Here is a 70798-nt window from a genome sequence, read left to right on the forward strand (position 1 = left end):
AGTTCCTTTCAAGGTGCACGAATTCGTGCACTGGGCCCCTAGTTTGAAGATAAACAGCATAATGTAAAGAGCTTAGAACACTGCCTGCTGCATAAGAACATCATCTTTGTTCTTGCTTTTGTTGTTATTTAGTCTCGGTTCTCCCACCAGCTTCCTGCTCAATACTCTCTCCCAAGCCTCAGTTTCCTCACCTGTAAAACACAGGGTTGAACCAAATGATCTTTAAGAGCTCATCTTATTAAGCTTTTGGTGATCACATTTTTACTTTTAATTGCAGTGGGGATCGGGGGGGGGGGGAGGGGGAGCTGCAGGAAGGACTGCCAAACACTGATATGACAAAGGCACATGACTTTTAGTTTGCTAGGAAATAGACAGAGGAGAGGACCCAACCCAGCGGGGTCTGGCCCAGCCCCGACCTGAGAGCAGAGTGCAGAGGCAGGGAATGAGCTTGCCCCTGGGAAAGGGGGTGGGTGGAGGAGGCACCTGCACCCTCACCCCCAGGTTCCAGAGCTGGAACGTGCTGGGCAGTCTTTCAGAGCCTCTCTTCCCTCCCCCACCTGGTCCCAGCCTTCCCTCTGGGCCCCAGTCGCCCAGATGGTCTAAATGGGAAGAAAAGGGGAAAATCCGTATCCAATCTGCTCTATTCAGAGCAATGGGAAGGAATCTGCATCTCAATTTTATCTTTGTCCTGAGCTTGGCTAAACTTTGCCCCCCAAGTAGTGAGTGATGGGTGGGTGGGAAGATGGCATTCTGGCCCTGGGTGGGGGTGAGTGTGGGGGAGGGAGGAGGCCCCCCACACCCGCCCCTCCCCACTAAATTGCAGACAGAATGCATTCTTTCCTGCTCTTGGTTTCCCCTATTTCCTCTTCTTTTCTTTTCCTTCTATTTTTCTCCCCCTTTCCCAGGCAGGCAGCCAAGTGGAGACTTTGAATGGAGGTGGGGGGGGGGGTGCCAGGAAGGAGGATCGCTGAGCCCCCTTCCCCAAAGTCCTCAAGGGCTCAAGGGCCAAGCTTGAGGTGGGGACAAAAGGAAGCATCTCGGTCCCTGCCCCCACACGGCCCGGCTGTCCCCTGGGCTGGGGAGTCTCCCAGGCAGTGGTGCTGCGAGCTGGGCCGGGCTGGGCTGGGCTGGGCCTCTGGACTCTCCTCTGTCCATCCGCAGCCGATGGAATTTCTCTCTCCAGAGCTGCTCAGGTCCTGGAAAAACTGCTCCCACACCCCAAACTCACAGGAGGCTCATTTGCAGCAGGAAGTCAGTTTAATAATTTATAGTTAGAAAGCGCTCGCCCTGGTCAGGAAGCCAACTCAGGAAACCAAATTAAGCTTCTAAGGCTGCTTGGAGAGTTCCTGGAGCCAGGGCTACGGAAGGTGCCAGGAGAGCCGGGCCCATTCTCTCCAGGGAGCACGGTGCCTGTCGGGGCCCAGAGCACGGGCTTCTGCAGCAGACAGTCTGGGGTGCCGACCCCTCTGTTATTAATGGGCACTGGGACCTTGGGCGCGTTCCTCGGCCCCGCCGACCTCTGTTTCTTCCTGTCGGCTGAGGATGGCCATCACAAGGCACTTCTTGGCTTTCTTGCCCGATGGCCACCAGGTCTTGCAGGGAAAGAGCTTTGCACAGCACCTGGCACATTCTCGGGACACGGCAGCCGTGTTTTTTTCAAGCCCCCATCTTTCAGGGTCATAGATGGTCCTTTCCTGTCTGATTACACCCTTTTTATCAGCCAGAGGAAAAGAGCCCCTGATTGCTCTGGAGGGGCCCCCTTGCAGCAGTAATTTGAGGGCTCAACTCCCCTACCTGGTCCTCCATTTTTTGCAGTTGGGCTGGTATGTCCTCCACAGGGTGCAGTGGGGGCTGAGATCCAGCCGTGCTCCTGGTATGGGGCTGGGTTCTCTTGGAGGAAGAGGCACCCAATCAATTCTGGTTCTGAGAGTTGCCCAGCAACCCATCCCCCCCACTGTCCACTGCCCCTTAACTTCCCCAAGTGCAGACCCGCCCTCGTCCTTCCACAGCCTTAAACCATCAACGCGTCCTCCTTTTCAGCAGAAGAAAACCTCCTGAAGCTTTAGGTTTGCGCTAGAATCTCCCATGAGTCGGCCTCAGTCTTCTGTTCCAGACTCATCTCCCTCTACATCCCTCTCTTTCTCCAGCCTCTTTCTCCAGCCTCCATGGATTATGCGAAGATGGTTCAGGGCCAACCACGTCTTTGCCTGTGCCGTCTGCTGTTCCCTCAGTCTGGAATGCTCTGCCCTGATGCCTGGGGAAGTCCCCCCTTCTTTTCTTCAAGATTGTATTTGAGTTCTGCCTTCGAGGCGAGGCACCTTAGACCTCCATCCTATTGCATCATCTCACTTCCCTTGCCCAGGGCAGCTTGCATCTCTCTTCAGACCCCTCCCAGTCTGCTGCCTGCTCATCTAGCCATGCTGCCATCTCCTTTTGCAGCCCTGGAACCTGCAGGAGGGCTGGGACCCCTTCCTTCATCCTCATACTGAAGGATCTGAGGGTCCTCGGTGTGGCAGTTCAGCCTCTCCCAGTAGGAAGGCTGGCTTTCTGGCGAGCAGGGGAGGGCACAGTTATGCAGGGGGAGCCTGTAGGGGGCCAGTTTGGGTTCATGGGAAATTCAGCTCACACACACACACACACACACACACACACACACACACACACACTACCCCATGCTCCTCATCCTTTGCCCCAGAGAGAAGAGCAGAAGTTCCTTCCAACAGCTCTGGCCTGGCCCTCTGCCCTTCTCTCTCACGCAGCAATGTCATCCTCTCCCACAGTTTGAGCTAATCCTTCTCCCACTCTCTGTGCTGGGGGAGTGAGCCCTGGAAAAGTCCCAGAGAAGGCATCCTCCAGGGGGTGCCTGTGTGGGTGTGCATTCTCTCGCACATACATGCACACGCATTCACACGCCTCCAGGCACCATTAGTGTGACCTCATATCGAGGACTACAGGGAATTGGGGCAGCAACGGGAGAGAAGGCAATAGAAGCTTCAAATTACTGCTGGCCGATGATTTGGGAAAATGCTTTCCTTATCACTGGGGGTTTCCCGAAATAGCAGGAGTCCGCTGGTGCTGTGCCTCCCTTCCTCCAGCTCCCGAAGCGAGCATCCTGCAGCAGAGCCAGGGGCCGGGCCCTGAGACAGGGCCAAGCACAGGCTTCCTGTGTCCCCTTATCCACCCAGACCCAGGCCCAATCGGTCATTCTCTCTGCTTGTGACACACTGTTCCTTGGGGAAATGTCTCCTCTCCTCTATTAGACTATACGCTCCTTGAAGGCAGGGAGCTTACTTATGTCATATGGGCATCTCCCCTCCCTCACTTTCCCTATCTATACAGGGCCCGGCACATACTAGTTGTTCAGTAAACGTTCAGTGAATTTATGTGTAAATGAATGAAAAATGAGCCTGAGACAGACACCTGGTAACCAGTTGAATGTTTTATGTATATGAATACATTTATACAAATGTGTTTCATAAAGGACCTACTCTGTGCCAGACTCCCTTCTGGGTGCATTATAAGCACTCTCCCTAAAGCAGGTGGATTATTAACCTCATCATACAGGTGATGAAACAGATCTGCATGTAGGTCTGGCAGTCCCCCAAGCTCAGAACTTCCATGGCACTCCACACTCCTCAGGAAGATTGGCTGGCTTCTGCTATGCCCTGCCAGAAGAGACGTTTTGGGATTCTTTTAACATCACATCAGACAAACCTATTAAAAATAGAAATTTTTGTCTGTTTTAGGAGAATTGGTTGTAAGTATGAGAACCCAAACTGTAGGGATAGGAATGGTACTTGGCTAGTGAAAACTGAGACCTGAAAAGCAAGGGTGTGAACAGAGCAGGAGTGAATGATTCTCTAGTAATAATCCTATCTAATAAAAGAGTAATATGCAAATTAACCATCACTCCGCGACAAAATGGTGGCGCCCATAGACACAAGATGATAGCGCCCAGTCCTCTCAGGCCCGCCGCAGTCCCCAGTCCCAGGGAGGGCTGCCGATGAGAGCCGGCAGTGTGCGGCCTGGGCTGTTGACCTGGGAGGCCGCTGCGCCCTCCCACCTGGTGCGATCCGCTCCCAGCTGCAGCCTGGGCCGTCGGCCTGGGAGGCGCCCACGTCCCCCCGGTGCGATCAGCTCCCAGCGCAGCCAGGGCTGTGGGCCTGGGAGGTGCCTGCGCCACCCCCCCTTCCCTCAGCGATCAGCTCCCATCCACAGCTTGGAGGTATAGGCCTTGGAGGCAGCCGCGCCCCCCAGAGCCATCCCCTCCCAGCAGCAGCCTGGGGTGTCAGCCTCCAAAGGGCCTGCGCCCCCATGGAGTGATCCCCCACATACACACACTATAGCCTTGGAACTTCCCTTGCCCCAGCCAAGTGATTGGAGATGGGGGTGGGGGGTATCTGGACGATGCTGCCCAGCAAACCTCTCCCATTGGGTAGAAACTTCTGACTAGGTTAGGGAGGTAAATGGGTTTTGTTTAAAATCTTTAGAAACCACAATGGAAATGTCTGAGGTAGGGTTTCACATCAGAAGTTAACTTACAACTAATTTCTGAAGGCAAACCTGGACATTGCAGTTACATTACTGGAGAGTACCCCAAGATCCGGAGGTTGGCTCTGCAGCGGCGGTGCAGAGTGCTCCCCACCCTGGTTCCTCAGCACCTCGGGCAGGGCTTGAGCCCACCCTGGAAGGCCTTTTCCCCTACAGTTTTCACCAAGTCAGGGAGGTTTTGTAGACATGAATAAGAAGTGCCCACGCACAAGTCCTGAAGATGCCGGACCAGCAGAAATGACAAACAAACCGGGAAAAGAGCAAAACCAGAAACACCACCAATCTCAACATAGATCATCTTTTTCTTCAGATGATGGTGTGTTTCCCTCTTCTTCATCTTCTGGAAGCAAGACAGATTCAAGTACTGACGATTCTACCAACGGAAAAGTTAAGAGAAAGAGAGGACAGAAAAGGAATAAAAGGAGAAAAGAAAGGAAGGACAAAAATGAAACATCAAGAAAAAGAAAGAGAAGGAAGAAAGGAAGAAACAACCACATGATATCACCTTTCCAAGGTCTCATGAAATTCCTGTTTAAGGAGTTTATTTTATGACACTTTTAGTTTGGGTTTACATTTTTACTGGTTTGTCAAGACCACGGCAGGTACACTGTCCAATATGTTAAAGAAAAAACCCTATATAATAAAGAGGGAATATGCAGGGGAGGACATTTGGGGGTGACCAGGCTGTCAGGGGAGGGCAGTTGGGGACAATCGGGCCGGCAGGGGAACAGTTAGGTGTCGATTAGGCTGGCAGGGGAGTGGTTAGGGGTGATCAGGCTGGCAGGCAGAAATGGTTAGGGGCAATCAGGCAGGTAGGCGAGCAGTTAGGAGCCAGCAGTCCCAGATTGTGAAAGGGATGTCCCCCAAGGGGTCCCAGATTGGAGAGGGTGCAGGTTGGGCTGAGGGACACACACACATCCCCAGTGCACGAATTTCATGCACCTGGCCTCTAGTCTATATATATAAAGAGCCAGGGTCATAACATCCACAATGACTGGAGGCTCAACCGAATGCCAGGCTGTGCACACAACAGGCGAGCGGGCTGAACTGCTGACCTCTCGAAGAGAAAGAGAGGCGGGGCTGATCAGCAGTGGCAGTGGCTGCTGGCGAGGCTCTCTCTCTTTCACAGAGGTCAGCAGTTCAGCCCGCTCCCAGCAGCCTGGGGTGGCTGCTGATCAGCCCCACCTCTATGATCAAGCCCGGAGATAGGCCCAGAGATGCTGACTGGCATAGAAGCCAACCAATCAGAACCAAATCTGGTTGAAGTGCCAGGAGCCAATGGCTGGCTAAGAGGCAGAGCTTTTGACATTGACTCATAGGAACCAACCAATCAGAACCAAATCTGGGTGAACTTCAAAAGCAGAACCTAAGGTGAGGGCTGAGGAGGGGTTTTAAGGGCAACAACTGTTCGGTGTAAGGTGTAAGAAAGTGATTCAATTTTTTAATGACTGCTTTGGCAATATAGTACATATGGCTGGCTATCAGTCCAGATATAGGGATTATGTGTTTTTGTCTGCCTAGACCATCTCCTCCTGCTGAAAAAGGCTTCCCTTCCCCACCCCCCATTTAAGCAATCCTATTCTATATAACCTATCTATACTAATAAAAGGGTAATATGCTAATTAGACCAGGTTGATCAGCCATCTTCCAGATGTCTGACTTCCTTCTGGACAAAGCCATGGTGGTGGGGGCCGAGGCAGAGGCAGTTAGGGGCAATCAGGCCGGCAGGGGAGGGCAGTTGGGGGCAACCAGGCTGGCAGGGGAGAGCAGTTGGAGGCGAGATCAGGCCTGCAGGGGAGGGTAGTTAGGGGCGAGATCAGGCTGGCAGGGGAGGGCAGTTAGGGACGATCAGGCAGGCAGACAGAGACAGTTAGGGGTGATCAGGCAGGCAGGCAGAGAGGTTAGGGATGATCAGGCTGGCAGGCAGAGGAGTTAGGGACGATCAGGCTGGCAGGCAGGCGAGTGGTTAGGAGCCAGTCATCCCGGATTGCGAGAGGGATGTCCAAGATTGGAAAGGGTGCAGGCCAGGCTGAGGAACCTCCCGCTGTGCACAAATTTCATGCACTGGGCCTCTAGTAGTAATAATAACAGCCAACCTTTATATGAGGCCTGTTGTGTGGCAGGTGCTGTTCTAAGTCGGGTAGACAAAATAACTCATTTAATCTTCACAACAACTCTGTGAGGTAGGTGTTATCCCAGGTTCCACCTGTCTTTCTGCACCACATCCTCATCACCTGGTTAACGGTCACTTAAAGCAGCGGAGGCTAATGTAGCACCGTCCACCCTACCTGCAGGCCAGGTGGGAAGAAGGCGAGCCCTCTCAGAGCGTTTCCCCAAAAGCCCCACCATGACTTCCTCCGCCCCTCACTGGCCACCAGGTCCAAAAGGCTGGGAATGGCTTTGAGCAGGGCACCCTGCCCCGCCCCACACCGAGGCTCCTTCGGGAAGGAGAGGGCAGGAGTGGACATGAGGAGGCCGTGCTGCGTAGGCGGCTCCTGGTTTGACACCACTCACTCTGACGGACTTCAGCAAAACCAGGGGAAACTTCACTACAAGGATCCGGGAGGGGATGGCTCATGGACGTAGGACGTAGTCTGACCTCAGGAAAGGGCTAGCACCTGGAGCGGAAGGCTGTCAGCATCCCTTATACGTTTCTCTCCTCAGCCCATGTGACAGGTGGGAGGTGGCCACCCCACCTGTCCACATTACATGTTCCTAGTTCCTCTGGAAAGACTGACTTGACCCTGGGGGTGAGGAGGGGACCCAAATTGCCATGGGAGAGCATCTGATTGGCCTGTTTTAACCACATGACTATCCTTGATGCAGCAGCTATGATGGGGGTAGGGAGGTGGTAGGTGTATATATGAGGTGCCAGGGGCCTTTGACCTGTGGATAGAGGGGGGATAGTTTCCTAAGGAGGGTAATTCTTGGGAGTTGGGAAGTCAGACCCCCCCCCCCCCACACACACACACACACCAAATATCTAAAAGTCTGATCAAAAAGTCAGACCCTGGCCCTTGTTGGTGTGGCTCAGTGCCTAGAGTGCCAGTCCACACACTGAAGGGTCCCATGCAGGCTTGATTCCGGTCCAGGGCTCATACCTGGGTTGCAGTTTCTATCCCTGGCCCTGGTTGGGGCAGGAGCTGGAGGCAGTTAATCGATGTGTCTCTCTCACATCAACATTTCTGACGTTTCTCTTTCTCTCTCTCCTCCTCCCCCCTTTCTCTTTCTCTCTCCCACTCTCTCTAAAAAGCAATGGAAAAAATATCCTCGGATGAGGATTAACAACAACAAAAGTCAGACGCTGTAACACCCTCAGTGACTGGGGGATTAACCGCTCTTTGTTTTCCAGTGTGGCACCCCCTATTCTGCTGGCGTTTGCAAAGCTGCAAGCCCTGGCTCATTGAGCTCTGTCCTGACCATTAGCACCCCACACTCCAGCCCCATGCCTCGTTGCCCGGGTCCTTCTGTCCCTCCTTTGCACCCTTTTTATGGTCTACTGTCTTCCTTGCCAAGGGCAGAGGAGATTCTGGAAGATGGTGGCAAAAGAGGTGTGTGTGTGAGCCCCTGTGGGACTCCTAAGTCATCCCCTGGGCCCCCCTTTGCACTCCTAAGGACTGGAATGCCCATCCTGTCCCCTCCCTGACCAGTGCCCATTCTGTCTACCTCTGGGCGACTCTCCCCGGTTTCTGTGTTATTTGCACATCCATCTGCTGCCCTGGCTCTCTCCTCCTCTCTCCCCGCCCCCTCCCCCCCCCCCCCCCCATCCCGCACCTGAGTGGAGGAGATCTGGAATCCAGGTCCTGCCCTCAGACCTTACCCACGCCCATTCACAGCTGTGCCCCTTCCCTTCTCAAACAGCAGACTGTACTGTGCTGGAGCCCAGGTGGAGGACGGGATCTTAATCTAGCAATTATTGATTCAGGAGGGCCTTGGAAGACCTAGTTACATAAAAACCATAAGTTATGGAAGTTAGTACTTTAAGTACCTAAGGGGAGGGAAGGGGCTAAGGATGTGCTCCTAATTCTGGCCTGGAGCTCAGGATCTGGCCACACAGAGGGGCGGGGCAGGCCTGGGGGCAGTGCGGGTGGTAGTCAGACGTGGGTGGGAGGCAGGAGGCCTGGGAAGGGAGCAGGGGGAGGGAGAGGGTTGGGAATAATGAGGGGAGGGCAGTTGTCCTAATACCTTAGTTGTTCTGAGCAGCTAAGAGGAGCAGCCCAGCTAAGGTCTAAAGAGATGATATTTGCATATGCGTTGAATATCACCAATTAGGTGTTGTAACCCCAAGGAAACAGATGGCACAAATTGGGACGAGGGAAGGCAGTTTAATAAAAGAACGATTTACCAAGCAGTGGGAAGGGATTCGGAACCACTTGGGAGTGCTCACCGTGGGCCTCCGGGGCTGGTGTGAAGGCTGGTGTGAAGGCGGTGGTACCCCTGGGTGTGAAGGGAGGAGGGAGGGAATGATTACTGAAACCTGGAGGCACAGAAGCTAGTACCAGGGCTCTGACAGGAGGGCTCTCTGCTGCCTCCTCCCTCAACCCCTCCCTCCTGCTATGTTCTGCCAGTGCCCTCCCCCCATCATTGGTCAAATAGAGGGAAGGGGTCCCTGGATGCTGCTCAGGCACAGAGCAGGAAGGAGGAGGGAGGGTGGAGGGACAGATAGAAGGCATCTAGCACAGGGGTCAAAGGGCAAAAGGAAATACCTCCAGTCCCCTCTGCCTCTCCAGGCCATCCGAAGAGTTCTCACTAAAGGGTGCTCACTGTTTGCCAGGCACTGTTCCAGGCCCTTTAAAGATAGTACTTCCTTTAATACTTACATCTGTGGAGGGAGCTGATATTGCTATTCTCACTCCCAGTTTGAGGAAACTAAAGCAGGGAGGAGGGAGTATTTTTCCCAGAATCACACAGCTGGTAAGGAGAGCTGGGATTTGAACCCAGGTTGACTGGCTCCAGAGGGTTGCCCTGGCCTGTGATTCCCCACTCCCTGAGGCCAGGGATCAGTGTCGGGGAAAGGAGGCCCAGGGACAGGACAGCAGTGCCAAGCGCCAGGCCGCAGGAAGGACCCGGCTCAGCACTGACTAACTCAGTGAATGGCAGTGTGAAACATCACTCCAGCGAGTGAGCTCGGGCCAAACCTTCCTCGAGAGGGTCTCTGCTGAGAGAGATGGTTAGACTCTCAGATGAAGGGATCAAAGAGGTGCCTTAGGAATCATTGCCCTGTGGGCGCAGGGTGGGGCAGAGTAAGGGAGAAGGGCCCATTCCTGGGCACACACATTGTGTGGTCATGGGGGTATTCCCTTGAAGCCTGGCAGCAATGCAAGGAGGGTGTTAGCCCATTTCACACACAAGTGAGGAAGCTTAGGCCTGGAAGAAACCCATCCTACTGTCATTCTCCAGACCTGGGCGCGGTAGTGGCAGTAGGAAGGGAAGAGAGAGGAGGGGTCGGGAGCATAGGGACTTAGAGAGGGATGGAACCCCAGGGGCTGCTAGTCTCGGGGAGGCTGGCAGAATCCCCTTGGGGTCACTCACCTGGGGGCTGCAGGCCGCCACCCCCAATGGAAGTGATTCTGATTGGTTCCCCCATGCACCCCCTGGAAAATCCCGAGTTCATATAACCTTTCATTTCACAGATGAGGAAAGGGACACCAGGAGGTCATGCAGTTAGAGGCCTGAGGCCAGGGGAGCATGGTGACACAGTGGATGGCCTCTGAGGAGAGCTGGGAGCTAGCTCAGACTGCGTGAGGCAGGCCGCAGGGGAGCTATCCAGCCTTCCCTGTTAGGAGTTTTAGGAACGAGAACTAGTTTTTAAAAAGGATTAATTTTTAATAGACTAGGTAATATTAGACATTTTTATTATTCAAAAATGAAAATAATATAAAAGGTCTATATTGAGAAGGCCGGATTACAGTTTTGCTATTTATAGGTAACCTTTTTTTTATTAATTTGATTTATTATTTCAGTGTATGTTAATGCTAAGATAAGCAAATAGAAATATATATATTCTTGTCTCTACTCTCTTTTTTACAAAAGATGGCATGCTATTACCCTGTTGTGCACCTTGCTTTTTTCACTTAATATCCCTGGAGAGTTCTCCATATTAAAATCTAGAGTAAACCTCATTCTTTTCTAGAGCTGCACAGTATCCCATAACAAGGATCCACCGTAGGTTATTGAAGCAGCCTCTGGTTGCTAGATATTGGGTTGTTACCCGTCTTCTCTTACTTCACAGAACGCCACGGGAATAATCTTGTGCCTCCCTGACTTTGCCGATGTGCAGGTGCCTCTGCAGTCTATTTTGCTTCTCGATAACCTGTGATGAAGGAACGGGTTTTATTTATCAATTTACAGCCTGTTGCAGGTGGATGATCATGTAAAATGTAATAAAAGTGAATCCCTAGAGAAGTGAATTGAAAAAAAAAAAAACAAACCCTGCAAAATACAAGCCCAAATGTTTTGTTATTAGATCCAATAGACATGAAAATTATTCTGTCAAATAACTATGAAGGTTTTTAAACACTTACTCTCCAATGTCTGCATTAATCTTGCCACAGAGTCGTCAGAGTTCATACTGGTCCGTGGACCATACTCTGAGTAGCACTGATCTAGACTCCCACAATTAGGTCAAAGTCAGCGCCTCTGTGTTTTTGCCAGATACGGCCAGATTCCCCTCCCTGGGCTGTGCCATTTTGCACACCCACCAGCAGTACACGAGGGCGCCTCCTTTCCCACAGCCTCACCAACAGTGGTCTAACTTGGATTTTTGCTAAACTGATAGATGAGCAGAGGTTATCTCAGGCTTCGTTTTAATTTGCATTGCTCTTATTCTGAATGAGAATAAGTGTCATTCATGTTTTTAAGCCCAGTTGGCATTTATATTCATTTTCTACTGGACTGTTGGTTTTTTTCTTCTTGATTCCCAGGAGTTATTTACATAGCAGGAATATTAGCCCCTTTGTGATATGAATTGCAAATATTTTTCCAGTTTGTTATTTGCCTTTTGATTTTGCTTAACATTGTTTTGGGGGTTTTGGGGGGGGGGTTACTTTTTTTGAGGGGGTTGGGGGAGAGGGAGGCATGCAGAAGTTTGTGGATTTTATGTAGTTAAATATTTTTCTTTAATAACTTCTGGATTTTGAGTCATGGTTCTTGCACTCCAAGGTTATAAAGATTACTGCCCACATTTTCTTCTAGTATTTTGTTGGTTTTATTCTTAGCATTTAATCTTTTATCCAGTTGGAATTTTTCCTAGTATAAGGTGTAAGTTATGGGTCCAAATTTATCTTTTTATAACTGGCTATTCATTCATCCTAGCTCCATTTATTAAAATCCCTAAGATACCACTTTTATCATTAAGACAAATTTTAAGCCATTTGGGATCATAATAGGAAAAGCTCTATAATTTGTCAGTTTTGTGTAGAATACCATTCCAAGGGAAATTAGCTTTCAGGCTATGATCTATAACTTTGTATTTCTAGAGCAGAATAAACTCTAACTAACATAAATGTATTTAAACAAACAAAAACCAAACCTGTGGGGCCCCTGACATCCACGAGGAACTTGGGAGAAGTGGGCCTTGCCGAGGGAGCATGTGGTGAGATTGAATGTTTGCATTGCAGGTCTTCCCCGGCCCGCCGGCCTGCCGCTGGGAGCTGGGACCCAGAGGGGCCCACCATGGTGCTCCCGGGACCCCTGGCTGCCACCCTGTTGCCGCCCAGCCTCGTGCTGCTGGTCTTCCACCTCTCCAGCTCCCAGGATGTCACCAGCGATCCCAGCCACGAGCAGCAGCTGTGCGCCCTGAGGGAACACCCCACCGTGGCCTTTGCAGGTGAGAGACGCTTCCCACCCAGTTCTTTCTGCAATGACCATGTCCTGAAGGATCAGGCCCACCTAGGATGCAGAGATGCGTAAGGACGGTAGCCATGGGCGGGATGGGTCTGATTTTAGTCTCCAGACAATGTGTTCAGGCCCTTCTCTCGTATTTATCTGGGAGGCGGGGTCTTCCTCTGGCTTCCTTTGCTGGGGAAAGAGGTGTGGGCCCCCTGGGTGGGCTGCCAAGGGCTGGTCGGTTGCTCAGCTCTGGGTCTCCTGGAAGCATGAGCTCTGCATCCTGGCTTTTCGGCGGGGGGGGGGGGGGGGGGGGGGCGGGGGGAGCATGAGGATGGCTCACTCCTTAGAAGTGCCTCGTGATCTCTGCAAAGCCTCCTGCTCTAAGACGGCTGCAGGGATGCCCGTCTTTGGGGTCCTGGGAGCCCCCTGGGAAAGGGGCCCTGGTGACAAGTAACTCCTTTGGTCTGTCAAGGGAGGGCATGAGAGCGTCCAGCGGAAGTGTTTCCCAAGCTGGGATTTGTGACTCGCTGGGCGTATGCTGAGGGTCTATCAGTTTTCAAAAAGAGTTTCTAAAATGAGTATATATGTCTGATGATCATCTACAAACAAAGCAAAAACACAAATACTGGAGCTTCCTGGATGTTCTCCCCTGACCTGTGAGCCAGGGTGGGGGTCCCTGGTGGTGTGACCATCACATCAGTACTTCGGACCCATGGCCTCGTGGAAGCTCCCACTGATGTAGACTCAGGGGTCCCCAGGTTCTTAAGTCTCATAAACACCTGTCCTGTCTCCGCTTCACTGTAACCCTGGCTGGGAGGCAGGGCAAGGCTACCACGCCTTTTGACAGATGCGGGCCCAGGTGCAGAGGGTTGGAGAGACTTGTCAGAGCCTCCTGACTCAGGGCCCAGGCAGAGTGAGGGAGCGCTCCACCCTCCGGGGCCCAGGCAGGAGGAGGAGCAGCCACAGCCCGTCAGGAGGGGCAGGATGGAAACCAGCATAGCCCTGGCTGGTTTGGCTCAGTGGATTGAGCATTGGCCTGTGGACTGAAAGGTCCTGGGTTCAATTCCGGCCAAGGGCACATGCCCGGGTTGCGGGCTCGATCCCCAGTGGGGGCATGCAAGAGGCAGCCGATCAATGATTCTCTCTCATCACTGATGTTTCTATCTCTCTCTCCTTCTCCCTTCTTCTCTGAAATCAATAAAAATATATATTTTTTAAAAAGATGGAAACCAGAACGGAAAAATAAACCCATGAGTCAGAGGCTGGAATGGGGTTGGGGGCTGGGGAGCCCTATGAATAGGAGTTGGGGGCTGTGAGGGGGGAGACTGGGGGGCTGTGAGGTGGGAGAAGTGTGGGGTTCCCAGCTGCGGGCTGCTCGTGTCTCCTGTCTTGGGGAGCTTTTCCAGCTGGTTTCTCTGTGCTGTTTTCTCTGTCTTGCTTGAGCTGGGATCCAGGCTTTGAAGGCTTAAGTGGATTAAGGTAAATTAGCAATCCCTTTAAGCCTACAGAACGAGCATGCACACCTCAGACTTGTGATGGCCCCTGAGGTGCTGCTGGTGGCTGTCCCTGAAGGGAAGGACCAAGCCGGGGGGGGGGGGGGGACAGAAGGAGCCGGATTCTGAGGGCTGAAGATTGTCCCCTTCACAGAGGGGTCCCCTGTGGCAGCTCCTAATACGACATTTCTCAGGGCTTCTCAGGGGCACTACTGGCTGACTCTGGGGCAGGGACAATGGAATGAGCGCAGGGAACCCCTTTCCCCCAGCCAGGCTGCTCTGTATCGGGGGTGGGGATGGCAGGGGGTGGGAGATGTGTTCCTTGAGTTCCTGGCTTCCTTGACACCATTTTGTATTTTCACGTGTAAATTACTTGACTTGCCACCGCACCCTCTTTCAGAATGAGGGGACGGGGCTCAGGGTGACATAGAGTCATAAGGAATCCCCACATTTCCGGGCAAGAGGAGATGGTCTGTCGTCTGGGACTGGCAGCCCTGCGGAGTGGCGTCCTCTCTGCTTCTCCTCCCCAGCCCTACTGGCCTCCTCCAGCTCACCTCCTCCCCCCTCCTGACAGCTCTGGCTTTTCCTGTCCACTCACTAACGTTTTGTTGGTCCTGCTTGATGCCAGGCACCGAATGGGACCCTGTGGGGCCTCAGAGGTGGGTACTCACGTACCTCTCATTGCTTCTTCAGTGTCACGCCCCTTCGGCCCCCAGTGCAGTTGGTCCTGGACCAGGACTAGTCAGTCCTGCTGTCTCCCCACACCCTTCGGCACGGCGGAGTACACACTGGGGACTAGTGATGGACTGTCTTCTGGGTGACAACGTGTGACAACGTGTTCTAGAGAAGTTGCCGCAATCCATCTCAGCACAGCCCCCAGCTTCCAGGGTTCCCTCAGATGTTGCACTTTATTTCTGACCGATCTGTAGGTTTCCAAACCCGTAGCTCTGAGTTTTCTTCTCCCCTGACACCTGACTGATCAGTGAATAACCTCTCGGTACCCAGAGGAGCTGCCAGGTGCAGAGTCTGACATTCTCCTGTTGTGGAAGGTTACGTTCTCTGCGGTGTGCTTCTTTTAAGGGGGCCTACCTGTGTTTCTCTCTCTCTCTCTCTCTCTCTCTCTCTCTCTCTCTCTCTCTCTCTCTCTCTCTACACACACACACACACACATATATATATATATATATATATTTATATATATAATATAATTTATTTTAAACATATTTTATTGATTTCAGAGAGGAAGGGAGAGGGAGAGATAGAAACATCAATGATGAGAGAGAATCATTGATTGGCTGCCTCCTGCATGCCCCCCACTGAGGATCGAGCCCACAACCCTGGGCATGTGCTCTTGACTGGAATCGAACCCAGGACCCTTCAGTCCGCAGGCTGATGCTCTATCCACTGAGCCAAACCAGCCAGGGCCACCTGTGTTTCTCTTTGGCCCTCACGGTATTCCTCTCGCCACAGCATGGCCTTTCCAGGCAGCAGGAGAAGCCAATATGGAGTTAACACTGGCAGTGGTTAATCCACAAAGTGGGTAATTGAATTGACTATACATAATTAAAATCACAGGCGCGTCATGGAGAATGTCATTTTTCTCTTAAAGACGCTGTCCAAAGCCTTCGCTGCACACAGAGCTCAGACGTGCTTGGTGTTTTAAAGACAGCCCTCCCTCTGGTCCTCTTTGCCTGTTTAATCGGAGGAAGCTGGCCGCCTTCCCAAGGAGGCTCCCCCAGGATCGCGGGGCTGCACATCTCTCCCTTCCCCCTTTGCCCATGTTGGCCCCTTCTGTGTTAGGGGAGAGGGGCAGAAACTGGAAGGGCCTCCACCCGCCCCTCCCCTGACTCCCCCCAATTGTCATCCTGGCTCCTGCCCTGTTTCCTCTCCCTCTTCCCTCCTCCCCAAGGACCCTCCTAAGCAAAGACTGGGCTGAGAAGTCCCCAGATGAAGTTCCTCCTGGTTTGCTGCAGACCAGTCATGCCACCTCTCGCCCTATTTGGCTGCCCACATCTGGAATACCTCTGTTGGAAGGGGAGAGAATTGAAGTGTGAACCAGTTGCTACTTTTGGAGAGCACCCCGTCTGATGGGCAAGCCCTTTCACACCACCACCCCCTCCGCGAAAATACACTTGAGCACATTGAATGATAACAACATACAATGTGAATGGAACAGAAAGGGTAGAGAGAATGTAGACCAAAATAAAATCAGCTGAAGGGGAAGTAATCCAGGAGAGCTTCCTGGAGGAAGAGGACCCTTGGCTTAGTCTCTAAGGTAGTATAATATCCTACCAGGATTTCTGAGAGTGGCCCTGAGGTCAGCTAAAAACCCAGTCTACCTGACTGCAAATCTACTTCTTGTACTGATACTGCAAAAATGTCATTGCAATTACATGACAATGGTTGCCAATCCATAGTCACCTGCTGGGGGCAGAGGCAGAACCAAGGGGTTAGCTTCATTTTGTTGCAGAATTTCTTTCTTATTTTTTTTTAAATTATGCATAACATAGTTTTCTAAAAAACATCCAACTCGTAAAACCTCCAGTTCTCCAGCGAGCGATTAAGTGTTTGCCTGTTGTGCAGAAACGAAGGGCTGCTTTTACTCTGTAGTGGAGGGATAATGAGCAATGATTTATTTCCCTTGGATTACACACACACATACACACTCCTCTGGGCCTCCTGCGAGCCAGTCGCTAATGCGCTGTGGGGAGAAAGCACAGGGCCTCACATTCCCCCTTGTCTTTACCCCATCAGCATGAATGTTCCTCTGCTCACGGCTCTCTCATTACTGGTCAGTTCCCTCCCATCCATGAGGCAGGGGTGAGGGGCAGCTATTAGGAGGCCATGCACTGAGGTGGGAGAAGCGGGCCTCCACAGAAGTCATCTGGGTACTGTGCCCCAGGCCTGCCCTCCCCACACCGCTGCCCATCCATCCAGAGGGCTGCACGGTCTCCTCTCTGCCCACCCAATGCCCATGAAAAGTTTTGGCCTTGTCTGGGAAGACTTTTCCTTGGAGACAGGGATGGACACTGGTCGCCCACCCTCTGTGGAGCCTTGTCCGATAACCCGATACTTCTTGTACAGAAGGGAGCTGAGGATTATTCATACGTTCATTCAAACCCTGCCCAGTGCTGGGAGAGGCCTGGCAATCCAAGAAGCAATATCTTCCCTGTCCCCCAGGACAAACCACTGGGATAGACACCCAGGGATACGGGGACTTTGACGGCAGTAAAGTAGAGGTCTATGGAAGCCCCTTACTCTGGGTTGGGGGAGTCAGGGAAGGCTTCTTGGAGGAGGCGGTATAGGGAGGACAGAAGTGGAGAGTGTGCAGGCTCTTGTGGAATAGACTGGAGAAGTGCACAGTGTTCTGGTTTAGTGTGGCTGGGTGGAGAGTCTAAGGGGGATGTAAAAGATGAAGCATCATTCTTTCCAGGGATCACTGAATAATGACTGTGCCAGGCAGCTGGCTTGGGGGGACAGTGGGGCCACAGGTTGGGACTTTTTCTCCAGGAGCTTTTACAGGCTCCAGCTGGAGAGTGACACAACGAGATTTGCATTTTGGAAAGATCACTCTGGTTGCCCTATGGGAAATGGACTGGAAGGGCAGGAGTGGAAGCCAGGCCAGTGAGGAGGCGGTTGGCACCAGGCCAGGCTAGAGCTGCTGGAGGCTGGATGGGGGGTGGGGTGCAGAGGGCAAGATGGATGGGTTTCAGAGGGAGTTGGATGTATACCAGTCAGGATTTGCCAGCGCGTCTGATGCAGCTGGCGAGGGTCTGAGGGAGTCAAGGGTGATTGCAGGTCTCCCTTCGGCAGCTGGGGCAGGTGGAGCCCTTTTCTGAGCTAGGGAAAAAGCGGGGACAGTGACAACACCCCACCCCTGCTCCCCACCCCCTCCCAGCCGGCTACTCACAGGTCTCCTGGCGCCCCCTGCCTCACTGCACCCTGACTGCACCCTGACCAATGCTTCACCCTTCCGTTCTCCTGTCCGGTGCTGGGCAGCTGGTAACCTGGTCAGTGGTAACTGGATGTCTGCCTCTCCCTTCCCAGACCTGAAGCCCTGGGTCTCTAACTTCACCTACCCTGGAGCCCGAGACTTCTCCCAGCTCGCTCTGGATCCCTCCAGGAACCAGCTCATCGTGGGAGCCAGGTAAAATGGTGCAGGAGGGTTGGGGTCAAGAGTGCAGGTGCTTAGAAATGGGTGGAGGGAATGTTGTTTGGGCATTCTCGTATCCTGGGCCCCTGTTCCTCTCAGCCAGACCCTCTCTGTGCCTGAATGTCTCCCACAGAAGGAAGCATTTGGGGTTGGGGGTGGAGAAGTGACCTCCAGATTTCAGCAAGCCATGTACCTCGGTGGCTGGCAGTTACTCAGAGCGGCCTCCTCCTGCCCCCTGTCCCTGCCATGCTGCCTAGCTGGCATCCTCCCTGGGAGCTCCGTGCAGAGAAGGTGCCCAGGAGCCCCCTGCTGGCCGGCCGGCCACCTGCACCTGGGACTCCCAGACCTCAATTCCCTGTTACCTGATCTCCTTTAGTCCCACTGTCCAGGGCCAGTATCCAAAGGATAATACGCTCTAGGGAGAACTTTTGGGGACTTTATGGGGTGGATAAGGAGGAGATAATTCTCACAAAATTATAGACCATGAGTTCTGGTAGGGAAGGGAGCTCAGAGATAGTTGATTCCAGTGGGTCTCAAAGAGTGGACCAGCCACACCAGCAACAGCTGGGAACTTGTTAGAAATGCAAATCCTTGGGCTCCACCCCGACCTGCTGAACCAGAAGCTCTGGGAGGGCCAGCAGCCTGCATTTCAGCAGCCCCTCCACGGGAGTCTGAAGCACACTCAGGTTTGAGAATCGCTGGTCTACGAATCCAACTGCCTTTGATGTAAACATGAAGAGGCAGAGAGAGGCCTGTTGAGGGCAAGGGGACCTTCTCAAGATAATATAGCCAGGTGACAACAGTGATGAGGACAGAAGCCAGGTCCCCTGAGCCCCGGGCTCGACTTTGTCCTGCCAGTCCGTGTTGTCCCCTCCTGCTGCAGGGGTGTGTTTCAGACGCTCTCCAACCCAGAGGTCCTGATTCTGCTGTTCTGGGGCTGGGGGAGGGTGATCGCTAGGTAGCTGACCGCCCTTGACGTCTGGGGTCTGGGCTTTCCTGAGTGTTCCGGTCCCCTCACTGTCTTCTGAAAAGGGGCAGGTGAGGACAGAGCTCTGGGTTAGGACCTGAGGAGTTACATTCTTGTCCTGGGTGACCTTCTTCACTTTTTTTTTTTTTTTTTTTTTGTTAATCCTCACCCGAGGATATTTTTTTCCATTGATTTTTAGAGAGAGTGGAAGGGAGGAGGAGAGACAGAGGGAGAGAGACATCAACGTGAGAAAGACACATTGATTGGTTGCCTCCTGCACGTGCCCCGACCAGCACTGGGGATCAAGCTTGCAACTGAGGTACGTGCCCTTGACCGAAATCAAACCCACAACCCTTCAGTCTGAGGGCCAACACTGACCACTGAGCAGAACTGGCTCGGGCTGATCTTCACCTTGGAGCCTCAGTTTCTTTACCTGTCAGGTCTGGGTGACAGACTCTGTGCTGCCACCCTCACAGCGCTATGGTGAAGCTGGGCTGAACACATGTCACTTTTTATTTTTATTTATTTTCTAACTTTTTTTTTTTTTATTCCTCACCTGAGGACATGCTTAGAGAGAGGAAGGGATAGAGAGAGAGAGAGAGAGAAACATTGATTATTTGCCTTCCATAGGTGCCCCTACCGGGGATCAAACCCACAGTCCAGGTATGTGCCCTGACCAGGAATTGAACTACTGACCTGAAAGTGCACGGAATGAAGCTCAACCAACTGAGCCACTCCGGCCGTGTTAATTTTTATTTTTAAAAGAACTAGTCACAGTGCATCGGTGCCACGTGTTCTGGTGTAACATCCAGAAGGTACAAATAGTATACAGTGAAGAGCAGGGCCACCCCGCCGCACTCCCAGCAGGACCCCTCCTTGGAGGCACGCCCTGCCGTGCGTGTGTGTGTGTGTGTGTCTGCCCAGGGGTAATCTGTACATGTGCAAGTCTGCAAGAGTGTGGATTTCATTTTCCAGCTCAGAGAATAATTGTTCTGCTGTTTATTTTGAGATACTCATGGATTTACATGCAGTTGTAAGAACTAACACAGAGAGACCCAATCCATAAGCCTTCCACCCAGTTTCTCTTAATAATAACATCTTGCCTGACAGCTGTACAACATTCCAGTCAGGACGGTGACCGGTAAGATCCTTCCACCCCATTCAGGTCCCGTCTGTTTTCCGTATGTACTTTTTAAAACCCTGATGTCTGGCTCTGGGCTGTGTGGAAACATTTTAGAAGCTGCCATTCATCCTGCGCCGGCTGTGCGCCAGGCACCATCTTACGTACCATGTATGTAGTGAAGCATCTAAAACACGTAGGCAGTCAGGTATGTTTTAACTCGTCCATTAAGATGCACCTAATCTTCACAAGAACCCCAGGAATGGTGTTCTATGAGTGGCCCCATTGAATGGACCTGGAAACTGAGGCTCAGAAGGATAGGTGCCTGCCCGTGGTCACACTGCTCTTCCCGACCCAATCTGGGGCTCCCCCCACAGGGTGGACACATACCTTTTCCTATCCTTGCTCTCCCCCCAGTCCTGGCTGTGCCCCAAGGATCGGGGCGGGGCAGGAATGGGGGGCGGGGACCAGCCCTGGACTTGCCCCTTGCATCTCTTGAAGCAAATGAAGTGGGTCCTTGGCTTCTTCCTTCTCCCTTTCCTTCCTCCTCTTCTGCCTGTCACACTTCCCCTCCTTTCTGAGCCCTGGGCCTCCGGAATTCCGGCTAGGGGACGTGTTTCTGCTCCTTTACACCCCGCCTTGTTTCCTGAGGGACTTAGGGCGGGTCAGGCTACAGCCATTCCTCTCTGTTCTCATCTCCCAGAAGAGCAGACCTCGGGGACATTGTGATGAATGATTTTTGATGGGATAAACATGAAAAATTAAAAAAAGTGATGCAATGTTTCCCCTAATTCTTTAAAGCTGTGACTGGATGCCTATGTTACCTAGCAGGCAGCTGGGGCAGAGCCATAAGCCGCAGCCCATCTGTCCCCAGGCCAGGAGGGAGAGGGTGGGGCAGCTCTTCAGGGCCGGCGGCTGGGGAGGGGCAGCAGAAGCCTGGAGCCAAGGTCACCGGTGAGGCCGCCAGGACAGCAGAGCAGCTGAGCGGGGCCGGGCCAGCAGCCAGAGCTGGGGAAGAGGAGTCCCCAGCCTGAGCGGTTTCCTCCGGGCCCTGGGTTCATTTGGCAGGGCCCCTCCGTATTCTGGCCCACTCCACAACCTTTCCCCTCATTTCTCTTCCCGCACAGCTGAGGGAGGCCAGAACTTTCCAAAGCAATTACTTCTAAAAACTGCAGGAATGAAAAGAGGAATGACCAAAGATGTAAGAAGGAACGAAAACTCGTAGGGAAAAACCAATATTTCACATCTGCTTGACATTAATGAAGCATCTTAACATGCATCTTACCATTCACTGCCCTGTCTCCAGCACCCTGTGAAAGAGGAAAGACAGCCACATCCGTTTTAGATGCAGACGCTGCGGTGCTCAGAAGGCCCCTCACAAGCAGCTGAGCTGACTCCCCCGTCTCTGCCGCAGGGTCTGCGCTGTGTACCTGCACTCTCACGTGGCCCTCGGACCGGTGGTTCTGCCACCCTCGGGTCCATGCAAGGGGGCCTTGTGGCTCCAGAGTCCAGGCAAAGCAATTTCAGCAGAGCTTGACATGTGCTCAATAGGTAACATCATCGTTAAGACTCTCTTTAAAAATATATATTTTTTTTTATTGATTTCAGAGAGGAAGGGAGAGGGATAGATAGAAACGTCAATGATGAGAGAGAATTATTGATCGGCTGCCTCCTGCACGCCCCCCACTGGGAATCAAGCCCGCAACCCGGGCATGTGTCCTGATGGGGAACTGAACCGTGACCTCCTGGTTCATAGGTCGACGCTCAACCACTGAGCCACACCAGCTGGGCAAGACTCTTTTTTTAGAGCAGTTTTAAGTTCAGCAAAATTGATGGGAAGGTACAGAGAATTTCTTTATACCCCCAGCCCTACACGTGCAGTCTCCCCCACCGGAGCGGTAAGTTGGTTACAATTGATGAACCTACGTGGACACATCATTATCTCCCCATGTCCGCACATGATGTTATGGCGCACTGTTGGTGGTGTGCATCCTCTGGGTTTGGACAAATTTATAATGATATGTATCCATTATTATGGCATCATACAGAGTAATCTCACTGCCCTGAACATTCTCTGTGCTCTGCCTATCCATCCATTCCCTCCCACCACCAACTCCTGGCAACCACGGATCCCCAGTGCTGTCCCCTAGTTGTGCCTTTTCCAGAATGTCATATAATGGGAATCAGACAGCATGTAGCCTTTTCAGAGGGGCTTCTTCCATTTAGTAATACGCATTTAAGGTCCCCCTGTGTCTTGTTACGGCTTTACAGCTCATTGCTTTTTAGGGCTCAGTAATATTCCCTTTTCTGGGCGGACCACGGGCTATTTATCTATTCACCTGCGAAGGGACATCTCGGCTGCTTCCAGGTTGGGCAATTATGAATCAAGCTGCTACCCACTGTCCACGAGCAGGTTTTGGTGTGGGCGTATTTACTCACTTACGGTTTCTGAGCAGCTGGCTGATCTGATGACAACGGTGCTTGAGGAATCTGTGTCTGGCAGCCCGGTGCCGGCTAGACCCTGGGGAAGAGCATTGTGAAGAGGCAGAGGGGGCGATCTGGGCACGAGGAGCAGGTGGTCCAGGGAGGTGGCCGTGGAAAGTCAGACCCAGAGTCACTGACTGCAGGACGCGAGGAGGCAGACAGGACCCCAGGGGCCCGTGGCGTGAGCCAGGAAAGACGGCTGGCCTGTTTGAGGAGGGGAGTGGGTCCGGGAGGGAGGTGAGGGGAGAAGGCAGGTGGCCTGACTGGGTGCCTGCAAGAGCTGCAGGAGGCTTTAAGTCGAACAGAAACGGGCTCCAGTGGTGGGAAAGTGGTGGGGGCTCTTCCCGGGACCTGCCAGGGTGGCCAGACGCATGGAGTAGACAAGTTTGGGTTTTAACTCGTCCTGGGGCCATTTACCCAACCTGTTTCCTCGTCTGTAAAATGGCTTTTTTTTTTTTTTCTCCGTACTCCTGGGGCTGCTGTGAGGATTCCATGAGCTAAGGGAGGTGAAGGTCTCCTTGAGGGTCTGCTTACCGAAGACCCTCTGCACGCGGCACCTGTCCTGGCACCGGCGTGTGAGGCAGGAGCAGCTGCCTCCCGGGACTGGCCTGCGGGCCCAGCTTAACTGATGATTTCCGTCTCTGTTTTCACAGGAACTACCTCTTCAGGCTCAGCCTTGCCAATGTCTCCCTCCTTCAGGTACATTTGCTTCCCTTCCCTTCCCTTCCTTTCCCTTCCCTTCCCTTCCCTTCCCTTCCCTTCCCTTCCCTTCCCTTCCCTTCCCTTCCCTTCCCTTCCCTTCCCTTCCCTTCCCTTCCCTTCCCTTCCCTTCCCTTCCCTTCCCTTCCCTGTAATGTCCCTGGGATTTGGGGGCCCAGCTGGGGCAGCGCAAAGAGCAAGATTCACAATTTAACCCCTGGCGTGGAAAACAGGAGCCCCGGGCTCTTCTCACTGGCCATGGACTCTCCCTGGCTGTCAAGGTGACTGCTGGGAAGGTCATTGGAAGTGGGGGTGAGGCCACACGAACAGGGAGGCACGCACAGGGCCCCTTCCCGCGAGGAGGGGAGGAAAGGAGCCCCAGAGCTCGGTGGCCCTGGCCCTGCTTGCCTGGGACTGAAGAGCCTCAGGGTGCTGGGCCTGCAGTGCTAGAACCAGGGCAGGACTGGCAGAACGGGACTGGTTGGTCCTTCTAAGTCCAGCGCCTCAATCCACAGGAAGGCCTCTGAGTTTGGCCTCCAGGGACAGGACGCCCCTGGTTCCTTTCTTAGCCTGGCCTGAGGAACCCCTCCTCACCCAGCAGCTTCCCTGAGCTGTGACTCGTTAGTTACTTGCTGCCAAGGACGCCCCACGCCGCCTTCCCTAAGTGCCCTGGGTGAGAAGGCGTTTTAATGGGCCTTCTTGATCCAGAACATTTACCCCAGATTGAGAAACAAGATGCCACTCCATCTCTGCAGGGGCTGAACATTCCAGAGAAAGGGCGGCCGTCTCTTCTTCTTCATGAGGGGAGCGCCCCCGTCCTCCTGTCCAGGAGGCTTGCTGGTCTCCCAGGGATCAAGTGTTCATTCAGCACTTGCTGTGTGTCCGAGCTGAGCTGGGGCAGAGGGGCAGTAAGACAAGCAGCGTCTCCGACCCTCTGGTCTCACAGGACAGCCAGGAGAAGTTGATGAGTGATGCGTGGAACTAGAGAATGGGATGAGGAGTTAGTCAGGTGCTGGGCTGCTTGGTATACAGTTTCACTGCAGAGGCCAGTTGGGAGAGGGGAGACCGCCTTGGTGAGCTGGTGTGACATTCTGGTCCGGTTTTTTTCTTGCTTCACCTGGGTCTACACCCCACGGGCCATTGCCGCTGGTTTCCAGAGGGGAGGTTGAAGGGAACAGAAAAGGTCTATCCTTCAGGCCAGACGCTTACCGGCCAACTCACCCATCCATCCATCTAACCAGCTGCAATAAACGTTGTTGAATACCTGCTAAAGCCCAGCTCCAGTCCTAGGCATGATGCCAGGCATTTAAGATCCAAAGGTGAATCAGGCTCCATCCCTTGCCTCAAGGAGCACGTATGTAAGGGACCATAAATGATTCCCTTTCCTGGATGGGACCCGTGTCGCGTGTTCCTGGAGCCTGGGCTGGAGCAAGGCAGAGGACGTCCCAGAGGCAGCATCCTGTGGCCGCCCGGCTCAGTCACAAGCAGCCCACCCAGGGCCTAGTTTTCTCTTGGCAGCCCCAGTCCTCCTGTCCAGGAGGCTTGCTGGTCCCCCAATGATCAAGTATTCATTCAGCACTTGCTGTGTGTCTGAACTGAGCTGGAGCAGAGGGGCAGTAAGACAAGCAGCGTCTCCGACCCTCCGGTCTCACAGGACAGCCAGGAGAAGATGATGAGTGATAGATGCCAAGCCCAGCAGGTTAGGGTCTGGGGGAGCCTGTGCAGAGGCGATTCACAGTGGGTGGGGGAAGTGGATCCAGGGGTGCTGCCCTGAGCTCAGGCAGTGGCTTTTGGTTAGGTTCCCATGGCCTGCAAATGAAGGTCTTCTGGAAGGAGTAAAGTGGCTAAAGGCGGGAAGAGAGACAGATGTGCAAAACGAATGGCGGTGCTGGGGGAAGACTGCAGGGAGGGGTTCGTGCTGGGTGTAGTGCTGGCCCAGCAGGGTCTGCACAGGCTTTGCAAGAGCTGCCCGTGGGCTGGAGCTTGAAGGATGGGGGTTGCCAGGCACAGATGTGAAACAGCGTGGAGCACCGAGGGGTCCGGTGTGGCAGGATCATGGGGTGTGAGTGGGATGAGGGTGGAAGATGACGCCCGGGAGAGACAGAGGCCACGTCGCAGAGGGTCTTCATTGCTGAGCGGAGAGGTCCATGTTTTATTTTGAAGGCACTGGGGGCTCCTCAAAGGGTTTAAAGCAGAGAAGTAGGTTTGGTATTTTGACCACTTGGCCCAGTGCAGAGACGAATATGTGGAGAAGCCAGTTAGGACTCAAGTGCAATAGTCCAGACTAGTGATGGGGAGAGCTGAACTAAGGCAGCAGAGTGGGGGTGGAGAGCAGAGGGAGGAAGAGGTCGGCAGGTGGCAGAATCACATAGGATCACAGCACTGGGGCCACCAGGCACGCTGTCTTCTGCATGAAGGTGACCCCTGTTGTTGGGGAAGCTGGCAGTGCTGGAGAGCTTAGGAAGGCTTGGACCACAGCAGTGCCAATCCAGGATTCTGGCTTGCATAGCTGAGTAGCATAGATCAGGATGGGCACAGAGCTCGCCTGACTCCAGGCAGTGGTTCTCCCACAGCTGTCCCCCGGGATCACCAGAGGAGCTTTAGAAAACAGTGATGCCTGGGTCCCACCCTCAGAGACTCATTTAATCGGTCTGGGGTCCAGCCGGGCGCCGGGGTTTGTAAAAGCTCAATGTGCAGCCTATTCAGGAGCCGCTGCTCCAGGATGTCAAGGAGGCCTTTTCTGGTCTGGCTTCCCCAGGAGTCCTTGAAGCTGGCGCCCATTTCCGGGTCGGTACCTTATCAGATGTTAGACTCTCCGGGTTGATGACCAGGCCTGGGGTTTGGTTCATCCAACGCCACGTTGATCTCAGCCATGGAAGATATCTTCGGCGAGCCCACAACTTGTGCTGAGGGCAGGCTCAGCTTCGGGGGGCTCTCTGAGGGCTCTGCAAACCAGCCCCAAGTACACCAGGAATTAGTTTTACCATCTTTTTAGGTTGTCTCTTTGGAGCCTGATCTCTGGAATTCAGATTAAATTCTTCCCACTGAAACTAAAAAGAAAATAAAAATTCCATTGCATGTCCATGTCCCCACCATAGGGGTGCCATCTGGTCACAAGGCAGAGAGAATGAGAGAAGTTGGAGTGGGCTGCCCAGCGTTCCCTCGAATAGGCAGGCGGCAGACCTCAGCCGCTGGTGAGAAAGTCCCGACTCCAGCGAGCCAGCTCCCTGCCACTGCCCCAGGAGGCTTCAGGTCCCTGCGTGGAAACGTTCAGTCCCCAGATCTGCTACCACAGGTGGCTCACAGCAAACAAGTGCTAAAAATGAGCTGCCCTCCAACCCGGCCCAGCTTCCTTGACTCTCCAACGGCCTGGGGTCTGCGTGGCTGTAACGTGCCTCTCCATGACAGCCCACTGCTCCTCCCACATGGCCCCAGGGCACGCTTTAACCAAACTTTAAAACTCAGTCCTTTATCAATAGTTTAAATAATTAATATCCCTTAAAGAAAAATCTAAGTGCAAACAGTTCATGCAAACCAGTGTCCATTAAAAGGACGTTTGAGTGCCGACCCCTTATTAAACAGGTTATGTAAACCACTGCTCCTTAAGGCAAATCGAAATACCCCAGTCTCCAAGCACTGAATGGAGGGGCGTGGGTGGGAGGGGCAGGGTGTGTGTGCGCGCGCACACACACACACACACACACACACACACTTGCTTTGGAAGGGATCGGAGAAATCAAATCAGCTCACCTGTGATGTTATTTATCAGTGTAACATAATAAACTGGCCTGGGGGAAGGAAATGTGGCAAGTGGTTGCAGTGTCAGGGCCGGCTGTATGATGAGCTAAGTTGGGTTTGGCAATTAGGAGCTGAGTGATGAGACCAGAGCATGGTGTGGCTGGAGGTCTAGTTGCAATGGCTTTCTGATCTCGGGCTGCCAGGTGTCCTGAAAGTGCAGAAATTAGGACTGAAATGCACAGACGCATCAGAACGCATCCGAGGCTGGGTCCGGTCCAGGGCTGGGTCCGGTCCGGGCCTGGGCACACGGTGAGGCTGATTCTGAGCTCTCGCCTAGTTACCTCCACATTCTCCAAGCTAGTCTGGCAGCTCTAGAGTTGTTTGAAATCTAAACTCTGCTGAGCACTCAGAAGATGTCTTAATGTTCAGCCATTGTCTCTGGTGTCCAGGGGAGTTGCTGAGTCTGCAAGGAGATTACCCAGTTCCTGGCTGTCTCACCTGCTCTCTCCCGTAGCTGAAAACCATGCAGTTATTCTGCTACTAGAGATCACCATCCTGGAATTTCTGGGACAGTCCCAGTTTAAAGCACTATGTGTGGCAGATTGACCATACATGTCTATCTGGACTCCTTCATAAAACTCCACAAAAGGACAGTGACAGATTTTAAAGCTACAGATGCACAATGACAGGACAAAAAAGGTGTCAGTGGACAAGAAATTAACTGCATTCTGGGGAGATGGAGAGTGGATGGAGCAATCACAACTGATTTGTCAGAAGAGTTTACAGAGGGGATATGGCAGACTCCCAGAAGGCTCAGAAATTGGGTGTCAGATATTGTGGACTGTGAGGATGGGGTGCAAGCCTAAAAGGGGGGAATGGTTGAAATTCTCTAAATTGAGAGGTTGGAACCCAGACCTCCTGTCCCATCCCCCACAACCATTCCTTCCTCCATTTTACCCCTCCCCCAACAAAGAAAGACTAAGACCCTTTTTCTAAAGACCCAACTGGTGAGGCTCCAAATTTGGAGACTCCAGGAAAGGGGAAGACACTGATGGGGTTTGAGACAATGTTTCTCCTCTTCCTCTCTTCATGCAATGTATTTTTGAAGAAACCTGGTCATGTGTCCTACAGAGTTTCCCACAGTCTGGATTTTGCTGATTGCAATCCAAGCATAACTTAACATGTTCCCCTATCCCTGGTATCATCTGTAAATTGATTGTTAGAGCTAAAGACTTTATTCCATTAAGGTTCCCACAAGATTACTTTAATAGGTGTTATTGAATATTTTTAAAGATTAGTATCTTGTTTTCTCTCTCTTTTTTTTAATGTTAGCAACTACTGATGATTGTTTCCTGGATCCATTAATTCCTTTGGCGTTATAATGTATTAGCTGGACGACTTCTGCAAAGAGATACTTCTCTTCATCTACTATTTGGTTACCAAATGATAGTCATATAAGAAAGGCAGAATAAATGTTTGATACTCTGTCTTTATTTACCAGTTGATAGTATCTGTCAATGGTGATCAATTAATTGTATTGTTTTGTTATTACAGACTCGTGGCTTTAAACATTATCTATCTGTTGCATGACTATCCCATCTTTTGCCACTAGGGGGCTGCTTCAAGTTGGCTCATTGGTCCTTTGACATGATGATGCCAATCATCTGTGCTTGCATCCTTGGTATTTATAAAGGAAACTAGAGGCCTGGTGCATGAAATTTGTGCACGGGGCGGGGGGTGGTGTCCCTCAGCCCAGCCTGCACCCTCTCCAATCTGGGACATCCCTCTCACAATCCAGGACTGCTCGCCTGCCTGCCTTCCTGATTGCCCCTAACAGCTTCTGCCTGCCAGCCTGATCACCCACTAACCACTCCCCTGCCAGCCTGATTGCCCCTAACTGCCCTCCCCTGCAGGCCTGGTCCCTCCCAACTTTCCTCCCCTGCAGGCTTGATCGTCCACAACTGCCCTCCCTTGCAGGCCTGGTCCCTCCCAACTGCCCTCCCCTGCTGGCCATCTTGTGGCAGCCATCTTGTGTCCACATGGGGGCAGCCATCGTATGTGTTGGAGTGATGGTCAATTTGCATATTACTCTTTTATTAGATAGGATGTTTCAGTCTCACCTTGCACATTCACTAAACCCAGACCTGGAATAAGCCATTGCTCTAAGAAGTCTTTTTCCTTTCAGTGGGAAATGGTTAGAGATTTATTTTCTAATATAAACAAATAGTCAAAAATCCCCAGACATTTGAGGAAGGCCTCAAGTGAAAGAGAAAGATCTAAACAAACAGGCAAGCAGAGTGAAGGAAGCTGTAAGAAACAGGGTCAGTGCAAGAACTAAAAGAAAACATTAAAGAAATTAATTAGAAAAAATAATTAGACTCTTCTGAGATATAAAAATATATCTTGTTACATAAAACAATAAGTTAAAAATATGGAAATTAAAAATATGATTGTGGAAATAAAATTTGAATTTAGAAGATAACATTGAAGAAAAATCTCCCAGAAATTAGAACAACAACAATAAAACAAGAAATGAAAAACAGGAGAGAAATAACAGAAAACTAGATGATAAATATACAAAGACCAACTGTATTGGATTAATAAGAAAAAGAGAACAGAGAAAAAGGTGAGGAAAAATTAAGGACAAAATAACCTGAGAAAATTTGCCAAAACAGAGGATGAGCCATTACACTGAAAGAGTTGACTGAGTTCCCAAAAGACACCTGCACTAAGGCACATCCGTGTGAAAGTCAGGATTCGGTTATCAAAGAGAAGATCCTAAAAGCTCCCAGAGCCTAAAGAAAATGCTCACTACCAAAGATGGGGAATGAGACTAACACCAGACTTCTGACTAGCAATCCTAGATTCTAGAAGACAATGGAGGAATAAATGCCTTTGAAATTCTGAGTGAAAAATTATTTCATCCTAAAAATCTATATCAAAACTGTCAATCAAGTATGAAGATAGTTTGAATCAGTAATGCAAGAATTTTTAAAAATTGACCTACCGCCGAAACCAGTTTGGCTCAGTGGATAGAGTGTCGGTCTGAGGACTGAAAGGTCCCAGGTTCGATTCCGGTCAAGGGCATGTACCTTGGTTGTGGGCACATCCCCAGTAGTGGGTGTGCAGGAGGCAGCTGATTAATGTTTATAACTCTCTATCCCTCTCCCTTCCTCTCTGTAAAAAATCAATAAAATATATTTTTTTAAAAATTGACCTACCGTATTCCTTTCCTTAGGAAGATACTGGAGATGTGCTCCACAAAAATAAGCACGTAAATCAAAAAGAGGGAAACATGGGATTCAGCAAGCAGGAGAGGAAAGAAGGTATATCCCAGGTGAATAGGCAAGCAGGAGGCTTCCATCCACACTCGGGCAGGAGGAAGAGGATGGGGACTCATAGATTATCTAAACCGTTTGTGTGTGCAGTTAGCAAACAATATCGAGAGGGGTTTGTAACACCTGTTGAGCATCTGGGGAAAATTAGTAATTTGCAAAACAAGCAAATGAAGAAAATTACCCAAGATAATTATTCCATTCAGGAAAAACAAAAAGCTGGTCAAGAAAGGAAACCTCATCAGAATAGGCAAATTTCCTTGATACTCGGATACACGTTTTCACATTTTTAAAGAGTCTGAAATCAGGCCACGTCTTTCCGTCGAAGGCAGCCTACAGTCCCTGTGGCCAGACTGCAGTCCTGATGGAGTTGTCATTGCCTGTGCCTGAACTTGGTCATCATTCCCGTGTTCCGAACCTACACCACCAACCAATTGGCATTTTAGTCCACAAACCATTTGCAGATGATTTGAGGAGGGAATAGCAGTCCTGGTTTGTCAGAAGACCTTCTGTGAGCACCTTCTGGTAAGATCAAGAAAGTGCCAGCATCCAATCTTGCAGGATGGGGTCAATAGTTTGGAAGAGAAATCTGGAGAACAGAGTGGAACGTTCTTTAAGAATTGCTGTATCACTGATACCCTGGGTAGTTCAAAGAATGAGACGCCAAGACAAACAACAGCAACAAAAATGAGCACTGACAACTGAACAGAAAAGTGATTCAGACGAGATGAACCATGAATTCAGAGAAGGTTTAAGGATACTCAGTTCTGCTTACATTTTTCTTTTTTGTATGCACAATACCGATAGATGATTTAAAATGTCTAAATAAGAGCACTGTCAATAAATTTACATTAAAAATTGAAGTAATAAAGGTTTGGCAGCATATATTCTTTCTTAGTGGTTCATATTACAATCAACGATGCAATCTGGGCTATTAAGTTGCTAGTAGTGAACAATTTTTACATATTTATAATACTAATTAAATACCGATGTTGATTTTTAATTAAATTACTATCACACTAAAAGATTAAATAATTAATGTTACAGAATTGTAATGGGAAGGTGGGGAGGGCGAAATGAATGTGTGCTTTGAGGTAGGAGAGATGGGGATGAGTAAGTGGGGGAAATCTTCACCTCCATAGCAGAAGAAGTCAGAAGATGAAGTCTGAGGTTGACGCATATTTTTTAGAAACTGAATTAAATACACACAGAGGAATAGCTGACCTTGAGAAATGGGGTTGGGGTGTGAGAGGAGTAGGCTACTTGAGTTTATTTAAATAAACTTTTCATACTATTTAACTTTTTCAACTCTGTGCATCATTACTTTGATAAAAATAATTTTAAAATAAAATAAATGACTCAAGCCCATTCTATGCTGTTATCATTATAAATATACATATTCTTTGCAGGCCATCTGCTCTAGCTTTTGGTTTGAGAAATCTTTTCGCTGTGAGAGGCTGTAGGATGCAGCAGAGAGAGCTGAGCGCTGGTGTCTGTTGTCTGAGATGGCATCTCGGGTTTGTTGCCTACTAGCTTCGTGACCTTGGGCATTGCTCCACTTCTCTGAGCTTCCTTTTCCTCACCTGTAAAATGAGCAGAAGGCTGCGTGTTTCACTGGCTGTGCTGAGGATTAAAGAGAGGAGGAGTGTCAGGTCCCTGGCACAGTGTTTGTCCTGAGGTTCAGCCCAGGGTGACTTTAACTCCTTTTGATTGAACACACCTGCCTCCACCCAATGAGATTCCCACCCCCTTAGGAGCAAGCCTACCCCTTCTAAGTGCCCCTGTGCTGAGGGATCCCAAGGCCCCAGTGAGGCCCTTTGCCCACACAGTCCCCCGCAGCCACCCACGTTCCGGAGCTTTAGGCCTGGACATGTGCAATGTGTGTGAGTCACTGCGCTTTTCTACCTACAAAGCCCTGAGGTTTCTTGTTTATGTTCCTCTCTTCTCACATCAGGCTCAGCCTGGGAGCTGCTGGGGCCCTAGGGATGACAGTGGCTCCCTGGTTTCTGTCCAAATGAACCCTAGGGGTCATTTGTCCTTCCCCTGAGCCCCTGGCCTGGCCTGGCAGGATGAGCCCAGCCCGCCCATGGGTCTGATGGAGGCATGACCAAACTTGTCACCTCTCCTGAAATCCAGGAAGTCAGCCCTCCCTCGGCCCCACAAAGCAACCATCTTGGGCCTGTGGGAGGCTGCAATCTGGAAAGCAGAGAGCAGCCCTGCCTCCCACTCCAGGCACCCTTCTGGCCCTCTCACACCCGGGCCCCTAGACCCCGGCAGGCAGTGACTGCATAGCTAGGAGCTTTGTTAGAAATCAGAAGAGGTGTTGTTTTATTTTCCCTGTTTGGATGGGAGAGCTATTGCTCAGGGCTCCCGCTCCCCGGACAGGTATACAGTTCATATTTACACACGGGACCCAGAAATCTAAAGAGCCACACACCAGGGCTGCTGACATTGCCTGGACGTGAGGGGCATCACTTCTCCTTCCAGATGCTCTTTCGGAGGCCGGAGGCCGGGAGGGACCAGCTGAGAGTAGAGACGGAATAGATGAAGGGGGAGGGGAACAGCCCTCTCCCAGGCCATGGGCACTTGGGAACATGACCGTGTCCTCTGGGTCCCTGAGTGAAAGCCGTGTCCCCAGGCACGTCGCCTCGTGAGAGAGCATGCTGGATGCTAAAGGGAAACGAGACGGGATGCAGGCGGAGGAGAGCAGTTAGGAAAGTGGAAGTCCTGGGTTCTGGAGGTGGTGGGGTAAAGAAACACACACACACACAGCCCTTGAATCCGGAATGTGGGTCCCAATCCCAGCTCTACCGTGTAGCAGCAGCAGCAAGTCACACAGAACCCGAGTTTCTTCATCTAAAAAACAACAAAAAAGCACTCTGCATGGTTGTAGTGGGGAAATTAAACAGATCTCTGGTCTCTAAGGTTTGCAGAATCTAGCCTTCCTTGCCCCCCACTCACTTGAGGGACATCTGGGACACGATGGAGGCACGCTTCCTGTTGCCCACTCAGGCCTGGGGTGGTCCTGAAGGCGGAGCACTTCCAGCTCCTGCTGCCCCGGGGAGGAGGGCTCCGGGAGGTCCTAGGATGGAGCTGCGGGGGGAGCAGCTGAGGAAGCTGGTACTCCAGCCTCCCCGGACCCTAGCAGGTGCGGAGGGTGTTGGGCTGAGGGGATGTTCACTCCTTAAAGGTCTCTGGGTACGGAGGTCTGCAGCCCTCTGGGTCCATGTGGATGTAGTGAGAGGAGCCCTTCCCCTGCAGGCTGTCCCTGACCCTTCCCCAGCTTCCTGTCCACCCAGGCCCTGACAGCCACCTGCCCTGGCGGCGAGTGGCACAGCTGTGTGATGTCTGTGTCCTCCCCCACAGGCCACAGAGTGGGCCTCCAACGAGGACACGCGCCGCTCCTGCCAAAGCAAAGGGAAGACGGAGGTATGGTGGCCTTGCTGGTCCAGGGTCCCGGCTTGGGGCCAGTAGGAGGCTGTGGTTTCGGGGATGGACGGGCATGCTGTGGGCACAAGGCCACCTGTGCACAGGCCCAGACTGTGCAGGTGAGGTCAGCCCTGAGCATTTGAGAGGGCGGTGATGCAGTGAGGCGGCCGGGGAGGGAGGTATGGGGGCAGGGGAGGCCCACGCTGCCACCTGAACTTGAGATCAGGGTGAGCTGGGGCACAGGGCAGTCCTTTTACGTACCTGTGGTGCAGTGGTGAGAGGGGAAGACACCCAGGGCCTGGAGAGCTGTCCCTTGATCACCTCCCCTTCTTGCTTCAGGAGGAGTGTCAGAACTACGTGCGCGTCCTGATTGTCACTGGCCGGAAAGTGTTCCTGTGTGGGACCAACGCCTTCTCCCCCGTGTGCTCCAGCAGGCAGGTGGGGACCGCTTGGGGGGGAGGGGGGGTGTAGTCAGAAAGGCACACAGCAGGTTCTCCCGCCCAGACACATAGCCTTGGAGTGGGGGTGCCAAATGTAGCAAACAACAAACCCCAAAACAAGAAAGGATGCCCAGTTAGATTTAATTTCTGATAAACAACAAATTATATTTTAGCATAAGTATGTCCCAGGAAAGATTTGGGCCATACTGCCCAGACGGCGCGGCTCAGTGGTTGAGTGTCAACCTAGAACCAGGAGGTCACGGTTCAGTTCCTGGTCAGGGCACATGCCCGCATTGTGGACTTGATCCCCAGTAGGGTGTGTGCAGGAGGCAACCGGTCAATGATTCTCTCTCATCATTGATTCCCTCTCCCTTCCTCTTTGAAATTTAAAAAAAAAAAAAAAAGATTTGGGACATACTTATACTAAAAAATTATTTGTTGCTCATCAAAATTCACATTTCACTAGGCCTGCTGTGTTTTATCGGTGTACCTTACCGTGCAGGGGCCAGAGCAGGTGGGGGTCCTGACACAACCCTCCCCTCCGTGAGGGCTGCTTCCGCAGAGGGACTGTGGGGTGGGCATTGAGGGGGAGGCTGGGAGAGGGAGGCTCACAGAGACCAGGGACCCAGGGGGAAATAAACTCTGAGGTGGGAAAACAGGCAGCCCCTGGATCTCAGGGAAAAGCGCCCCCATCTCCCCGCCATCCCAGGTGGGGAACCTCAGCCGGACGATGGAGAAGATCAATGGCGTGGCCCGCTGCCCCTACGACCCTCGCCACAACTCCACAGCCGTCATCTCCTCCCAGGGGGAGCTCTACGCGGCCACCGTCATCGACTTCTCGGGTCGGGACCCTGCCATCTACCGGAGCCTGGGCAGCGGGCCGCCCCTTCGCACGGCCCAGTATAACTCCAAGTGGCTCAATGGTAAGGAGACACAGCCCCGACGGTGGGGTTCCCCCAGTTCTGACCCACCAGCCCACTCTGACCCCCATCAGTCCTCCTCCCTGCCCAGCCTCTGAAAGGGCTCACACTGGCTTCATCAAGGGGCCCAGAGTAGGGTGTGTGTTTGCCCAGGGAGATGGACTCTGGTTGAAATCGAAGATGTCCTGAGTACCCAGGGCAGAGGGGGGCAGACTATGAGGGGAAAGGAAGCGTTAGGAATTGATGTGGAGGATGGATTATGGGAAAAGTGACTGGGGCGAGGTGAGGGGGGGGAAGAGTGGCATGAGTTTCCTGCCCCTTGGAGTTGAATCCCTGCTTCTCCACTAACTAGCTGTGTGGCCTTGAGCAAGTGTTGACCTTGCTGTGCCACAGTATTCTCATCTATGACCTGGGGCTAATCAAGGTGCTGACCTCCTCGGTGGTTAAGAGGATTAAATGGCTGATGCATAAAAAGTGCTCACATTAGTCCTGGTACACAGTGAGTGCCCAGCAATGCATGTCAGTTATTATTCTAACTGCACTTTGGGTTGGAGGTAGGAACAGGGTTAGAGTCTCCAGGTCGCCAGGCTGGCAGAGGGATGTCAGGATGCCCATCTGGGAAAACGGAAGTAGGTGACTACTCCCGACTCCGCCCCCTTCCTCCCTGCTGGCCTGACCCACCCTCGTTCCTCTTCTGCCCCCAGAGCCTAACTTTGTGGCAGCTTATGATATCGGGCTGTTTGCGTACTTCTTCCTGCGAGAGAACGCGGTGGAGCATGACTGCGGGCGCACCGTGTACTCTCGGGTGGCCCGCGTGTGCAAGAACGACGTGGGGGGCCGCTTCCTGCTGGAGGACACGTGGACCACGTTCATGAAGGCCCGGCTCAACTGCTCCCGCCCGGGCGAGGTCCCCTTCTACTACAACGAGCTGCAGAGTGCCTTCCACCTGCCCGAGCAGGACCTCATCTACGGGGTCTTCACCACCAACGTGTGAGTGAGTCCCTGCCCTCCCCCACCCCTTCCCTGGGATGCTGGCCTCGCAGCCTGGTGGGCTCGGGGAAGTCCCCCTCTGAGTCTTGTTTCTCTTTCTGTGCGATGGGGATTGTTGTGCCTTCTGCACCGGGTCATCTGAGGATTTTGTGGCTTGCTGCCTCTGCCATAGTCAGCATGTATTCTGGGTTGCCATGAAAGCCAGGCCTAGGCCAGATGTGAAGCAAATAGAAGGAGCTGGGTTGTGGCTTCATGAAGAAGTTGTGGTGATGAGAGAGACAGCCGCCTTGAGGGAGGGGATGGCAGCTCCGGAAGGGTCCGGCAGCAGCCTATCCGGGAGACACCGAGGGGGTCACAGTCCCTTCCAGCCTCAGGATTCCATGGCCCTGCTAACCCTACCCAGCAAAGCAAGAGCAGACCTTAAGGAGCTTACATTCTAGAGAGGGTGGTTATCAGTAACTGTGATATTAATATCTCACCACTTTAATCGTGGTAAATGCTACAAAGGGAAAGGGCAGTGAGTGCACAGGGAAGCCTCTAAACATATATAGAGAGGGGTGGTGATCAGGGAAGACTTCCTGTAGGAAGTGACGCCCGCAGGATAAACAGGAATTAACTAGGGGAGAGGAGCAGTCTAGCCCAAGGGAACCACACATGCAAAGCTTTTGGGTCGGAAGAAATGTTTGAAGAAATGTTTGAGGAACGGAGCCAGACCAGAGTGGCAAGAGCCTGGAGGGAGAGGAGGAGACAGACAGTAGAGGAGGCAGAAGGGCTGGGAGAGGGAGGATTATGTCCTGCAGGCCTTGTAGCCGGTTTTACCGGTTTTGATATTTATCCTAAGAGCAGTAAATTATTGAAGGACTTGAAGCAGGCCAGAGACTAGCTCGGATGTGCGCTTTGAGACACACACTCTGGCTGCTGAGTGGAGAACGGATTGGAGGAGACGAGGCAGTGGCAGGGAGGCCAACCAGGAGGACAGTGCGGCACCCAGGGGAGATGATGGCGGCGGAGACCAGGCAGAAATGGGCACACTTGTGAGAGGGACTGAACGCAGAGAACGGAACTGGAAACACTTGGTGTAGTGATATCAGCTCTGAACTGTTACACATCAGACTCATAGAAACCTGAGTCTCTGTGACTGAAAGGGGTCTTAGAGGTCATTTGGCTCAGGGTGTTGTGGGCTGCAGTATATCAGTGGTTTGGTAACCCACTTTTAAAACAAACAAATAAATAAATAAAACAGAATAGGCTGGAATAAAAATATCAGAGTATAATGTATTTAATAAGGGTAAGTATTGTCTCATAAAACTTCATTGCATGTGTGTGTGTGCATATATGTGTGTGCATATATGTGTGTGTTATACTGAGTTGTAATATAGAATACTAGAGGCCCGATGCACGAAATTCATGCAAGGGGCTTGGCCCTCGCAGCCCCAGCTGCCTCAGCCCTCCCCCTGCGGCCCCGCTCCCCACCCCCAACCCACTGGTCTTTCCGGAAGGTTGTTCCAGAAGATAGTTCTGGAAGGTCGTTCTGCCATCGGTCTAATTAGCATATTAGCTCTTTATTATACAGGGTATTTCCTACAGTGGCCATGGATAAAATGAAAACGCTGAGTTTATCTGACCCTCCCATGGGAGAAGGGAAAGGGATGAGTAGGTAGCACAGAACCACCAGGGTTCTCATCAGTGGCCTTTCTTTTCCAGAGGGTTCCCAGAGCATGAGGACCACGGTTCCTCCTCTGTGACCCCCCCATCACGCAGGAGGCACCAGGCTAATCATAGGTGTTCCGTCGGCCTTTGAGCAGTGCCAGGCGGTGCCTTGACTGCTGGCTGTGGGGTCTAAGGAGGGTGCTGAGGCCTATGCGGGGGCAGCATCCCACCACCTCTTGCCTTTCAGAAATAGCATCGCTGCTTCTGCTGTCTGCGCCTTCAACCTCAGTGCCATCTCCCAGGCTTTCAACGGCCCATTCCGCTACCAGGAGAACCCCAGGGCTGCCTGGCTCCCCATCGCCAACCCCATCCCCAATTTCCAGGTACAGCTTCTCCTCTCTGCCCCTCTCTGTACACAGGGCCTTCCACCAGACTACCAGTCACAAGCTGACTCCCAAGCCTGTCCATGCTCATTTACGCCCATCTGAGGGGGTCTACAGTGGCCCCCTCCGAGGGTGGTAACCTCTGAGACTGTGGAACAAGAAAGGTAGAGCGGTTGGGTCACAGAGCAAGGGATCATGCTCTGAGCCATCTCTAAATGTGACCCCACCTCCAGGAAGGTAGGGAGGTCGGACCAGGAGACCACACAACCTGTCTGGCAGAATTTGGGGATTTTGGCTGAAGTTTGCTTGCCGTCTGCATGGGTACTAATGCCTGGAGGGTCTCAGCGTCAGGAGTGTGAGGGTGTGTCATCACCTGATGGATTCCCTCAATTGTTTTTGCCCAGCAACGGACCTGGACGTTCCCTGTTTCTGTGTGTTGTTTTCCTGTTCCTATGTTGAACTTTTTCTGTTTCTATGTGTTCGTACATCTTGTTTACTGCAGGCCCTCCCTCGGTTTCCCATGCCTCCCGCCTTAAGTCCAGAAACATTTTATTATTTCTGCTTAATTGATTCCTGTGGTTAGGCTGGCTCAAACTGCCACGTCTGCCCCTGCCTATGTTCCACCTGCCTTTGTTTTCCACTGGACCCCGGCCCTATCTGCCTGCGTTTCAAATTAACCCTCTCAAGGGCACTGGGTGCCCTGGGTGGTATGGGAAAGAGCCATGGGCAAAGGAAACTATGGATGGTGGACTTTCACATCCATCAACTTCCTGTCCAGGCCAGAGGAGCAGGGGGAGACTTCAGGCTTTGTGGTCCCACAAGCTTGCCCCGGATCTAGCCCCTCTCTCTGTGTGTGACCTTGGGCAAGTCACTTTTTCTTTATCTGGCATGCAGGGATAATCCCACTGACCTCATAGCTATGTGTGAGGGTTGATAAGCACCTGATATGGTGCCTGGAATGCAGTAGGTGCTCAATAAATGGTAGTCGTCTGCCAGTTCTGGTTTGGAAGGCATACGAACTTGAACAGGTAGGGACACGGGAGAGGAAGGCAGAGCTGACACAACATGAGGGAGGGGCGCCTAGAGCCACAGCATAAGATCAGAGGACACTTGTTGTCCGCACTCAAATAATCCGTTTTTTGGACAAGACAGTCTCCCCCTCCTCTTCCCCAGCCCTGGCAGGTCCTTCCTGCCCCACCTTCCCAGCCTCAGTTTCCCTTAGTTCCCAAAGAGGCATCCCTTCCTGGAAGAGGGTGCAGGGGGCTGGGTGGGGATGTTGGGGGAGGACTGAAGAGCCAGAGTGTGCCAGTGACCGCCTGGGTTGCCATAAGGAAGGAGGGAGACAGGGATTGCGCAGCCCAGCGGCTGCGCTCCTGTGACCCGCCTCCCCGCGCAGTGCGGCACCCTGTCGGAGATGGGCCCCAATGAGAACCTGACGGAGCGCAGCCTGCAGGACGCACAGCGCCTGTTCCTGATGAGTGAGGCCGTGCAGCCGGTGACCCCCGAGCCCTGCGTCACCCAGGACAGCGTGCGCTTCTCGCACCTCGTGGTGGACCTTGTGCAAGCCAAGGACACGCTCTACCATGTGCTCTACATCGGCACCGGTGAGCCGGCCCGCGGGGTCTGGGCGCGGAGTGGGCGGAGGTTGAGGGGCGAGGGCGAGGGCCGTGAGGTTCCCGGCCCTTGAAGGCCACCCCCTCACCTGACCCTTCCAGAGTCGGGCACCATCCTGAAGGCACTGTCCACCACGAGCCGCAGCCTCCGGGGCTGCTACCTGGAGGAGCTGCACGTGCTGCCCCCCGGGCGCCGCGAGCCCCTGCGCAGCCTGCGCATCCTGCACAGCGCCCGCGCGCTCTTCGTGGGGCTGAGCGACGGGGTGCTGCGCGTCCCGTTGGAGAGGTGCGCCTCCTACCGCAACCAAAGGTAAGCGAGCCAGGGGCGGGCGTCCGCGGGTTTATCCCCGCCCATCGCGCTTTTGGGGCGGGGAGAAGGGGGGAGGGGGAGGGGTCTGTTGGACCCGGATGTCATCCTAGCACAGTCTCCAGCTGTGTGCCTTTGAACCAGTCACTTAACCTCTCTGAACCTGGGTTTCCTCCTCATAAAATCTCCGCAGGGTTCTGGCAGGGTTTGGTGGAGGTTAATTGGGATAATCAGCATAAACCACTTGTCACTGTTGTCATCCCTACTGTCAGCCCCGTATAGTTACAGCCCACTTAACTTCTTCTCTGTCCCCTCTGTTCAGAGAGTGGCCTTTATCTTTGAGACCACAGTGCTTATCAGGGGGAGGGGGAGGGCAGATGGGAGACGCGCTTTGAGTCAGCCCCCCGCCCCCTCTCCCCCATCTTTGCTCCTCTTCCTTCCTTAGAAGCCTAGCTGGGGTGGGATGAGGTGCAGAACCATGTGGAGCCTGTATACCCTCCCCAACTGTGTCCCAGATCAGTTCCCCATACCTTAGCTTCAAGCGGTTCCACAAATTTGGCAACAGAGACACTGGCATTTAAGGGGAAAACAAAAGCTTATTCCAAAGCCAAATGGAGATATAGCTCAGACTCCCACCACGTGAGCCTCCCCCAAACTGCAGCTCTTCATTTCTGAGCTAATCAAGAACGGCCTTTAGCTGGCATGGCCACAGCCACACGGGCTCCTGTGATCTTTGCAACACAGAGACCTCCTGGCTGTGCCCATCTGTCCTTGAGATTTGGGAGACAAATGCATCTCCCGCTGCCAAGGATTGCCCTCCAGCCCCAGGAGGGTGTGCTGGGAGCTGGGCAGAGGCCTGGAGAGCAGGGGAAGAGGCCTGATAGTCCTGATGTGGCAGCCAGGGGAAGGGGGGAGGGTAGCAGTGGGCAGGCAGTCAAGCTACCCTCAGCCCCAACACATGGCTCCATCAACAAAACACCAAACATTCACTTAGCCCTCCCATACAGGAGCGAGGCAAGAGGAACTAAGTCTGGAACGCTTTCATTTTCCTCGGAGTTCTGAATGTGTGGCTGGGGAGAGAACTCTTGGCTTGTATCTGACATGTGGGGAGAGGCAAGGGTGCAGTGGGAGGGACTCACATGCTGGAATTGGACACACCCAGGGTACCACCTCAGCTCCATTGTCTACTATCCATATGATCTTCGAGTTCTTTAACCTTTTGTGCTTCAGCTTTTTCATTTGGGAAAATAGGGTGACATAGTGATGGAGCAAATACTGTTCAATTTGGGCTGAGTCATTGTAAGGATTGGGAATAATACTCATGAAGCGCCAATCCAGCGAGTCATAAGTGGTAGCTAATGTTCTTATTCCTTTTTCTCTCTAGAAATATATTTAGGGGTCTCCAACCTCCTGGGTTTTCTGCAGTCTCCAGTCTCCAAGCTTGAATACAGACAGCACTGCTTGGCAGTGAGTCACAGGCTCCTGCTGATGGCATTTCCCCCATTGCTTGTGTTCATTGACCCTTGTGTTGTTATTAAACTTTTCACGTGTGCCTTGTTCTTTAAGAGGTTGTAAAGCTTTGAAGGTAAACTCAGTGTCCCAGTATTTTTTTTATATTCCACCGGGGGCCACGCCCAGTCCAAGGCATAAACTGGCCTTGCACACATGACTGATCCTTCTTGATTTGGCCTGAAAGGAGGTTGGTGCAGGAGGGAGTGAGGAATGGGGCTGGAAGTGGATTGAGGCCAAGGGAGAATTTTGATTTGAATCCTGTGACTGGGCACTGAAGTGGTCTTAGAGCAGGGAAGTGACAGAGTTGACAGAAGATCAATCAGAGAGTGGCGGGCAGCACTGTCGTAGGGCAGATGGTCGGCCAGCATGAGCTAATGTGGCTGTGGCCAGATCTGAAGTAATGGGGTCTGCAGTGAAATGAGAGGAAGAAAGCTGCTGCTGGGACGGGTCCCCACTCACACAGTGCTGCAGAGAAGGGGCGGGCAGGTTGCATAGCGTGGCCAGGTGGCACAGCAAGTTCGAAAGAGGTCAGTTGGGAGTCTGAAACTTTCATCCTATTTGGCTTCCTGAGTTTGGGATAAGGGGCATTTGTGTGTTCAGTGAAAACACTGCCATAAACCTCTGGGTGGATGTAAAAACTGGAAAATGTGAGGTTTCATTATTGCAAAGTTAATCAACTGACCGGAGTAAACCCGTGCAGCCAGCAAGCTGTGCACCTCAGAGTCTGGAAGCCAAACTGTCTATGGTACAATGGACATCAGAATGGGCACAATATGGGTGGGTTGTCACAGCGTTTTATCCTAGGATAGGCATTTCACGTGTTTTCCTCATTCCTTTCAAAGCTGGCAGGAGGATGAGGGTGGGTGAGCAGAGCGCCTTCAGGCCCCCTCCTCTGCCCAGAATCCGGGGCTTGTGTCCAGCCCGCTCCTTTCACTCGGGAAAATCTGGGTTCTGTGGGGCACAACCAGAACCCTAGCCTGGCCAGGGAGAGACCAAGGCTCACAAGAGGAGGAGCAGGGAATGATGCTGACTTGGCTCTACAAAGCAGGTGCTTATGCATGACCCACCCCTTCCTCCTTCCAGCTTGCCGATCAGGCTGCACCGGAGGGACGTGGCCTCTACCTCAGCTCCCTCGGGAGGAAAGCTCAGAGAGTGTCTCCTCCTGACCTTCCCTCCCTCTGCTGCCATCTTAAGTAACAGCCACTTGCTCCCAAGCTCCTGGGACACCATTGCTACCTTGGACAGCTCCCATTTAGAGCCTTGCTACTCGGTGCTGGAAACTGCCTGCTTGCCACCTCCACCATCCATCTCTGAGCCCATGGAATGAGCCTGTTCCCTTCTATAATGGCTGCTTGAGACATTGAAGTAAAAAAAAAAAAAGCACATGGTGATACATTATTGGTCTGATGGCTGCTTTAAACACACACACACACACACACAAAACTCTAAACTGCCACCCAATCCTACAGTCAGAGACACAGTTTAACTCTTCCCTGCTTGGAGCTTTAATTTTCTTAAGAGCGTTCCCTGCCCTGTAAGCTTTGGAGCTTCATTTGGCAAAAGCAGTGAATGCAGATAAGAGAGCTCAGGCACTAGCCCCAGCGCGGCCTTGCAGGCCTCCCCAGGCAGCCAGAGCCAGGGCCAGAACAGGGCAGGAGTGTCCTTGGAATAGGAGAGGCAGAGAGGGGGAGGGATCCTGATGGCGGAGGCGGGGAGGGGGTTGGGGTTAGCATCTACTCTGAGGTTTCTCTTCTCTCCTTTCTTGTTCTGTCCTGGGTTGGAGAGATGGGGCACTTTATCTCCAGGCTTTGGAACGTTGACAAAAGTGGCCCTGGAACAGCGGTTCTCAGCCATGCTGTTCATTAGAATCACCTGGGGGGTATTTAAAAGATCCCAGTGCCGGGGCCTACTCCAGTCCAAAGGCCCAGGTAAAAAAGGCAGGGTTTTTGTTTGTTTGCTTGCTTAAGGTTTTTAAAAGATTCCCAGGAGATTTTAATTTGCAGTTAAGACTGGAAACCACTGTTCTAGAACTGGCTAGATGAAAGAAGTAGCATGAGGCAATTGCATTCCTCCCGAATCTTCTGCTTTGATCTTGTGTGAACCGACTCGAATGTGCTGCTCTTAGTCATTTTCTCTATTGGCAGACATATGTTTTTGATAAATAGCATCTTTATTATTATTAATAACCACTAGTCATGGCTAGTTCTTCTTTAAAATTTTAATATATGCTGCTTAGTAAGTGCAGTATCAGCTGCTTCTAGAGTTTGGTCTCCCTCTTGGAGAGCTGGGGGAATACACTCAGCAGTGGGCTTTATTGAATTCTAACTGGTTGAATTTGCTAGCAGCCAATTTGGTCCAAATGTCAGCACGTGAGCAGAATCTTAAAACCACAGGTTGCTGGGGCTACGCTTACACATGTATTTAGTCCCATAATGTCTAATTTGATGCATTCTGCTCGTGAAACACCCCCCAATCAAACCATTGGTCCTAGATGAAAATATGAGTGCACTTATACTGTACAATTTACACAAATCGTGCTTGAGTGAATAAAGTGGAAACAGATTCTTGAGCAACAGATGAGTGTTCTGCATTCCCAGGTGGGCCAGAGTATGCTTACTGGGCTCCAGCAAGGCCCTCACCCACTAACACCCCAAGCCCCACCTCCTTTATACAAGGTCAGGGGTTGCTGGAACAAGGGAGAGAATTGCCTTCTTTGACCTCCGCCGGGGACAAAGGAAGCCCCACCCTCTTCTCTATAAGGCCTCTCATAAAACCTCTTTTCTCTCTGGGCCTGGTCTGGAGGCCTGGTCTGTTGAATTCACTCAAAATAAAGAGCTCACCTGACAGGCGACTCTCCCTGACGCTTCAAGGAGACACCAACAGGGCAACCTCTTGACTCTTTAGTGTATCCCTTTAGCCCTCGACATCCCTGGCCCCGCTGGCCCGTGGAAAGTCCCTCTGCAGACTCCAGGAGGATAATAACAGTGCCTTCATTATTGGGTTGTTGTATTAAATTCTTCCATGCTTGTAAAGCACTTACAATGATGCCTGGCAAACAGTAAGTGTTCAGCGAACTTATCATTGTGGAGGGCAACTGGATGGACAGGGGTGCCCAGAGAGGAGCGGCCAGGTGTCTTCTTGGGATGCAGTGAGGCCGGGAGGCCAGTGGGCTTGAGTCTCCGGGCCTCTGTCTGGCAGGGCATGCCTGGGGGCACGGGACCCGTACTGCGGCTGGGACGGGAAGCAGCAACGTTGCAGCACCCTCGAGGACAGCTCCAACATGAGCCTCTGGACCCAGAACATCACAGCGTGTCCTGTGAGAACCCCCTCATCCCCCCCCACCTAGGACCTGTCCCCCCATTTCAGGCTGTGACTCCCCAACAGAATCCCCATACCCCCTAGGACCTCCTGCCTTCCCTACCCCTGCCTTCTGTGACTGGCCCCCTGTTCCCCCCACCCCCCCGCCTCTGATGTGTGTCTGCAGGTGCGGAATGTGACTCAGGATGGGGGCTTCGGCCCGTGGTCACTGTGGCAACCATGTGAGCACTTAGATGGGGACAACTCAGGCTCTTGCTTGTGTCGGGCCCGAGCCTGTGATACCCCTCAACCCCGCTGTGGGGGCCGAGACTGCCTGGGGCCAGCCATCCACATTGCCAACTGCTCCAGGTATGTGTGGCTACAGGGTTTGCACGGCTACTGTCTTTACCTGGAGTGGGGCATCCCTAGCCAGATGTTTGCACTAAAGGGTGGAAACCACTTCAGGGCTTTACAGGCAACTGGACAGGTAGCTGAAGTCTGAGGCAGGAAACATGAGCACTGGGGGAGCTTCCACTGTAGTGGGAGAGAAGTTCTGCCTTGTGAGAACTCTTGACACAAAGAGGAAGGCTGGACAGACTTGGGAATCACCCCTGGACAGACCTTAGCCTTAATAGGCCTTACTGTCCCAAACATGAGGGGCAGCATGGGATGGTGGTAAGGCAGGCAGACCTGGCGCCAGTCCTGATTGCCACTGTCTGGAGGTGTGACCTTGGCCAAGCCACCTAACCCCTCTGAGCTTCTCTAAGTGGGGGGGTCAACACTCCCACCCCAAGCGGCTTATAGGAGGTGATATATATATAAAGTGCCTGCACACTGCCTAGTACTTGGGGACCTCATGAAGTGGTTCTAACAAGTAAGCCACAATTCTGGACCCTCGTAAAATAACTTAATTAGTACATTTATTAATTTAACGGTCGAAAGAACCTGATGGTGGTAGGAATATAATCATTATCCTTACTTTAAAGATTAGCGTATGATGAGGCACACAGAAGGTTTTAGTCACTTGCCCAGGCTTATGCAGCCAGTAAGCGGTAGAGCCAAAATTTGAAAATTGGAGTTGAAGTAGACAGGAGTGAGTGGTGTCTGAGGTTGGAGCAAAGCACTTGAGGTGGTAGAGCAGGAGAGGGAGCATGGGTTTGAGTGCAAGAATTGGCTAACCAAGAAGGTTGAAACCAAGGTTGCAGATTGGCAAGGTGATTGGGGCCGTTTCTAGAAAATGTGTCCTTTTGTCCCTGTGAGTAGAACCCATGTCCTATCTCTGTACCCTTAGCCCTGAGCACAGTCTGATATGTGCAAGAAGGCTCTCAACACATGTTTGAGGATAGATGGATGGATGGATGGATGGATGGATGGATGGTTGGATGGATGGATGGATGGATGGATGGATGATGAATGAATCACTGTCTGGCACTTCCTGACAACAACAAATCCGTCTGCCCAGATGTAGACTAGATCAGAGAAGCTAGGGCTCCGGGGTCATCTGTCTCTGTCTCCTCCCACCCCGCAGGAATGGGGCGTGGACCACGTGGTCGTCGTGGGCCCTGTGCAGCACCACCTGTGGGATAGGATTCCAGGTCCGCCAGCGAAGTTGCAGCAACCCTGCTCCCCGCCACGGGGGCCGCATCTGCGTTGGCAAGAGCCGGGAGGAGCGGTGAGCTAGTCTGTGCTTGGGGGGCTCTGAGAAGCTAGCCCTGAGGTCCCAGACTTTCCCGGCCTCGTAGAAAGCGGCTGGGGTTTTCCAGGTGACCCAGGGGACTCTCGTCCTTCCTAGTTTGCACTCCCAGTGCCTCTTAGCAGGCCTCCCTACTTGCTCCCTAGAGGGCTGAACCCCCTCCCTTCATGCCCCTCAGGTTCTGTAACGAGAACACGCCCTGCCCCGTACCCATCTTCTGGGCATCCTGGGGCTCCTGGAGCAAGTGTAGCAGCAACTGTGGGGGCGGCGTGCAGTCGCGGCGTCGGGCCTGCGAGAATGGCAACTCCTGCCCCGGCTGCGGCGTGGTGAGGGCCGGGCTGGACTCGGAGTCTGTAACCTACAGGAGGGTGGGCCGGGCGGGACCCCGGGGCAGGCCTGGGGGCTGCAAGGCTATGAAACAGCCCCAGCTCCTATCCCCAAGGAATTCAAGACGTGCAACCCAGAGGGCTGCCCCGAAGTGCGGCGCAACACGCCCTGGACGCCGTGGCTGCCCGTGAACGTGACCCAGGGCGGGGCGCGGCAGGAGCAGCGATTCCGCTTCACGTGCCGCGCGCCCCTGCCCGACCCCCACGGCCTGCAGTTTGGCAGGAGGAGGACGGAGACCCGAACCTGCCCCGCAGACAGCTCGGGAACCTGTGACACAGACGGTACAGCCCTTCGCCCGTCCCACCCTCCCCACCGGCCTCCCAGCTTCCCCGGCGCAGAGCGAGGGGGGCGGGGCGGGCGGGGCCGGGAGCCGGAGCGGAGCTCTGGGCCGCACGGTTTGGGAGAAGCCCCCGTGGCTGAAGCCAGTCCCTCCACCCTCAGCCCTGGTGGAGGATCTGCTGCGCAGCGGGGGCACCGCCCAGCACGTGGTGAGCGGGGGCTGGGCCTCCTGGGGCCCCTGGTCGTCCTGCTCTCGGGACTGCGAGCTGGGCTTCCACGTCCGCAAGAGGACCTGCACAAACCCCGAGCCCCGCAACGGGGGCCTGCCCTGCGTGGGGGACGCCACTGAGTACCAGGACTGCAACCCGCAGGCTTGTCCAGGTAACCCTGCGCTAAGTAATCCTGGGAAACCTCCACCCAGGGAACCCCCATCGAGGAGACTCCCGGGCCACAGCTCATGCTCGGGTGACCTCTTCTCCCAGCCGTCTGTGCAAGGGCCCCAGAGCAATAGTCCTGAGCAAGGACTCAGCAGCCACGCCCATAGGGCAGAGCTTTCTTCACCTTCCTGTCACTTTTCTCTCTACTCTAGTGGGTTAGCCGGAGGAGGAGGAGCTTGTTTTGAGTTGGTTTTCGATGACCTAGCCCCAGGGGGACCCCTCTCCCCCCCCCCCCACCGCCGGTCCCCCTCCCTCTCCGCCAGCCTGCCTTTCCCCCTGCCACCCCTGACAGGGAGGGGCCTCTCCCTGCAGTGAGCTGTGGGAGTCTGGGTGGAGCAGGTGTTGAGGTCTGTTTGGCCCAGGGCAGAAGTGGCCTTGCCTGGGAAGGGACAGAAGAGTGCCTCGGGGCCCTGCCTGCACCGGCAGCTCCCCTCACACACCCTGTCCCCTTGTAGTGCGGGGTGCCTGGTCCTGCTGGACCTCCTGGTCCCCATGCTCAGCCTCCTGTGGTGGTGGCCACTATCAACGCACACGGTCCTGCACCAGCCCCGCGCCCTCCCCAGGCGAGGACATCTGCCTGGGGCTGCACACGGAGGAGGCACTGTGTGCCACGCAGGCCTGCCCAGGTACTGAGGACACCCGGCCCGGGCTGGGGAGCACCATGGAGCCCTCCAGAGGGTGCTGGGGGCAGTTAACCTCGTCCCAACCCACCACCCACAGAAGGCTGGTCGCTGTGGTCCGAGTGGAGCGCATGCACTGAGGATGGAGTCCAAGCCCGCAGTCGGCACTGTGAGGACCTGGTCCCAGGGCCCAGCACCTGTGCCGGCAACAGCAGCCAGAGCCGCCCCTGCCCTTACAGCGAGATTCCCGGTAGGTCTTCCAGCCAGCCCCCTCACACCAACATTTCCCACTGAGCCCCAACTTCCTTCCCTTTCTGAAGCATATACCCTGGGGGGTGCAGGATAGAACATCGGGGTGGGAGGCAGGTAGCCCCAGGCCTATCCCACAGCTCAGTGCTGACCCAGGGGTCCTCTTAAAGACACACCTAGCCCCAGAGGGACCCCTCTTGCCACCCCCCCCCCCCCCCGCCGCCGCCTGCCCCAACACCCTCTTTGCTTGTCTTCCTGCAGTGATCCTGCCTGCCTCCAGTGTGGAGGAGGCCACCGGCTGTGAAGGTAAAAGGAACCTTCCCCCCCCACACACACACACCTTTATAATACTGTCCTCCACCCCTCCTCTTCCAGGAGGAGACCCACCTTACTTTGAAATTTGGGACCTCTCCACCTCCCATTCCAGATAGACTAACCTTGTGGAGGTTCCCCACTGCTTCAGACCATGTGGAGGGGGCTCTGGGCAGTTTCATTCATGCCCCCCATCTAGGAGGTAGTCATCAAGTCTGTCCTCAAGAAGTCACAAGTCACCCAGCTCCACATCCTCTGCTTGCCTCTGACCCAGGCCATAGGTCCTGTTTCCATTGGCTCTGGTCTCAAAGCTCTTCCTTTAGGTCTCTGAGCCTCCTCCTGGGAGCCAGTTGGGAGGCTGTCCACCGCACAGTGGCCCTTTCCTTACCACTTACCGCTCCCTCTCCCAGGGTTCAGTCTCCTCCACCTGGTAGCCACGGGCATCTGCTGCTTCCTGGGCTCTGGGCTGCTGACCTTGGCCGTGTACCTGTCCTGCCAGCACTGCCAGCGCCAGTCCCAGGAGTCCACACTCGTCCATCCTGCCACACCAAACCACCTGCACTACAAGGGTGGGGGCACCCCTAAGAATGAGAAGTACACACCCATGGAGTTCAAGGTGAGAGCCCTCCCATAGAAGCAGAGGGCAGGGTGATGGGTGCAATGGTTCTGGCTCTAAGGTGGGCTTACTGGGCTGGGCACTTGGGAGGGAGCAATGGTGTTGTGAACAGGATACTACATCAGCGGTTAGAATGTCCTTTCATTGACTGGCTCCTGATCTCCTTAACCTGGCTGTCCGCTTACCCTGTCTGTCCCTTAACCCCTTCTTTTGTTCCTTCCTTCTCCCGCAGACCCTGAACAAGAATAACCTGATTCCTGACGACAAAGCCGGCTTCTACCCATTGCAGCAGACCAATGTGTACACAACTACCTACTACCCCAGCCCACTGATCAAACACAGCTTCCGGCCCGAGGCCTCCCCTGGACAACGGTGCTTCCCCAACAGCTGATACCACTGTCCTGGGGACTTGGGCTCCTTGCCTTCCGGAGGCACAGAGCAGATGGAGATGGGACTGTGGAGCCAGTTTGGTTTTCTCCTTCTGCACCAGGCCAAGAACTTGCTGCCTTGCCCTGGGGGGGTCCCATCCAGCTTCAAAGAGCTCTGGCTGGCAGTGACCATGGGAGAGAGGGCTGGCTTCAGGCTGGCACATGGCTGCAGTTCCAGCTCAGCCCAGGTCTCTCATGGCCTCCTTTCGACTCACCGTCATGCTCACCTCCCCTGCCATGTCTGGGTTGTGGACCTAGCGGGCATGTGAGGAATTGGAGAGTAGAGATGGCAGGAGGGCAGGCTCTTAGGTTTGGGTTGGAAATGACAGCCGTGTAGCCATCATGGGCTGAGTCTGTCCCTCTCTGGCTGGCCCGAGAAAGGGCCTGGGCTACAACCTGATTATCTCTGAAAGGAGTTAATCCAATGGCCTCAGAAGCTCTGGATTTTATGCTCAGGGCTGGGCCATTGTGGTGCTGCCACAGTGTGACAGAGGGACCACGGCTGGCCCAGGTTGCACATACCTCTGGTCAGAGGCAGTGAGGGCTGAGGACTGAGGACTCATCTTTGCTGAGAAGCCCTTTAATCTGGGCTGGCCCAGACCTCAGCCTTGTCCTCCGAATGCATGGGAGGTGGCCCAGGAGAAAAGGAGGCAGGAGCCCAGCCGTCGTGCCGCTATGGAGACTGTCTTCCAGTCGCTGCTCAAAAGAGCTGTTGGCTGAGACCTGCTTGGGAGCTGCTGGCCCCTCCTCTGTTCAGGAACACACACACACACACACACACACACACACACACACACACACACACACACACGATCACAACCTGCTACAGCAACAAAAAGGATGCTGGGCTGTGGCATTATTATTAAAGATGATATCCAGTCTCCAAATGGAACTTTGTCTTCGTGCATATGCGTGTGGGCTCCTCTTGGGATGGTCCAGTCAGAGTGGCACACTGGGGTGACAGATGGCCTGCTCAGGCTGGAGGAAATGACCCAAGTAGAGTGTGACTTTAATAGAGGATATCTTTCCATTTGCAAGTACAAACACACCCGTCTCTTTTTGGAGAAGAGAGTAGGGACAAACAAATCCACAAGTGGGAACACAAGGTATGCCAGTGGCAACACGACAGGAGAAATTTCTGCCCGTTCTCTTAGCAGCTCTTGCAGAGCGGGAATGTGTGAGTCCAGCAGGGGAGAATTGATGAGGGTTATTTTATGAGGTTGTTACAATGCTGAGTTTAATAAAATCAAAATTGACTGAGAAATGAGTAAAGCTGTGAGGTGTAAATGAGTAAACCTGTGAAGCCCCATGCAGTTTTTGCTGGATTAAATAAAAATCACCTCAAAGTCTCAGCCCACCAAATCAATGCTACTCTTTTGGATGAGAATGATGGACATGTTAAATTTAGAGAGCAATTTCCTCAATTAGCTGGATCAATTCTCATAGGATTCCCAGCAAAATCTTCTTGTGGGTCACTCTGTAAAGGCTGTGATCCTAGTGGTAGAGGAGGAAGAAAAGAGCATTGCTGGACCGCATGTCCTGGAATCCCTGTGCTTACCAGGACAACTGAAATAGCATCCTCAGGCCAGGGTAGAGCCTGTCAGAGAGCTCAAGGACAAGGAGTATTTCTGCAGCTTTGGGATTTCTCACTGGTTCTTGTTAGCCCCATGAGTCCAGAACTTGTGGAGGCCGGGGTGGGGCGGGTGGGGGCGGTGGGCGGTGTGGTGGTGTTAGATCTTAGGGTCTAGTATTCCCTCGGATCTGGTAGAGCCAGTGAAGTTCAATCGTGTTTGAAAGCCCAGTGTGCCTGCTTCCCAAGGGCCACTCATGTTGTCCAAGTGGAGGGAGTATATAGGTCTGTAGGAAGTAGTCATGGAAAAGTCCCAGATAATGCCCACCCCCTATTGACTGCAATTGCACCATTGGGAAGAAATCAATAGATGCCATGGCAAAACACCACACACACACACACACACACACACACACACACACACACACACACACACTGAATTCTCTTTTTATAAAAACTGTTGTGGTCTTGAAGGCATGACCATTCAGAATGCATGAAGGGATCCATACCATGCATGGTTGACATGGCTACCCCATAACCAGCCCTGGCTCAGAGATGAGGAAACCAAGATTGTGCTCCTTGACAAGGAGGGTGTGGTACTCTTTGGCAGATGCTTGAAGCCACATGGATGGCTGCATGGTGTCAGGAAGCTGAGGTGTGAAAGATAAGGGGGCTTCAGGAGCCCAACTGGCTCAGCAAGAGAAAAAGGAACATGCGGGATCTAGTGCCCCAGGCCTTCAATAACTTTCTGTGTGTGTGCACGCGCGCGCACTTCTTTATTATTAAAGTAATATGTGTTCATTGCAGAAAATTTAGAGGATACAGGAAACCAAAAATATAATTACAGTTATATTAAAAACCAAGGCAGAGACTTAGGGATTTAAATGGTGATGTGAAGACATTTCGTTCCCTTCTCTCAACAGCACTCCAAAAGCAAAGAATACAAAATACAAAAGCTCTGTCACTATTTTCAATAAAACTAGGATGTATCTGTAATCCCAAATCATAACACATGAAGACAGAAAACAGATGGAGCCATCTCAGTCATCTAGTGGAGTGGATGTAGGTCAAATCTGGGCACCCAAGCAACATCAGAAAGAATCAGTAATTGGAGGAACCAGGTATTAAGAAAGGTGAGATTAAGGTGGGAGCATGAAAAGAGAGGGGTTGGTTGAAAATCTGCATGCAAACTTCAGTTAGACCCTCAAGTTGTCTTCATTCTGAACTTTTACAGCTAGATCTCCACAGGGGGCAATATTTATGTTCCCTTGAGACACTGAGCCAGAGAGGCCCTGGGCATGGGGATGCTAGGCACAGAGGTACGTGTGTGGTGATAGCCTGTTTAGACAACTAGTGACATATATATGATTTTCTAAGGACTGTAAGATTATCAATGGGAGTTAGCAGTTGCCTTTTCCAGCTAACTCCAAGACTCTGGCAATCAGCTTTCTCCCCCTCTGACTCTAGGCAGGAGATAGGAAGATGATTCTTGAAGAAACAAATTAAGCCTATCGATTCCAAAAGAATAAGCCAGCTAGTCATCCATGCAATAGTCCTATAGCGAAGTACACTCAGTAATAAGCAGTGCCCAAGTACAGAGAGTAATGGGCACAGACATCAGAAAAAAAGTGCCAACATGAAAGAAAGACCAAAACAAGTAAACAGATAAAGAGGACTTGAACGAAAATACAGATGGTATATAGAAAGGAACATTTCAAAGACACCATAATTCTTCAGAATAAGTGAAAATATTGCATTCATAAACTAATATAGGATGCAATAAAAAATTAAAGCCCTTAGAAATGAAAATAGATAGATAGATAGATAGATAGATAGATAGATAGATAGATAGATAGATATCAGCAGAAAAAAGATAGTAAAAGCATTTAAAGATAAAGGACATTTCCCAGAAAGTCAAACAAAAAGTCAAAGAGATGGAAAATAGGAGAAAAGAGGTAAGAAAATTAGAGGATTAATCCAGGAGGTATAACAGTCCATTAAAAAACTCAGTGGAGGGCCCTCACCAGGTCACTCAGTTGGTTGGAGCATCCTTCCATTCACCAAAAAGTTGTGAGTTTGATTTTTGGTCAGGGCACATGCCTAGGTTGCGGGTTCCATCCCTGGCCTGGTGCATACAGGAGGCAACCAATCAATGTCTCTCTCTCTCTCTCTTTTTCTCTCTCTCTCTCTCCCTTCCTCTCTCTCAAATCAATTTAAAAAAACAACAGCCCTGGCCAGTTTGTCTAAGTCAGTGGTTCTCAACCTTTCTAATGCCGCGACCCTTTAATACAGTTCCTCATGTTGTGGTGACCCCCAACCATAAAATTATCTTCGTTGCTACTTCATAACTGTAATTTTGCTACTGTTATGAATCATAATGTAAATATCTGTGTTTTTCAATGGTCTTAGGTGACCCTGCTAACGGTTCTCAACCTGTGGGTCACTGTAGACCTAAGACCATCAGAAAACACAGATATTTACATTATGATTCATTAACAGTAGCAAAATTACAGTTATGAAGTAGCAATGAAGATAATTTTATGGTTGGGGTCACCACAACATGAGGAACTGTATTAAAGGGTCGCGGCATTAGGAAGGTTGAAAACCACTGGTCTAAGTGGTTAGAGTGTGGGCCCACAGACCAAAGGGTTGAGAGTTGGATTCCCAGTCAAGGACACATACCTCGGTTGCAGGTTCAATCCCTGGCCCTGATTGGGGCCCAAGCAGGAAGGCAATCAATCAATGTGTCTTTCTCTTACATTAATGTTTCTCCCTCTCTCTCTCTCTCTCTCTCTCTCTCTCTCTCTCTCTCTCTCTCTCATTCCCCCTCTCTCCCTTCTCCCTCTGTTGGGAAAATTTGCCACAAACAAAAGAAGTTGTCTCCAGATCAAAGGGCCCACTTAGTACCTAGCACCATGATGAGAAAAATTTACCTTGAGGCAAATAAACCTGGTGTTTCAAAACATTAACTCTGAAGAGAAGATTCTAACAACAAACAAAACCAATTAGGAATATGAATGGCATAAATCTCTTACTAACAAGATTTAAAGTTAGAATACAGTGGAAATTATCCTCAAAATTCTGGAAAATAATGTTTGGGTGTGAATTTTATACCCAGCCAAACTATGAATCATATGAGAATAGAATAAATACAATTTCAGGCATGTAATCTCAAAAACTATATCTCACATGTTTTTTTTCACTAAAACAAAAGAGTGAAAAAAGAAAATGTGGATGCAGAAGAAAGGGGATCTAACACAGTAAGAGGGTGAGGAGAGAGCAACAACACAGATTAGGGGGATAGCCCTGCATCCAGAGGAAAAACTGGAACATCAATAAATCAACAAACAACAAGTGCTGGCGAGGATTCAGAGAAAAGGGAACCTTAGTACACTGCTAGTGGGAATGCAGACTGGTGCAGTCACTATGGAAAACAGTGTGGAGTTTCCTCAAAAAATGTAAAATGGAACTGCTATTTAAACCAGTAATCCCACTTCTAGGAATATATTCTAAGAATCCTGAAACACCAATCAGAAAGAATATATGCACCCCTATAGCAACATCATTTACAATAGCTAAGATCTGGAAACAGACCAAGTGCCCATTAGTATATGAATGGATTAAAAAAAAAATACCTGTAGTACATTTACTCAATGGAATACTATGCAGCAGTAAAAGAGAAAGGATCTATTACCCTTTGAGACAGCATGGAGGGACCAAAGATGATTATGCTAAGTGAAATAAGACAGTAGGAGAAAGTTAAATATGATCTCATTTATATGTGGAATCTAATGAACACAATAAACTGATGAATAAAATAGAACCAGAAGTATGGAAACATGGAACAGACTGACAAATCTCAGAATGGGGGGGGGGGGGGGGGGCGCGGGGAGGAAGAGATTAGCCAAAGAACTTATATGCATATATGCATAACCCATAGATAACAGGGTGGTGAAAGCCTGAGGTTGGGTGGGAACCAGGTTGGGTGGGCAATAAGGCAGGGGAACATCTGTAAACTCTCAACAACAAAGATCTATAATAATAAAAGCATAATATGCTAATTAGACTGGACTTCCTTCCAGACAACCTTCCAGACAAAGCTGGGGCTGTGAGGGAAGCCCAGGTCCCAGGTGCCAGAGGGAAGCTGGTGCCGGCAGCCAGGAGAAGGAAGGCCTACTCTTGCATGAATTTTGTGCATCAGGCCTCTAGTAAAATATAAAAATAAAAGTCTGGGAGCCTCAGAACCACTTTCAGCAGCTGCCCTAGGAGTGAGTCAGGGAGGGGAGACAGGGCCTTGTTTGTAGAGCTCCAAAGGTAACCTCGTGCCCCACCCCCACCATTTGAAGTTCAATTTACATATATTTCATTCATTTACATCACTGAAGAAGATTTATTTTGAAAAAGTTTGCATAAAATTTGAAAAATCCTGACCTAAAACATTCTATTATATAAGTGCTATTGCTTTTACACAGATTTATCGATTCTATTACATAAATTTGTTCTACTCTATCATATAAACGTATCATTCTATTACATAAACTTACCATAATTTAAATTTGTTTCAAAAATTTCTTTATCAAAGAATGCTATTATGAATCTTATCCATATCTCTATGTCCTTAGGATAAATTTCCAGAAGTGAGGGCTCCTAACGTCTAAGACCAAATCTCTTGCTGGTGGGAATGCATCCCACTGGCAGCGTATTCTCATTTTATTATTACTAACCCTAACCACTCACACTGATAAGAGCTGTCCTTTCCAAGCACTGTACCAAGTGCTGTGCATTGATATCATCTTCAATTCTCACTACAATCCTAAGAAGGTATGAATGTCATGCCCAATTTACAGATGAGGAAACTGGGGTTTAATAAATTTCATTGCCCAAAGCCACACAGTCAGTCTGTAAGAGGGCCAGAATTTCAACCCAGGCAGTCCATGAGCTTATTATCAACTTGATAGTTTTTTAAAGCACAATGGTTTACATTTTAATTTTTAAATATTTAGTGAATGACCATTCCCACCTCCCCCATAAGCATACTGGCTATTTGCATTTCTTCTTTTTAAGGGGGATGTTCTGTTCCTTTTCTCTTAGGTGGTCATCTTTTCCCTATTGTTTTATAGGAGCTCTTGTATATAAAAAATATTAATTCTTGGTCAAAGGATTTAAATATTTCTCTAATTGATCCTATGCCTATTTTTAAACACTGAATTTTTTTATATAGTCAGAATTATTGATTTTTTAAAAATGAAAATTGCACTGATTTTGCATGAATGACCCTGAAGTAATGACCCTTCTTGTGGTCCCCACCATGAATCTCAGGTATGAAGACTTCAGAGGACACATTTCTCCCCTGTACACCCTGCCTGGTAAGCAAGTAAAGACGGGTCCAGGATGGGGAATGATCAGTTTGGAGTTTGACTTAGGAAGCTCCCATCCTTATGCTGTCCCAAGGAAGGGGAATGCCTAAGCGAGAAAAGAACAGGGTGTAGGCTGAGAGGTTCATGTCTCTGGGAGAAGGAAATACAGCTGGGCCCCTTTACCCTCAGGACAAGTGAGCTTTAGATGAGAAACAAAACCTAGGGCTCCTCTCTCGGCTGGCAGAGACTGGTCACAGTGGTCAGTAGTTATTCCAACCCAGAGTATAGGGCACCCTTGATCACAAGCCTGGTCTCTGAGCAGGTCAAATGGACCCCTCAAGCATCCAAGGGTAGGAGCGCATTGGTGATGGAAAGAGATCAGCTCCCCACAAGGCCAGGGAGGGGCTGCTGACAGGAGGCGGTGCACCTGTATGAGGGCCAGGTCTTCTCTGACTCGATGCTGGCTTCCGAGTCCTGCTTCCAAAGTCATACAGCACAATTCAGCTCTCTATGTGCAAAATTAAAATTTAGTCTGACTTGGTTCATGTAGTCTGGGGACAGAGGATCTTGCCCCAAACTTGCTTTGACAGCCCAACACAGGCAGGCACCTCTCCCAATAGGGCCCATTCTGCGTGCTCATTCCGTGGGAGAACAGATGTGGGACAGAATGTCAAGAGCCCAGAGTCTCTGGCTTTACCTCTCACCAGATGTTGCGACCTCAGCAAGTCTCTTCCCTTCTCTGGGTTTCTGTTTTCTGGCCTATGTAATGGTAGGTAGGGCCTAAGGTCCCTGCCAAATTCTGTGATTCCCAGAGCTCTGGAAAAAAATCTTATATATGGTGTTTTTTCCCCTTTGGGATGTTTTACTAGCCAAGCGCTCCAGTGTTGCCCTAGCCCTGGCCCCACTGTCCTCACACAGGAGCCTGGGGAAATGTCTTCCTCAGAGAGCCATCCAGACGAGTGCTGTCACCCCGACTTGCAACATTCTAACAGGGGAGCTTCATTAGAGAGGGGGCATTGCCATTAATACTACACAAGGGTCCAGAGTCCCGAGTTCCTAAGATCTGATTGGGTCCCCAAGGATAGTCTTCCATACGACTCTGTGGTCAAATGGCTCGGGTGTCCATGGCCCTGGACCTCTGCCCAGGTCACTCTGGCCTCAGCTGCACCACTAGGTTACCCCCCAGGACTCCTGGAGAACCTGCATGGGAAGAACTCCTGGCAAAGCTTTGTCCTTATCCTGAGCTGCCAACAGGACACTCCCTCCCTCAGTGCCCGAGGCCTGGGCCGCTAATTCCACGTCTGTGTTGACTGTGCTCAGCCTCAGGGTCGGACTCCTAGCTCTCAAAGTCATTGGAAAATTCATCACTATCCATGTGGTCCTTCCAAATGTCGGAACAGGGAAACATTTTCCCTAGCGTCCCAGGCTGAGGGGACACAGGATCCCCGCAGTACTCGGGGCATCCCTAATCAGCTATGCCCAGCATTGGCCATTCTCAAACATAAGGGTCACGTCCCTCCCCGCAGTAAATCTCCTTTGCAAGATTCCCAGGGTGGGCAGGCTCTAAGTAGGCCCTGCCACACAGCTCTCCTAGGTATAACCAGGTAGCATCAAATTCCTGCTCAACCAACAGCATTTCTCTCCTTGAACGTGTGTACAACTTTCTTCAATATATTTTTAATACATTTCTTTAATGAGCATCGTGGGTATTTAGAAAGAATACATGCAATGGGTTAAAAAAAAAATCAAACAGTCCAAAAAAGATATCCAGTAACAAGTGAGTCTCCCATTCTTGGTTCTTGTGCCCCAGATTCCCCTTCCCTGAGGCAGATAGAGGAGGACAAACAAACAAACAAAAAACCTGTATGTTTATGTGAATGTACATAAAATGCACCAATGTTTGTCTTGACCTTGATATTCAACCCCAAATCTGTGAATTGGCCTCCACTCTCAACTTCTGGAAGTCTAAATCGCTGAGTGTGTACTTTGTCATCATTTATAGAACTCCTGAGCTTGTGCCTGGTCTACAGGCATGATTATATAGGTTACCATTGTATCGAATCAGCACATCAACTCTAGTGGTTTGCACAGGGCACGCCACTTAGATTTATTGTTAATAGATGATACTTGCTATAAATGTATACCCGGACCCTGAAATAGAAATCGCCTTATGCTTCATATGTTAAAATACTATATATGTATATTTAGTATTGTAAGAGTAAAATGCCACATTACTGATGATTGTGAAACTGCTAATTGTATTTTCAAACACAAGTAAGCAGTTTAAAATAGTAAATAAATATGGGAAAAGGTTGAGAGTTAAAAGAACATTGTGACAGAATAATTCATGATAGTCTTTGTGAGTCAACAAATGTTAAACAACTTTACAGAGAGTTAGTCAAGGTGATTTCATTGTCCCTCCACCTCCAAGGAGTCCCCTCCTTCCCCGCACGGCCCTGGTTCCTCAGGCACCTGGTCAGACCCCCTTAAGGATCCTGCCACACCTGTTCTTTCACCATCAAACTCTGTCTGTCCTAGGACCCTGTTCTCTAAAATAGTAGCTGGATAAGCAGATTCCCGCTTCATATAATTTCCTTGCATTAAAATAATTAGGCTTTCCAGGCCTAATCTAAATAAAGTGATGCTGGGACTTTAGAGAACTACCTGGCAGGTGAGACTGACATTTTAGGTAGAGGAACACTTGACATTTCCTTCTTCCACCCCTTTCCATATTTTGGGAGTTGGGCAAAGGCCTGGGGTTCTCTCAAATTCTTCCATGGCTTCCTCCTGACTCTCTACTGAGCACTTTCATCTGCACAAGGAGTGGGGTCTCTCTGGCTGCTTGGGGCATCTTTTTGTACTTAGAAGGTTCCTGTGTTTTCTTGATCTTCATTTTTAATGTCTGTATAGGACCCTGGTCCCTAAATAGCAATATAAAGGCATTATTTCAACTTGATTTGTGGTAGGAGATTGGGACAAGCAAGCATGGAGAGAACCAGGCTTCCATCTCAGCCCCACAGAATGACACTCAAAGGAACATATCAGTCTAGTCCTGTAAAGTCTACTGTTCCCAAAGCTCTGAAGCAGCCCCACCCTCAAGCCAGGCCTCCTCCCATCAGACAAGCAACCTTGGTCGTTGATTGGCTCCACCTGCCACAGGGTGGCCTGGCACGAAGGACTCAGAAGCCCAGAGGAAAATCAGCTAAGCCAATCAGATTGCAACTCTGTGGGATTTGGGATGAAGAACAAAAATAAGATTGGCCAATAGCAATAGAAGAATGGAGCAGACACACAGAGACTCCACAGAGAGAGAATGGGCTGACTGAGAGAGATGGGGGAAGGGTGGTGATGCCCTATCTTGGCTCCACACATCTTGCCTTGCTGGGATGGCTGAGGTAACTGTGATTCCTGTGACCATGGAGCACACTATCTCACAATAACCATGGGTGCTGCTCAGAACTCATTCTCCTGGTCCACCTTCTCTTCCACCTTCTCCCTCCACTCAATATCCAGCCAAGGAGATTCTCCACCCACAGGGTGTAAGACTGGCCTGGCTCATGATCTTTACTTTTAAAATTTTCTTGCAGAGAAAAGAGGAGTCTGACATAGTCATGCTTGCCTGCCTGACCACATCCAGAAGCAGTCGATGTGCTCAGGTAAATCCAGTTCCCTAAATGTCTTCTCTCTCTCGCCTCCGAGAGGCATGCCAGCACCCAGCCAGCAACTTGCATGCACCTGCTGGTCCTGAAGGGTAGAGCAGTGGCCATTATTATTATCTTTTCTTTTCTTACATACTTTCTGAAAGAATTTTGAAAAATTTAGTTACATCTTCAGATTTTTACATTGACATCTAGAATATTTCAACATACTTTATTATTTTTTTAAATACATTTTATTGATTTTTTACAGAGAGGGAGAGAGATAGAAAGTTAGAAACATCGGATCAGCTGCCTCGTGCACGCCCCCTACTGGGGATGTGCCCACAACCAAGGTACGTGCCCTTGACCGGAATTGAACCTGGGACCCTTGAGTCCGCAGGCTGACGCTCTATCCACCGAGCCAAACCGGTTTCGGCTCAACATACTTTAAAGAGCTGCAAAGGATGTAATTTCTGGCATATTCTAAATACTGGCATCCTATATAATAAAAGGCTAATATGCAAATCAACTGAATGGTGGAACAAACAGTGGCTATGACGCACACTGACCACCAGGGGGCAGACACTCAATGCAGGAGATGCCCCCTGGTGGTCAGTGCGCTCCCACAAGGGGAGCTCCACTCAGCCAGAAGCCCTGAGCCGCACGGCTGGAGAGCACAGTGGTGGTGGCAGGAGCCTCCCAGACTGCAAGAGGGCACAGGCCAGGCTGAAGGAACCCTCCCAAGTGCACGAATTTCATGCACTGGGCCTCTAGTTTAAAAATAAAGTTGTTCTTTTAAATGTAACTAATAGAATCTAAAAAGCATGGCATTTAAAAAAATACAGGAAGAGTTCTTTAACAATTGGAAATTCACGTTGTTCCTTTTACCCTTGAATGTGTATATCATCCCGCTTACCCCACAGAATTTTACCCCAATGTAATATATTTTTAAGCTCAAAAGTCTCTTAATAGTCACACTATCATACTTCTCTGCAACTAAAATGTGTACATGGATTATAATGTTAATTTTTAAAAATTTCTTATGACAGTAAGATCTAAGTTAATCAAGCATTTGGAATTGAGATATAATTATTATTAACATCAAACATTATAGAGACACTTGAATTTTAACTAATATTAAATGTAAAATAAATTTTAGGCAACAGTGGTTTAGAATAAGTGTTACTTATTACTAAAATGAGAAAGATTAACAATAGAGAGAGAGTCCATCTTAGGACTTGCAAAACAAGTATTAATGCTGGGTATAAGTGCATTATTTACAGAATAACACTTCAGAAAATTGTCTGGCCATTTCTTAAATAGTTAAGCATTGTATTTACTACATGATCCAGCCATTCCACTCCTAGGTATTTACTAAAGAAAAAAGAAAGTATATGTCCACACAAAGAAAAAAATAGAGGTTTTATTTGCAAATCCAAAAACTAGACACAGCCTCTCATCAGGTGAATGGATAAAAATTGTGGTATATCCATTCAATGGAATACTATACAGCATTAAAAGGAACAAACTATTGATACACACAGCAACTTGAATAAATATCAAAATAATTACACTAAGTGAAAGAAGCCAAAAATAAAGGGTACATACTGTACTGTTCATTTATATACAAATCTAGAAAATTAAAATTAATCTATAGTGGCAGAAGGCTGATCAGTGATGGCCTAGGATGGGGTATAGTGACAGGAGAGAGGGGTATTAAAGGGGGCAGTAGATATGTCCACATAGTTGATGGTAGTGATGGTTTCATGGGTATGTACATGTATCAAAATGTATATTGTACATTTTAAATATGCTAGGCAATTGTATTTCAATAAAGCTGTTAAAATGTGAGTAAGTGTCCAAGAAAACATAAAATACATAACTTAGCTCTTACAGTGTTTCCTTTACTTGAAGATGTACTATTCATCTGGCTGAAGTAAATAGGGAACTTCTTTCCTCCTGGTCTTTGAAACTCTCTCAAGGCTTCCCTTGGGACTCAGGCCGGGCCTGGGTGAGAGGCATCCCTCTCAGAGCACTCCCTCGGGGCTGGGAGTGTGGGGAGGCAGAGGGGATGGCCTTCTCACGCAGCAGGCTTTATTCCAACCTTGAAGATTCTAAGACAGATACAGTGAGACAAGGCCCGCAGCCCAGACCCGTGTGTCACGTGGGGAGATAAGGTCCTGCCACCGTCATCATCTCTCACTTGCTTTGCTTTCTTGGCCTGTTTCTTAGGAGTTTCATGGTCTTTGACAATAGTTGGGGGACAGAAAAGGTGAGGTTATAAAACAAAAGTTGCCATCCCTCCTGCTCCCCCACTCTACACTACATCTGAATTCTGAGCCAGAGCACCCCATTTATAATGCCACGTTTTCTGTAACAGACATATGTATAAGAAAGGGATAGATACGAAGCCCTATAATAACTTACTGTAGGAGGCATTGTGGAATTGTCCCGATTCCTCCCCTTTTATGGGGCAGTGGGAAGGTTTTCACATCCCAGGACCTCCATAGTAATATTGCTAAGTGTGAGAGATACACCTATCACTTATAAAGTAGAAAAAGGACAAATATGAAATGGTACGTAGGAAAAGTAGAACCCAGCCCTCACCTCAGGTCGGCAGGAGCCATCTCAGATGGGCGTCAGGAAAGGCTGCACTTGGTTTTCCTTAAATCCAGCACCCTGTGAACCTCCTGCACTCACATGCCCTGATCTGAAAGCCCCTGATGCAGAAGGATGACCCCTGGACCTTTGCATTCTAGACCCAGACCCACCATTTCCTGGCTGGGCGATGTGAGGTGGAAGCGGTGACACCTACCTGGCAGGACTTGTGTGAAGAGTAAATTTTATAGAACAGAGCCTGAAACAAAGTCTGGCAGTGATCTTAAAAAACCTCCTTCGTGTGTGTGTGTGTGTGTGTGTGTGTGTGTGTGTGTGTGTGTGTAAGAGAGAGAGAGAGAGAGAGAGAGAGAGAGAGAGAGAGAGAGTTTCCAGGACCTGCTGCCTCCTGGTTGGAGTCGGGGTCTGCATCCTCACAGCCTGGGCTCTAACGCAGCGCACCACTCACCAGCGATTTGACCTTGGGCAATTTGTTCTTCTTATGCAAAATGGAGCTAATAATAGAATGTACTCTGGGTTTGCTGTGAGGGCTAAAGCATGGAAAGTGCTTAGAACAGTATCAGGCACCCAGCAAGCACCCGAAGTTGTTATCATTGTTACTGAGCTAAGCGTGGGGGTTAAGGTTTGTTTCAGCAATCTAAGTCACTGGTATGTCAAAGTAAATATGGAAAATATAGTCTTGAGCTTCACAAAAATTGCTTCGTTGACAAAATTCCAAAATATGTCCTAGCTTCCTTTGGGGACAAAAGATACCAGTCCAGTAAATTATGCATGAAACAGCTCTGCGAGACACCACTAGTGAAAAACTCAAGTCTCCTCTATAGGGTTTTCCATTTATCTCCATTTATCCAAACGTGACAATTTCTCTTCTCCCCTCCATCCCTTCCTATACTGCCTCCTTCTGGCCTCTTAGTTACTGGAATTCAGAATTGAACGGGATCTTAATGATCAGCAGACCCAGTGTTTTAATGTAAGAAAGAACTAAAGGGTTGAAGCAAGGCTCATACATGCCAAGGGTGTGCAATTTATGAGAAGCGAAGAAAAGATCAGGGAGGGGAGAGAGGCCAGTGTGACTCGCCCTCCTGTCACCCGTACTGGTCACTTTCCCACCAGAGCAGCATCTCTGAAACAAACTCATTTGCTGGTAGACCTAATGGGGCTTGGGACACAATAAAAAATAGACATTTGGTCTCTGCCTCCACTTTGTGGCACACAGATCCTGAAACCAGGCGAGCCTCCTAAGTGCGGTGTCTTTTTGTATGCTCCTGAGACAAACGGGGGCACAGCCGCAGGACGGGGGCTGGTTGCCAGGGGAACCAACCACAGGGATTAGACCCAACTTCAGTCCCATCTGAAACCTCCTGGGAGGGCAGAGGGACGGGAGGTGGAGCTAATCTCTAACAGCCAATGATTTAATCAATCGTTGCTAATGAACCCCTACAAAAACCCTAACTGAAGGCGTTGGGACCTGAGCCTTTGGTGAACACACGGAGGTGCTGAGAGGGTGGTGTGCCTGGAAGGCACCGAAGCTCCGTGCCCCTTCCCCCATATGTCCATCTCCTCCACCGGGCCGTTCCTGGGTTGTATCTTTTTATAATAAACTTGTGACCTAGTACATAAAGTGTTTTCCTGAGTTCTGGGAGCCATCCTAGCAAATTATCAGACCTGAGGAAAGGCTCATGAGAACCCCTGATTTATAGCCTTTCATTGGTCAGAAACACAGGTGACAACTTGGCTTGCAATTGGCACCTGACGTAGTGGGGAGGGGGGTCATCCTGTGGGGCTGAGGCCTTAACCTTGAGGTCTACCCTAACTCTGGCAGTTAGTGTCAGAATTGAGTTAAATTGTTGGTGTCTGCTGAGAATTGGAGAATTGCTTTGTGTCGAAAACCCCACACATTTGGTGTCAGAAGTGAGAATAGGCCTGCCTCATATTATTGAGCTTCAGAGACAATGCCTTTTTTTTTTTTTTTTTTTTTTTTTTTTACAAATTAAAGGGAAGATCTTCCACCAGCAGAAAGATTCCAACACATTGAAGGCTCAGCTGATGGTTAGCATAATTTTTTAGCAATAAAGTCATTTTTTAGCAATAAAGTCATTTTAAAATTATGTACATTTTTAGATAATCTTATTGCACATTTAATAACTACAGTATATTTTAAACTTTTATGTACACTAGGAAACCCAAAAATTCATGTGACTCACTTTATTGTGATTCTCACTTTATTGCAGAGTCTGGAACTGAAATATCTCCAAGGTATGCCTATACCGAGTATAGAGAAGAAACAGTTTTTCCATTGACGCTGGATAAATAATCCTATATAATAAAACCCTAATATGCAAATCAACTGAACAGCAGGATGACCAGCAGAACGACCGGTCACTATGACTCACACTGACCACCAGGGAACAGATGCTCAATGCAGGAGCTGCCCCCTCGTGGTCAGTGTGCTCCCACAGGGGGAGCACCGCTCAGCCAGAAGCCGGGCTCATGGCTGGCGAGTGCAGTGGTGATGGTGGAAGCCTCACCCACCTGCACTGGAGGTGGGTGGTAAGGAGCAGTAAGGAGAGAGGGGTATGGGACTGTGAGAGGGATGTCTGACTGCCGGCTTAGGCCCAATTTCCCCAGGATCGAGCCTAAACTGGCAGGCGGACATCCCCTGAGGGGTCCTGGACTGCAAGAGGGCGCAGGCCAGACTGAGGGACCCCCTTTGTGCACTGGGCCTCTAGTTAAATTAATATGAGGATATGTGTCAGGAGCTAAAAGTCTTCATACCTGAACCAAGTAATTCTCCTTCTAGGTATCTTTCATAGGAAAATATTGAGAAACTAGGACAAAGGTAAATATCAAACAATGTATTTCCTCAGAATACATCTCCTCAGAAACAACCTTAATGTCCAACAATAAAATTAAAAACCTTAAATTATAAAAGTGTCCCTTGTCATGGGAAAATGTTCATGACATAATGTTAAAGATATAAAACAAAAATGCAGTGATGATCTGTTCTATATTAACACTGTTCACAATGAGATATAAAGAAAGCATTATATTTTCCTGTCTTTTTAAAAATGAAGACTTTGGAACCTGTACGAGGAGAACAGGACAGTTGAAAACTAATCCGGAAAGATTAAGAAAAACTTTTCTCCACAAGGTTAAAGGACGTTCACAATGCCACGTGTTTCCAGGACTGGGCTCCTGGCCACTCGCTAGTGGATGAGCTTGCTTTGAAACTAAGAAAGGAAATGCCCCCCTGTTTTAGCAATGGGTCTGGACCTACTTCAATGGCTGTAGCTGCTTGTTCTTTTGTTTCAAGTTCCACAAGACAAATCCCATTGGGTCTCCAGCAGACTTAGGGTACTGTCTACCTATATAAACAACATCACCTCATTCCCCAGTTGCTCTTTCAATCCAGCTGTGATCAACAGTTTTTGGAATTAACTCCCATGAAAAATTAGAAGCAGTATTAAATATGTAAACATCTAATCACTATCTTCTTACTCAGAGGCCAATACATTTTAACTTGAATATTAAAAAAAATGAAAATGGCAGCCACTGTGCAGAACAGTATGGAGTTTCCTCAAAAAACTGAAAATGGAACTCCCATTTGAACCAGTAATCCCACTCTTGGGAATATATCCGAAGAAACTAGAAACACCAATCAGAAAGGATATATGCACCCCTATGTTCATAGCAGCACAATTTACAATAGCTAAGATTTGAAAACAGCCTAGGTGCCCGTCAGCAGATGACTGGATCAGAAAACTGTGGTACATCTACACAATGGAATACTATGCTGCCGTAAAAAAAAAAGGAATTCTCATCATTTGCAGCAACCTGGATGGAATTGGAGAACATTATGCTAAGTGAAATAAGTGAGTCAATGAAAGAAAAATACCACATGATCTCACTCATTTATGGATAATAAAGAACATTAAAACTGATGAACAAAAAGATAGATACAGAGACAGTAAAGCATCAAACAGACTGTCAAATTACAGGGGGAAGGTTAGGGAGAGGTGGGGGAGATAAGAAATCAAACGAAGGACTTGTATGCATGCATATAAGCATAACCAATGGATGCAAAACTCTGGGGGGTGAGGGCATGTGTGGGTGTGGGGTGGGGGGGCAATGGTAAGATATGTACACATATAATACCTCAATAAAAAAAAATGACATTGGGAGAGAGACAAGAGGGAAGGAAGGGGAGAAGGCAAGTAACACCAGGCATAAAAAGAATACAAGAATATAAAAGAGTAAAAATACTTGCGACTTCAACAGCTCCAATGTGCCAGGTGCTCCATGTTCCTCACTTTAGGCTGTCATCACAAAACTCATGGGAAGGAAGCATGATTTCCCCCCTCCTTTATTTTAATTATGTATTTTTAAAATTACGTTTTATTGGTCTTTAGAGAGAGAGGGAGAGAGAGAAACATCAATTGTTGCCTCCCACATGCACTCAGACCAGGGACAGACCCGAAATCTTGGGATGTATTCTGACAAGGAATCAAACCAGCAAACTTTCGGTGCACGAGACGATGCTCAACCAACTGAGCCACACCAGCCAGGGCTTTAATTATGTATTTTTAATGGATGAGAACACAGGATCTCCGAAAGAGATGAAGGGGTTCCCTAGTCTCGGGGCTCATTGGTTGAGGAGCAGGGTTCCGCCCAGCCTGTCCTGCTCCCAAGCTCATGTTTTTCCCACCACATCTCGCTGCCCAAACGCTCAGGGAGCTTTGTCTTCATTTCTCCTGCCATTTGGAGTTTGGTTAAAAACAAAATGTGGACCACGCTAGCACAAGTGCTTTCAATACACATTTATTTGCAAAAGCACAGCACAGTCACTACACCGTCAGCATAACCGTATTTCCTGACTGAACAGGAGATCGCCATTCTAATGTGAATTCTCCCCAAAAGCGGGCCTGTGTGGAAGCTCCCACGCTGCGAGTAATGACTAGAGCCTCCATTCTGAGCTCGGAGTTCTAAACCATTAAACATTTAATTACCACTTTGGCAAAGCAAAGCACATTACCATTTCTACAATGTAACAGCACAGAGATTTTAAATGCATCTTTATTTTTTAGAATCTTCAGTATTCACAACATGTAAAATGAAGTTTTAAATAAAAAGCTATGCCAAAACACAGTTTCTTAGAAAGGCCCAATGGCAAGGAAGGAAAATTGCACATGAATAATATTTATCAGTGCTTATAGTTGACATGAACTATAGTTTTAAAAGAATAGTTCACACGACTTCAACTATAGTTTTAAAAGAATAAAAATACACACGACTTCAACATTTCCTTACAAAAGTATACTTGCCCATGAAATAAAAATCTAGAAAACCTCGACTGTTGAAAAAAGTAAAAGGAAAAAACAATTTCTTTTATTAAAATATAATACAACTTTTACACGGTAAGAATTATTTAAAAACGCACAGAACCCTTCCTAAGAGAATTCACCCCATACACTCATGTTCTGACAGTTGCATAGACCCACCAGGTCACAGAGCTGGGACTCCAACATCGTCTCAGTCTGGGCAGATGTCAAGGCCCCTCTCTGCACCCGTTCATATTTGCACCACGCCTCCTGCCAGGAGACCAGTTTGCTAGGCACGCGGGGAGTCACAGGAAGAGAGCACCGGCTGTCAGGAGCCTGTAGTCACCTGGGACTTAGAGGTGCTATTTTAAAGTCAGGTCCTGGAGGTGGGAGCAGCTCAATACATCATGTGCTCTATCCTCAGTGCCCTGGGACTGGCCTAGCCTGGTCTTAACTCAGAGCCCAGAGGCAGGCGTTGGGGCAGCCGGAACTTCTTGTGTCTGTCCCACTGCAGCAGTTTCAGCCCAAACTACTCCCAGGACAACAATAGGTAAGGAGTTTGTTCTTCCGCAGACTGAAAAGGAGTGAGGGGCTTCAGTGTGGCCGGGACTGGGAGGAGGAATCGGGGGAAGGCATGACATTCAGGGTCTAGAGGGAGGCCTAAAGCCAAGGGATGGGTCACCTCCAGGAACCCCAGGGAACGGGGTGAGGGGGACCCTGTTTGGCATGTGAGGCCCCCTAGTGTGGAGAGTGGTGACAATGGGACTATTAAAGGCTCCCACACCAGCGGCTGCCTCTGCTGTTACTGCAGCCATCCCACTCGGCTCTCTTCCTCCTGCTGCCCCTGCAAAATCAAACCACATGCACCTTGAGGACAGGAGAACAAGAATGCTTGGGCGGTGGGATAATGATCTTGGTTGGGCAGGCTTTGTGGCTTGCTTCTAGGGGTGTGAGAGGGTGGAGGCAGATGGGAAAGTGTGAATGGAGTAAGACATGGCAACCTGACTTGAATCTAGGTCCCCTTGGACGCCCCGATTCCTCTGCTCCACGCTCAGGTGTGAAAAGTGATTTCCTCATGCCGAGTGCATGAAACATACTGGAGAGCTGAAAGCTCTCCTTCCCTTACAGACATTCCTAAAACATGGGAGGGGGCACTGAGAGCTACAGACTTTTGAATAAAACCCAGTTCCTCCTGGGAGGCGGTGCAGGTGTAGATTCCCACTGTTCCTCAGAGCAGCACAGGCACCGCCACTGTGCCAGATGGGGCACCTGGGAGGGCGGGGTTCCGGGCAGCGAGGGTCCACCTTCCAGTGTTCCCGGAGGCTTTGGAGTGTGGAGGAAGTGAGAAATTCCTCGTCACCATTCCGTCACCGGGTCCTCTGCCCTGACTCGTGCTGCTTGTCTTCCCTCCGTCACATGGTTTCTTGACCCCATCTCTCCTGCCGCCACTCTTTGGAAGCAAGCACTTCAAAGTGAGAAGGGGCTGGCTCTGGAACAGACCACAGGGGGACTACAGAACTGCCATCTCTCAAGAGCTGAAAAAGCAGGTGGCCAGACGCACTGCAGGCAGGATGTGTGTGGAGGCAGGAGGCTGGGCCAGATGAGTCAGGAGATGAGCCAGCTCAAGCTTGTTTTCTGGAACCTGCTTCCACCACAGCTCCCTGCCTCCAACCTCCTCCTCCACTTTTGCTCAGCAGACATGCTTACACGTGCCTCACTAACTCTTCCACGGGGGTCTCTTGGGTTTCCCGGGCTGAAGGCCCTTCCCTCTGCCTAACCCCATGTCTGAACGAACACTAGCAGATATGAATGCTTTGGAAGCTTGTCGTCTTTCCCTAAACTCTCTCCAATTCTTTTCAAGCTATTAAAACAGAGTCCTCTGCCTTTCCCTTCAAAGACTGTCCATGAAGGTTACACATAGCTCTACGTTGATTAGAGACGGCACGGAATTTTAACAGACCAAGAAAACAGGATTTAGAACATATTTTCCAAGGAGGGAAAGATCCCATAGACAGCTGTAGAAATAAGCTGCAGAACTTCCAACAGCATTTAGGTGGTGTTGCTGGCTTTGAATCAGTTTTTATGAATGGATTCTTCATAGTATGAATGTCTCTGAGGGTCAGGACCCTGTCTTACTTATTTCTGTAGCCACAGTGCCCAGCCCAGTGTCCAGTGTGCAGCAGGAACTCAAATATACTAGTTCCGGGGTTGGCAAACTGTGGCTCATGAGCCACATGCGGCTCTTTGACCCCTTGAATGTGGCTCTTCCACAAAATACCACGGCCTGGGCAAGTCTATTTTGAAGAAGTGGCGTTAGAAGAAGTTTAAGTTTAAAAAATTTGGCTCTCAAAAGAAATTTCAATCGTT

General features: G+C 50.5%; 1 protein-coding gene across 3 annotated transcripts; it reads left to right on the forward strand.

The window, feature by feature from the left end:
* The first annotated feature begins 12219 nt into the window (after positions 1-12219).
* On the forward strand, positions 12220-49933 carry SEMA5B (semaphorin 5B). Of its 3 annotated transcripts, none has more exons than XM_054711726.1 (21): positions 12220-12379; positions 17922-18021; positions 23252-23297; positions 33737-33799; positions 34139-34237; positions 34949-35162; positions 35864-36149; positions 38047-38182; positions 39579-39786; positions 39898-40105; positions 44813-44930; positions 45099-45280; positions 46440-46583; positions 46783-46930; positions 47047-47272; positions 47433-47651; positions 48163-48333; positions 48428-48577; positions 48838-48882; positions 49299-49504; positions 49737-49933. In XM_054711726.1, the coding sequence occupies exons 1-21, from the start codon at positions 12226-12228 to the stop codon at positions 49893-49895; spliced, it is 3282 nt and encodes a 1093-aa protein (XP_054567701.1). In that variant the 5' UTR covers positions 12220-12225; the 3' UTR covers positions 49896-49933. The 3 variants fall into 3 exon arrangements, with proteins under 3 accessions (XP_054567701.1, XP_054567692.1, XP_054567696.1); XM_054711717.1 differs by having other exon boundaries at positions 12226-12379; positions 33737-33804; positions 34072-34237; XM_054711721.1 differs by having other exon boundaries at positions 12226-12379; positions 48271-48333.
* Positions 49934-70798: the final 20865 nt, after the last annotated feature.

Source organism: Eptesicus fuscus, chromosome 3 (genome assembly GCF_027574615.1).
Source record: "Eptesicus fuscus isolate TK198812 chromosome 3, DD_ASM_mEF_20220401, whole genome shotgun sequence".
NCBI classification, from domain to species: Eukaryota; Metazoa; Chordata; class Mammalia; order Chiroptera; family Vespertilionidae; genus Eptesicus; species Eptesicus fuscus.

Bases quoted from the DNA above. Each gene is read 5' to 3' on its own strand.
- SEMA5B (XM_054711717.1), top strand. From the start codon at position 12,226: ATGGTGCTCCCGGGACCCCTGGCTGCCACCCTGTTGCCGCCCAGCCTC. The intron at 39,787-39,897 runs GTGAGCCGGCCC...TGACCCTTCCAG, and splicing joins TGTGCTCTACATCGGCACCG to AGTCGGGCACCATCCTGAAG. The intron at 49,505-49,736 runs GTGAGAGCCCTC...CTTCTCCCGCAG, and splicing joins ACACACCCATGGAGTTCAAG to ACCCTGAACAAGAATAACCT.